Source organism: Muntiacus reevesi, chromosome 22, assembly GCF_963930625.1.
Source record: "Muntiacus reevesi chromosome 22, mMunRee1.1, whole genome shotgun sequence".
Lineage (NCBI taxonomy): Eukaryota > Metazoa > Chordata > Mammalia > Artiodactyla > Cervidae > Muntiacus > Muntiacus reevesi.
Window position 1 is genome coordinate 14,565,816 of NC_089270.1, and position 60,948 is coordinate 14,626,763.

General features: G+C 37.7%; 1 protein-coding gene across 1 annotated transcript; it reads left to right on the forward strand.

Annotated features, from left to right (window-relative positions):
• Positions 1-6,900: 6,900 nt before the first annotated feature.
• KLHL8 (kelch like family member 8) lies at positions 6,901-55,595 on the forward strand. Its single transcript, XM_065914288.1, has 10 exons — positions 6,901-7,027; positions 29,090-29,442; positions 36,479-37,027; positions 38,208-38,394; positions 42,454-42,597; positions 43,535-43,646; positions 47,320-47,488; positions 47,702-47,861; positions 50,317-50,518; positions 54,371-55,595. Exons 2-10 carry the CDS (start codon positions 29,236-29,238, stop codon positions 54,492-54,494), a joined length of 1,854 nt encoding a protein of 617 aa, XP_065770360.1. The 5' UTR covers positions 6,901-7,027; positions 29,090-29,235; the 3' UTR covers positions 54,495-55,595.
• The last annotated feature ends 5,353 nt before the right edge of the window (positions 55,596-60,948 follow it).

Consider the following 60,948-nt stretch of genomic DNA (forward strand, 5'->3'; position numbering starts at 1 on the left):
CAGACAGAAAAAAAAGATTAAGAGTTGCAGGTGTCTGCTGATGGAAGCCTACCTTTGACCTGCATGCTCCACTATTCCACTTTAGAAACACCCCACATCTCCACTTCTTCTACTTCCTAATGCTGATTTTAAGTATTTTATTTTTTCCTCCTTAGAGTGCCCACAAAATAATGTGATGGTATAAGCAGCTACTGGGGCAGGTTTCTGCTCAGTCCTTCAGTTGTGTTTGATTCTTTTTCAACCCCATGGATACAGCCCACCAGGCTCCTCTGTACATGGGATTTCCCAGGCAAGAATGTTGGACTAGGTTGCCATTTTCTCCTCCAGAGAATCTTCCCAACCCAGGGATTTAACTCACATCTCCTGTACTGGCAGGCTTCCCCCTGGGAAGCCCCTTTGGGGCAGGTAGAGGGTGGGGATTAAAAAAAAGGGAAAGAAATAAGAAAACTACAATTTGTCTCAACTGGTCTATGCTGAACACGTGTTAGGTGCTTTGGAGATTGAAAAGGAGCATAACAGATTCTGGTTCCTAGAGCTTACAATTTAATGGGCTACTTACATATCTTTGAAACAGTTAGTGGCAATAACGGCTGTATATAGTTAAGTGTCAGTGGGAAAGATACAGCTGAAAATGCTAACCAGGAGGGATGTCTGTATTTAAAAGTAGGTCATATACTTGAATCCTAGACCATACCAGAGGATTATATGACAACTGAAAATGAGGGCGTTCTAGGTGATAAGCCCAGCCTGAGCAAAAAACGTCAGAGCAGGTGGCTGAATACCTTCCAGTTGTCTCTCTAGATCCCTCTTCGTTCTTCTCTATCCAGCTTTGTGCCAGAAAAACTGACGCTGATGAACAAAATTAACAGGCTTCCTTGTCCTTTGGCTTCCAGAAGCTGTCTTTGGCAGGCAGAGTCACTGGTAAATCAAAGAGGACAAGGGGACTTCTTCGGTGGTGCAGTAGTTAAGACTGTATTTCCAAGGCAGGAGATGCGGGTTTGATTCCTGGTTGGGGAACTGAGAGGGACCAAAAAGAAAGGAGAGGGAGATTAGGGTATTTCTGTCCTAGCATCCTTCCTGCAGGGACTCATCAAGGCTTTATTATAGTCAGCAGGTCTCTACACACAGTCCCTCCTCTCTGGGTTCTGGTAGTTTCTTTCTTACTAGCTCAGGAGTACTGCATGGGTCCTTTTAGCTTTTCTTAGAACCTGTTCACACCTTTATTAAATTTGCCTCTAATGGCTCATTAAATGTACTGGGAGTTCTCTGCCAGCAGCCTTCCTGAGAGGGTGAAAGTGGGCTGCTTGGGAGGAGAGAAGAGCAGAACTTTTGGCAGAACTTGACGGAGAAGGTTCATGTTGAGAAGTAGAGGCAGGTAAGCTGGACATTTCTTTTAAAAATTTTCTAAAGAAAAATGGTACTCCAGATTTAAGGGTAATAATCTGAGTGAAGTCTTAAAATTCTTGACTAACATGTAAATAACTTCTTGCCAATGCAGCGCAAAGCAAAGGTGATCCCATATCTTCTGTCCTGAGCCCTCTTTGGCCTCATTTGTTTTCTTCTCAACAGCTGTGAGCATAGAAAAGCAAGTCTTTTTTGTGGTACCTCCCTCCAGCCAGGCAGGCACAAATCCAATACCCTCTGTGTTTCTGCCCTCAGGGCTCAGCTGAAGATCAAGCAGCAACTGAAACTTCCCAGAGAGGCTGAACAACAGACTATTCAATTCAAATAATCCAGTTTTGCCTCTGAGGAAATTGGCTGAAAGGTTTTCTTTTGGTTCTGCTTCCTTGAAAAAGAAGTGCCATTTTAACAATTTCCCTTTTTCAACGTTGGCTGATAAACTCCCAAAAAGACTCACTTAAGAAAGAGGGTCTAAAAATGTGAGCTTCATCTAAGCAAGAATTATGAGTGCGTGAGTGTGGTAACAGGAGAGCCAGCAACCATTTAGGGGAAAGAACTACATCATTATTACAAGACTGAAACATGATAACCGCCACGCGTTGTCTTAAGGGTTCTATGCAAAATGGTCAAGGCCTGGTGAAGTAAATTCACATACCCTGTTCGGTTACTCAAACCTAGTTTACCTCTTTCAATCATTGATTTTCATCTGCTCATCTCTTTGTGGCTCTTGACTGATGAACTTCCTTCTCCACTGGCCCAGTGAAAGAGTAGTCCTAAATTGCTAATTCATATAGAAAGAAAGCCTATAAGCCTGGGCAGGCCACTGTGCCAGTTCTAACATTTAGAAGGACCCACATTTTGTTTATCACATACAAATATTATCCTTTTCACAACTGGAACTTCCAACCCCAAAAGGCTTGGAGCAGGACTGGTTTGGTGGCTCAGTGGTCACTAAGGACCACTCTTAATGACTCTTTTTGTCATTTTTCCACCATCCTATACATGATTGCTACCCTCAAACAACCTCATAGTCTAAAGGAGCTGCTAAAACTCCAGCCTTTACTTCCAGTAAGAAGGAAAGAAGCATAAGTGAGGCATCTTCCAGCTGAATCAGTTCCCTTTAAGCAGCCATCCCCCCCCAAAGTCCCAAGCAACACTTGTACTTATACCTTATGAATAGAACTTATGAATAGAATAGAACTTAGCCTGTCAGGGAGCCTGACAAATAATCTATTAGCTAGGTACCTAGTCATTCCTTAAAAAAAACAAAAACAAAAAACGGACCTTTATTAATGAAGAAGGCAAGAAGATACTGTTTAAGCAGCTAGCAGGATCTGTCATTTTGCAACATTTTTTTTTTTTAATTAAAAAAAAACCTTTCATTGATTTCTGTGAGAATGTGAAGATGATATCAGAAAGTCAATGTAATTCCATTGGTAATGTAATGGAAAGCCAATGTAATTCCATGGTGGCTTCAGATGGTAAAGAATCTGTCTGCAATGTGGGATATCTGGGTTTGATCCCTGGATTGGGAAGATCCCCTGGAGGAGGGGATGGCAACCCACTGCACTGTTCTGGCCTTGAGAATTCCATGGACAGAGGAGCCTGGTTAGGCTACAGTCCATGGGGTTACAAAGAGACGGACCCGACTGAGCGAGTTTCACTTCCACACTTTCTTTACTGCCCAAAGTTGATATGCATTCATTTATTTTCTAAGTATTTGTTAATCAGCCATCTTATATCCAGTACCATGTTCCTAATTTCTATTTAGGAAGCTATCAGACAAATGAAAGGCTACCTAATTAAAATGCTCACTGATAAGTGCTATTTGAGAAGCAAAAATAGGTTGTAATATGAGCATATACAGAAAGCATTAACATAGAACAAAGAGGAGGGGAACTGTAACCAGGATATGCTTCCTGACGAAAACAATATCTGGGTTGATACTGAAAGGCAAGCAGGGCTTTACCAGGCAAAGAGGGAGACAGAAGGCCCAGCAATTTCAAAGGCCCAGAGAGAAATTAGGGAATCTTAAATATCTCAGAGATAAGGGTGGAAAAGATCAGCAAAGGCTTAGAGATACCTATGTCAGATTAAGGACAAGGGTAATGGATAAAGGACTGTCATAAAGTAGATAAAATAGGTTAAGTTAGGCCACTGCACTGAGGCCAGAAAAGGCAACCATTTGTGGGGCAGAATGCAGGACGTGATTGTTGTTAAGTGGAGCTGAAACCCCAGTTAAGATTGGATGAGGAATGGGTGATAAAATATTAATAGGAGTGGAAGAGTAGGAAGAAAGGTCACTGCAAGCCAGTGACTCTGACCTGGACAGGAAGGTATTGTCTTGCTTGTTCAGGATATTCAAGGAAGTTTTCATAGTCAGACAGCTGTCCAGGGAACTGCGCAGTGACTGAAAGCTTTGCCTCCACTGCAAATGAAAATTAAATGGTCCCCTTCATTAATCTTTCCAGATCGCTTGGCAGGCCACATTTGAAATTCTTTTGGATATTATAAAGCCTTTCATTCCAGATTAGAGATAAAGACTTAAAATGCAAATGTCAATTGAGGTTAAAACATTGTAATTTATTTGGACCAAAGTACAACTGACAGTGAACCAACTGAGGTCAGATCTTTTCCAGTTTTAATTCATGGAATTTTACAAAAGGAAGGAGTCTCTAATGAGTAAGTCTCTTATTAATTAGGTTATTAAGTAGTTCTGTTAATTCTGAAATGGAGCTAGGGAGGAATGAATAAAGCTAAGAAGATATCTTGGTCATATTTAGGAAATGTGTGATCTTTTCATTCATTGAGGTTGTAGCAGAGGAAAAAGTTTTTCTTGACTCTCCTAGGGTCTCTGAAAATTAAGCAAATGAAGGCAGATTAACAGGATAAAAGCATACAAATTTTATCAAATTTTTACATGTATATGGGAGGGCTTCCCTGGTGACTCAGGTAAAGAATCTGTCTGCCAATGCAGGTGATTCGGGTTCCATCTTTGGATTTAGAAGATCCCCTGGAGAAGGAAATGGCAACCCACTCCAGTAATTTTACCTGGGAAATCCTATGGACAGAGGAACCTTGGAGGGTTACAGTTCACAGGGTCTCAAAGAGTCAGACGTGATTGAAGGACTAATACTTTCACTTTCCAGACAAATAATAAATTTGTGAAGAATTGACAAGACAGTGGCGTTTGGTTTAGGGTTTGTAAATGGTGAAGGAATTACTAGGAAGAAAAGGGTTAGCTTAAGTATGCTTATACAGATTTCTCAGCCCTAAATTCAATCTCTGGCAATATGAATGTCTATAATTTTCTCCTGATATAGGGAGGGCACCTTTTATATGGGAGTTTGATGACCAGTTTGGGGGAAGAAGATTGGGGGGTTGGAGAGACCTTCCTGCTTTTGCTGTTTTATCAGATTCCTTCAGTTTAGATATTGAAGGATACTGAAGATATTCAGTATGTCAAGGTGCTATGTTTTGGGGTAGCACGTTCTGAATCCCATCAATACCTTGTTTAGCAAGATATTTTTAAAAATAATTATTTGAGTGCATTGTTGTGGATATATCACATTTAAGGGGAGGATTTTCCCCCAGTTTATTGTTACTTGATTTGAAAATTCCATTGCATTTTTGCCTGACCGCCCCTCTCCCAACAAAAAATTCTAGATTAGTATACCTTATATGCTCCCCACTCCCCTTGCCACCTTCTGTATGTGCACGCACATGTGCTAAGTTGCTTCAGTCATGTCTGACTCTTTGTGACCCTGTGGACCATAGCCCTCCAGGCTCTTCTATCCATGGGGTTCTCCAGGCAAGAATACTGAAGTAGGTTGTCATGACTTCCTCTAGGGGATCTTCCCTACCCAGGGAGCCAACCCCAGGTCTCTTAAATGTCTCCTGCATTGGCAGGCTGGTTCTTTATCACTAGTGCCACCTGGGAAGCCCAACCCTCTGCATACCTTTAAAAAATTTTTTTTCTTTGGCTGTGCGGGGGTTTTAGTTGCAGAATGCAGAATCTTTCAGTTGCAACATGTGGGATCTAGTGTGCTGACCAGGGATCGAACCTGGGGGCTCTGCAAGATGAATGCAGAGTCTTAGCCACTGGACCACCAGGGAAGTCCTTGTATCCTTTTTATTTGTCATTATGTGTTTAGTTCTGTCTCTTCCACTAGCTCTTAAGTCTCTACAAGGGTAGGAACTATTCAGTTTCATTCACTATGTATTTCCCAGTTCTTAACTCAGTGTATGTCATATACTAAGTGCTCACTAAATATTCTTGAAAAAATAAATGGAAACCATATTGAAATACTGTGCTGATTTCTTTGATGTAGTTAGTAAGTACAAGCAGTTTTTTATATGTCTATTAGAAGTGGAAAAAGAGCAGTTCTATAAGCATTTTTTTAGGGGACACTGAATGTGCAATTAAAAAGTTCAAATTATTAAAAAAATTATATTAGAATATGGCCTTATGAAATACACAGTATTACATCATACTTCCAGACAAATTTTACAATTTCTTTTTGTGTGTGTGTGTGCACACTAAAACTGGTCTTGCTCCACTTTTCTTTGTTCGTTCATACTAAAATTTCAAATATTCTTAAGTACTAAGATTTACTTCTATTTCCGCTATTTTAAAATGGAAAAGTGATTTCCGCCCCCCAGAATTGAAATTTCAAATAGTTACCTTGGGGTTTTTACATAAGATGCATTTTTTTTCTAAAGGCTCTTTTCTAGCTATATCAATTGAAACCTATGTATTAATATTTATAAATGTACCAGGATTGAATTTATTCTGAAATAGATTCCTAGGGTTGTGAAGGCTAGAGATTGCTCTAACAAAAGGTTTTAGCCTTCAAAATTTTTTTTCTTTGCTCGCTCATCTACCCCCTCCAACATTTCATTGACTTTATTGAAAGATTAGTTGATTTCAACATCATTTTCACTTGCAAAGGTTTTTAGCCGTGAGTGCTCAGGTCGATCAACTGCTTCCTTGGTCTTACCAACTACTTGTGGGTAAGTAGTTGTATAAACACCAGGTGCTTTATATCAATATCTCTTTTGCAGAGCCTGTGGAGAAATCGCCAGGAACAAAAGTAGAGGTCCCTTTTTTCCTTCTTTAAACGACAGAAACGCTAAGATCCTTCACCACGAGCGAGACGGGACTTCTGGCACATCCACAAAAGAGAAGAAGCGGATAACTTCGGAGGTAAATCATGCGGTGGCCTATCTAAACCTGTGTTTTGAGGACTCCAGCCAGGCCCCGGTTCTGCCAGCATCAGGCAGGACAACACTCCCCAGCTGGGTGAAAACTCCCGCCGCCCGCGCCCGAGCGCAAGCCGGGCTCGGAGGGCACGCGGGGCGGGGGCGGTCCCCCGGGAGGAGGTAATTGGAAACCACACTACCCAGAGTGCCGTGCGCAGGCGCGGGCGAGAGGACGCCGGGCGCCGGCTGGGCTCGGCGAGGCCGCGCGCAGGGGCGCGCGTCCGTCGGGTGCTCGCGCGGGGCCGGTGCGGCGCCGTTCCGGGCTGCGGGAACCTGGCCGCGCGGCTGCAGCCTTGGCGAGGCCGGGGACGGGGCCGGGGAAGGGGGTGGGAAACCAAGCGGAGGGAGCCAGCCGAGGACTGAGGTAACCGGACGCTCGTCCCCCCCTCACTCTCTCTCCCCTTTGTGTGCGGTGCTGTCCGCTCGTGCCAAGTCCTCCCTCACCTCAGCCCCGAGCCCAAATCGTAGCGCCGCCGGGGCTCGCGCCTGTGGCGGAGAAACTCCCCGAGTCCTGCACGCAGGAACCCAAACTCCACTGCTGGGAGGCTTTGGGCCCCTTCAGCCGCTGCACGGTTCTGTCGCCCCCTTCCCGGTTTGTGGCGAGAGGCACGGCGCGGGGTGGGTGGGGGGTAGTCGCGTTCCTCGAAGGGAACCCGGGTCTCCGGCTCCCTCAGCCTGGATGGTTCTTCAGGGTCTTTCGAAGAAGAGACAGGCGGGCAGGTGCTTCGCGGGGTCCGGGCGAGGGCAGCATGTGGGGCGGGGCGGGCCGGCGGGCTGGGGCCCCGCGGTGAGGGACGCGCCGCCCGCGAGGGTCGGGGAGGCGGGCGCGGGTGTCGGGGTCAGCCGCCGTCCGGGATGCTGGCCTTGGGGACTGGCTGGCCGTCCGTCCGTCCGGAGGGTTAGTGTAGCTTTTGGGACTGGCCTGCCGGCGAGGCTTATGGCCCGGGGGTCTGGCTGGCGGGTGCTGGGGGCTTGCAGCTCACCTCAGATGGAGACTCGGAGGGGGCGGAACACCCCGGTTTGAAGAGTGCCTTGGAGTATGAGACCAGCAACTGCAGCCTCTTTCCAAACACGCCACTGCTCAGTAGAGTTGTTTTACATCCCGGGGTGCCTGCTCTTTCCTCCTTTTCACGCACTTCTGAGCTTCGTTAGCCTGCTGGTTTCCCTGCGAGAGGCGATTTATCTACATCCTTTTTCTAGCCTGGGGCTGGTCCTTGACTGGGTTTGACAGTCCTAGCGTTTGGGTTGCCTGAGTTTGAAAAGGTTTTTTTTTTTTTTTTTTTTGGTATGTTTTCCCACCTGGCAGTGTTGGATCGGGTGACTTTTCGTAGGCTATTGAACTTTTTCTTAGCATTCTTTTTCGTCTGTATTAATAGCGTAACTATGCTTGGCCCTTTTAGCTTATGCTTAGGGTAGTCTTGGGTAAGCAGAAGACCTCAGCTAGGCGGTGGGTTATTTCATTGGCTGCAGCTTTTCCTCTTCCTCCCTATGAGCACCCATTCTTTTGTCACTCATCCCGTGACCTACTTCAGACTTTTAGTCACTGTATATATCGCCTTTAAGATACAGAGAGTATGAACAGAAATAAATATCAAAAGAAATTTTAGGATACCATACTCAGCTATTGCATTTAACTTCATATTAACATTTCAAGCTGCCAATACTTTTAAAATCTTTTTTTAAAAAATTTATTTTTATTTGGAGTATAATTGCTTTGGGGCCTTCCTGGTGTCTCATCGGTTAAAGAATCTGCCTGCAATGCAGGAGGCGTGGGTTCCATCCCTGGGTGGGGAAGATCCCTAGAGGAGGAAGTGGCAACCCACTTCAGTATTCTTCCCTGAGAAATCCTATGGACAGAGGAGCCTGGTGGGCTACCTGGGGTCACAAGAGAGTCTGACACGACTTAATGACTAAACAACAGTAATTGCTTTACAACGTTATGTTAGTTTCTGCTGTAGAGCAATGTGAAATCAGCTGTAAGTATGCATATATCCCCTCCCTCCCACCCCTCTAGGTCATCACAGAGCATTTAGCTGAGTTTCCTGTGCTTTAAAGCAGCTTCCCACTAGCTATCTGTTTTACATGTGATAGTGTGTATTTGTCAGTGCTGTTCTTGATTCATCCCACGCCTTTCTTCCCGGCCTCTGTCCACAAGTCTGTTCTCTATGTCTGTGTCTCTATTCCTGCCCTATAGATAGGATCATCAGTATCATTTTTCTAGATTCTTTATAAAGCTGCTAATTCTTTTAACATTTGATAAGATCAGTATTATTTTCTAAGATGGTAATATATTCTGTAATAATTGCGCATTCTGTATCCTGGCAGGAAATTTAATTCACAGCCACTGAGGGTAATTTTTAAAAACACTATTTCCATACTTGTTAAGAAGAAAGTGAGGTAGATATATTAGACCCCATACCCTTTATCAAAGTAGTTTATATTTAGAGCAATTTTAGGTTCATAGCAAATTTAAGTGGGAGGAACAGAGATTTCTCATAAATCCTCTGTCCTCATATGCCCTGCCTTGCCCCATGTAAGCACAGTCTCCTCCACTATCAAAATCCCTACACCAAAAAGGTAAGTTTGTTACAGTCAGTAACCTACATTGATATAGCATTACCCCAAGTCCAGAGTTTACATTAAGGTTCACTCTTGGTGTCTACTGTATATTCTGTGGATTTAGACAAATGACCTTTCCAGAAAATCAAGAACTCTTTTAAGAGTTGTAGAGAACTGAAAATGGGTTTGTCATTTTGAAAAGATTAAAGGGGCTATTTTGAATGTCCTGAAAATTAATTTCAAGAATTTTATGTTTTGAAACCTTGGATGTCTAAACTGGTTTGTTATACTTGCATTTTCAACAAAGGTTAATTATTTTTATATATTAAGAATTAAAGAGATGAGGAAGAAGAAATACCTCGTAGAATTAACAACATGTCATGTTTTTCAGTCCTAAAACTCATCAGCTTGACCATTTCTTCACTGTTCTGAAAAACATGTTTTATGTTAACCAATGAAGGAAGAGGAAATGGAACATTTATAATAGACATTTTGGGACTTCCCTGGTAGTCCAGTGGTTAGGACTCTGTGTTCCCAAGGCAGGGAGCCCAAGATTGATCCCTGGTTAGGGAATTAGATCCCACATGCTGCAACAAAGAGTTCAAATGTTGCCTCCAAAGATCCCTCATATTGCAATTGAGACCCAGCATAGTCAAAATAAAGTATCCTTTTTTTTTAAACTGAGGTCAGTATTCAGGATATAACTATACTAAAATGTGACCCATTAGGCTTTTTTTGTTTGTTTGTTTTCTTTGTCTGAAAGGCTTTTGTGGAAGCATCAAAATGTAATAATGAGCTGGAACTAGACAGTTCTGGGTTAGAATACCAGCTCTTAATTTGTTGGCTTTGTGCCCATGGCATGTTATTTTCTGAACCTATTTCTTTAAATGTAAAAGGGGGTAAAATATTAGTTTTTATAATAGTTGAAGTCATTTTAGAAACTGTAAGGCACTCTCATTTATTGATATCATTAGTCACATGCTGTATTTTAGAATGCTGTCAGTTGATTTTTTTTGTTGAAAACTGCTTATGTAAGTACTATGAAACTTTTTTTTAAAGGCTATACAAGAGGATTCATTGTCTGAATAATTTAGTTGGTTCTTGTGAGTTAGAGGTAAAATTATGGAAGAGGGTCAAAGGGAAGAGAAAATTTCTACTTTCTCTGGTTCTTAACCTGGATCTATGGATGTACCCATAAATGGTCTTCCAAGATTCTGTGTATGTTTCTGTTTTTCTGGAGAGAAGACCCACAGCTTTCAACATATGTTTAAAAGGAGTTCACTATCCCTTTAAAAAAAAAAAATGGAGTGTAATAGCTTTACAGTGTTGTGTTAGTTTGTTGTACAGCGAAGTGTCTCAGGTATGTGTATGCATATATCTCCTCCCTCTTGGACCTCCCTCCAAGCCCCACCCCCGTCCCATCCATCTGGGTCATTGCCGAGCTTACTGTACTGTATAATAGCTTCCCACTAGCTATTGATACATGTAGTATATATGTCTCAATGCTACTCTCTCAATTCATCCCACCCTCCTCTTCCCCTCTGTGTGTCCACATGTCTGTTTCCTATGTTCTGGGTCTCTATTCCTGCCCGGCTAATATGTTCATCTGTATCGTTTTTCTAGGTTCCACATACATGTATTAATATACAATATTTGTTCTCTTTCTGAGTTGTCAGAATGAGAACACTGTACGACAGACTCTAGGTTCATCTACATCTTTACAAATGACCCAACTTTGTTCCTTTTTATGACTGAGTAATATTCCGTTGTACGTGTGTATCACATCTTCATATCCGTTGATATGTCGATGGACATTTAGGTTGCTTCCATGTCCTGGCTGTTGTAAATAGTGCTGCAGTGAACATTGGGGTACATGTGTCTTTTTGAATGATGGTTTTGTAATCTATTCTGTAATAGCACATTCTGTGTCCTGGCAGGAAATTTAATTCACAGCTGCTGAGGGTAATTTTTAAAAACACTATTTCCTAATTTGTTAAGAAGAAAGTGTAGTAGATATATTAGACCCCACACCATTTATCAAAATACTTTACATTTAGAGCAGTTTTAGGTTTATAACAAATTAAGTAGGGGAACAGAGATTTCATATACCCTCTGCCCTCATATGCCCCCTGCTTTGCCCCATGTATGCACAGTCTCCCCCACTATCAAAATCCCCACACCAAAAAGGTACATTTGTCACAATCAGTGAACCTACAATGATATACCATTACCCAAAGTCTAGAGTTGTACATTAAGGTTCATTCTTGGTCTGTTGTATATTCTGTGGATTTAGACAAATGACCCTTTTTAAGAGTTACAGAAAACTGAAAATGGGTTTGTTATTTTGAAAAGATTAAAGGGACTATTTTGAATGTTGGAATTCTCCAGGCAAGAATACTGGCGTGGGTTGCCATTTCTTTCTCCAGAAAATCTTCCCAACCCAGGAATCGAACCTGAGTCTCCCGCATTGCAGGCAGACTCTTTACCGTCTGACCCACTGTGGAAGCCCAAAACTTAATTTCAGATGGCTTTTGTGTATTAAAACTTCAGATATTTGAACTGGTTTCTTATATTTGAATTTTCAACAAAGGTTAATTATTTTTATATATTGAGAACTAAAGAGATGAGGGAGAAGAAGTGCCTCTTATGATAACAAAATGCCCTATTTTTCTGTCCTAAAACTCATTAGCTTAACCATTTCTTCACTTTTCTGAGAGATACGTTTTGTGTTAACCAGGTAAGGAAGAAGAAATGGAACATTTAAAATACACATTTTTTTTTAACTAATGGCAATATTCAAGATATAACCATATAAAATGTGACCCATTAGGCTTTTTTTTTTTTTTTTTTTTGATTATTTGTCTGAAGGGCTTTTGTGGAAGCATTAGGATATAGTAATGTATTGAACTCAGTTCTAAAACTAGACAACTCTGGTTTAGAATATCAGCTTTTCACTTTTGGCTGTGTGAACCAAAAATGGTCTTCCAAGAATCTGAATTCTGTGTGTATTTGTGTTTTTTTCTGGGGAGAGGACCCACAGCTTTCAACATGTTTAAAAGGAGTTCACAACCTTTTTTAACTGAACCATTTAGATAACAGCCATTAACTTCAGTTATCTAAGGAGATTTCTGTACTAGATTTTTTGCATATTGTTTTCAACATTAGTGTTTTTGAGAAAAAGGGAACAGAATTTTGTGTGTTTGTATGTGTATACACATAAGTTTTGAAGTACCGCGAATGCCTGTTTTTCTTCTAGAACTGGAGGTTGATATTTTTGATGTAATATGTTGATAGCAGTAAAAGTGCTGCTGCTTACACCTGGAATACATACCACTGATTGATCCATTATTGTTAGTTAATTTGCACACTTCCCCCTACCCCTTTAGTGTTGATGGGCAGAAAACTGCATGACGAAGAATGGCACCCTAGTACAGTTCAGCACATTGGAATAATATTTTGAAATGTTAAAAGATAACTGGGTTTATCCTAAAATCTGGATTTTTTTTTTTCTTGTCTCAACAACATACTAAAATGCTAATGAAAATTAGGTATTTTTTCTTCTAAACTAGGTGGTGATACTTACATTGTATATTTCTGGTGTGATATTTCTTATATAACACAGAGTATGAAGTTATATTGAATCCTAATTGATGATCATTTTAAGGTTTACCACTGCTAGTTTGGAAAGAATATGAAATTTATAATCAGCTTATGTAGATTAGATTGTGATTTGTGATTTTAATTATGACATTTAAAATTGATCTTATTTGCATTTTGTGACTTTCAGAAGTATGTTAGAGTTCTAAGATTGAGTTCATTATTGTAATAGAGTTTGGAAGTAAGCTACATCAAACTGCCCTATTTTCTTTGTTAGTGATAGGTTGCTGAACTATAAGGCTTTACAGTGTGAAGCCCACTTCTGTTTCTGGGTCAATTACCGGTAGCAGTCACAAGGTCTAAAGAGTATGAGGTGGATCAAGTGATAGTATACCAACTTATGAATCAATCTATTCAGTGGAGTAATGGGTTTTTGTCTTTTTTTTTAATTTCTTCTTTTTTCTTTGATATTGGTATCTTCATTTGATACTGAATGCTTTTCATAGTTCAAGGTTTTAAGTAAATAGTTGGGGACTAGTCAGTCTCTAAATTAGTAGCAGAATTGTGTTCAACTCTCTAGACTTGCACTTTTTATAAAATTTGAGAGGTCTATATAGATCTCAAAGATCAATTAGAGATGAATGTCAGCATTTGCATAGTACCGCATGTATATGCTTGTCACTATGCTGCATCTTTTGTTATTTTATTGCAGAGGATTGCTTATTTCTTTAATAATGAAAGTGTGAGTTTAATTAATTAGAAATGGAAAACAGAAGAATCATTTTAGCAAAATTTTACCTGTGGAAATACTGTCATATTAAAAAGATCAGTGTTTTTATAAGGGAAAAGAATCTGAAAAAGAAAAACATATAACTGAGTCACTTTGCTCTTCAGCTGAAACACAACATTGTAAATTCACTATACTTCAAATGAAAAAGGTCAGTGATTTTATGTGTATTTTCTTACTCTTAAACTTTAAAAAAATTCAAAAACATTTTCTATGTGGGGAGAATATTATATCCATATTGTAGTTCTATAATCTAAACATACCATACAAAGATGTAGTTACACTCCTTATACAAAGAATTAATGCTGTCTTCAGCCTTGTGTTAAGAGTTTTGGTTGTATAGTCATACATGCCTGTGTTGAGACCTAGGCATTGCCACTTAATAGCTGTGTGACCTTGGGTAGGTTTCTTGACTTCTCTGAGCCTTATTATCAACAACTATAAATATAGTAATAATACTGCTTTGAATTATCCTGAGGAACAGAATGAATAAATGTGAAATATCTAACTCAAATAATAGCACTTGCTTATATAGCTTATGTGCCAGACAGTTTATTAACTCATTTAGTCCTTGTAACAATCTTAAGAAGTTTGTGTTGCTACTTTCCTCATTTTTACAGGTGAAGAAACTGAGGCTAATAAAAGATTATGTAACTTAACCAGAGTCACACAGTCATACATACGAAGTAGATAATAAGTACTCAACTAATGCTGACTATTGTCTCCAGGTGTCCCCAGCCTCCAGGCCTCGGACCAGTACCTCCTGTCATATCAGTGCCGGAATTAAATTAGAAATAAAGTGTACAATAAATGTAATGCACTCAAGTCATCCTGAAACCACCCTGTTTCCAGTTGATGGAAAAATTGTCTTCTATGAAACAGGTTCCTGGTGCCAAAAATGGTTGGGGACCACTGGTTGTATCGATAGTTTGTTTTTTTTTTTTTTTTTTTTAAGAAAGGCTTAGAGCAATATAACCAGTTCTCATCTTTTGCTATAGTGAAAAATGCATCTGAATGTAGATCACTATATAGCATATTGTATTTCTTTGCTGGGAAAAATGTTGATTGGAGGATTGTGTTCCTCACTGAGGACTGAGGATCACATAATTTATAAAAGTAATAGTGTCAGTTTATTGAATGCTTACTGTGAACTAGATGCAGGGCTAAGTATTAATACATTACATATATTACTTCATTTATTCTTCACAGTAGTCTTAACGGTACGCTCAGAGTGGTTTTAAATAACTTGCCTAAGGCTATACAGCTAATGGGAGTCTCAAAAGTGGCTCTTAAGTCTGCTATTAACTGCTAGTTTTTGTGCCTTGTGTTAAATATGACTATAGTGCTAAGTCGTTTCAGTCGTGTCTGACTCTGTGAGCCCGCCAGGTTCCTCGTCCATGGGATTTTCAGGGCAAGAATACTGGAGTGGCTTGCCATTTCCTTCTCCAGGGGATGTTCCCAACCCAGGGAACCTGCGTCTTCTACATTGGCAGGCAGGTTCTTTACCACTAGCGCCCCCTGGGAAGCCCGAATAACCCGCTATGAAAAGTGAAAGTGAAGTCGCTCAGTCGTGTCCGACTCTTTGTGACCCCGTGGACTGTAGCCCACCAGGCTCCTCCGTCCATGCGATTCTCCAGGCAAGAATACTGGAGTGGGTTGCCATTTCCTTCTCCAGGGGATCTTCCCGACCCAGGGATCGAACCCACGTCTCCCACATTTCAGGCAGACCCTTTAACCCCTGAGCCACCAGGGAAGCCCAAAATACGAGTATAGTCTTCTCTAAAAAGAAAGGCAACAAGTTACTTTTAAATAGGAAAAAAAAAAAAAACCAAAAACCTACTCTCATAGTTTAGAACTAGAAGTACACAGGCCCTCTGTATCTGCAGATTCCATGTATGTAAATTTGAGGAAACTCAGATGAAAACATTCAGGAAAAAAAACAATTCCAGAAAATTCCAAAAAGCCTAACTTGAATTAGCTGCAAACTGGTGACTTATTTACATAGCATTTACATGGTATTGTTGTTTATTGTTCAGTTGCTAAGTTGTGTTTGACTGTTTGTGACCCCAGTGAGGATTTAAAGTAAATGAGAGGAGGTTGTACAAGGTTATATGCAAATACCATGCATGCCATTTTATGTAAGGGACTTGAGCATCCTTGGATTTTGGTATGAAGGGCCCTGTCCTGGAACTAATACCCCAGGATACTAGGGGACGGCTGTAAATAGTGATTATCCAAATCTGTGGTCTCTTAGGCCAAGCCTAGCTTGCTGCTGGCTTTGTAAAGTTTTATTGGAACACAGCTACTCTCATTACTTTATGTATTTATCTATGGGTGCTTTCCTACTGTACTGGCATAGTTGCGTAGTTGTGACAGAGTCTGGATGGCATAAAGCCTGAAATATTTACTGTCTGGCCCTTTAGGAAAAGATGCTGACCCTTGACCTAGACCAACGCTGTTCTTTTATAAATGAAGAAACTTGAGACATGAAAGATTAGGTAACTTCCCAATAATGCAACTAGTTAAAATCCAGTTCCCCTAATACCTACCTCACTGTTTTTTCTCCTATACCTTGCTACTTCTTAAGCCTTATAAAATCAACAAGTATATCATATGATCATTATATAAGGGACTGTAAAGTACTATGAAGTAGTATTATATATAAGAATATTTAACCTAGTTAAAACAGACATGCTAGCTATAGTAAAAGGAAATATTTGGACATTTTTCTTAGAATTTGAAGAGCTTTGGGAATATACTTTGTATGGCCCATGCGTTAAAGGTCTGTGGCCAGTTTTAAACTTACATTTTCTTATTTTCCTCCATAAATTTCTCTGTAACCAAATAAAAAGAGGCTGTAGAATTTATTCATTAATTGGTTCGAAAACAGCAGTTCAAGTTAGAAGCATATCACACATACATTTTTTTAAAAGATCCTATAATTTGTACCTAGTTTTTTCTGCTTACTATTACTTTATCCCTCAGCATTTTTAAGCACTGAGGTGATGTGATCAGATTTGAATTTGGGGATGATAACTTGCAGCAGTAACAAGGGTGTGAGAGAAGAGGCTGTGAGATGATGGGGCCTGTGAGTAACCTGCTGTGGCTGGAGAAGCAAGGCCGACAGTATGAGGGAAAGGTAGGGAGTAGAGTGTATGAAACTAGGTTATACTTGGATAAATGGAATGGAAACTTTGAGCACACATAAGCTGTTGTATTTTTAATGGGGAGCCCTCTTGATCACCAAGGCTCGTTTAGATTCTCCCGTGTTACCCAGCGTATCTCCCTACTGTGCCTTAACCACAGTATTATGACCACCTGTTTGTGTCCCAGATGTATGACTCAAGCTCCTTAATAGTAGGAGTTACATCTTACTCATCTTTTTGGGGGGGCGGGGGGGACTGATTTTGGATAACTTAAGAAATTAAGATTATGTTTGTGCATATATTTTATTTTTCCCTCTGGAGGAGGGCATGGCAACCCACTCAAGTATTCTTGCCTGGAGAATCCCATGGAAAGAGGACCCTGGAGGGCTGCAGTCCATAGGGTTGCAAAGAGTCGGACACGACTGAAGCGACTTAGCAGGCATACATTTTTTTTTTTAAAGGAAAATGTAAGAGATAGACTGGATAAGGTATTTCTGAATTTCTTCACATTTAGGGTCTGGCTCTCGCAGCATTTTAATGTCTTTTGTTTTTTCCATACATTCTAACCTCCTAGTTCATGTACAACATTGATGATGCAACGTTCTATTAGTGTGCTGTATCATCTGCTGAGGGATTTTCTTTTAGGCCACTAACACCATCCTTCTAATTTTGGAGCAAGTACTTCTTGGTGTGTAATGCACGTTATTTTTGCATGTATCTTGGTAGCAAAACATAATACAACCTCACCTACTCTGGCTGCCTTTCTGGAGTCCCTTAAAGTAATTTTCTTCAGACACTATAGTGAAAACTAGTTTGTGAATCAGTACCTTGGTAAAGACAGCAAAAATGAATGACTAGGAAAGTGAAATTTAACAAGACACAAAATGCAAACTTCAATTTTTATAAAATTCAACAAACATAAAATTATTGTCAAATACAACTTTGTTATAAGTTTCCAAGCACTCAATTTTGTACCTGCCTCATTGCAGTGTGTTTTAAAAAAAAATGTGGACCAGACCCACTTTGTTTTTTTTTTCCTTTATTTTTATTAGTTGCAGGCTAATTACTTTACAGTGTTGTAGTGGTTTTTGCCATACATTGACATGAATCAGCCATGGATTTACATGTGTTCCCCATCCCGATCCCCCCTCCTGCCTCCCTCCCCATCCCATCCCTCTGGGTCTTCCCAGTGCACCAGCCCTGAGCACTTGTCTCATGCATCCAACCTGAGCTGGTGATCTGTTTCACCCTTGATAGTATACTTGTTTCAATGCTATTCTCTCAGAATGTCCCACCCTTGCTTTCTCCCACAGAGTCCAAAAGTCTGTTCTATACATCTGTGTCTCTTTTTCTGTTTTGCATATAGGGTTATCGTTACCATCTTTCTAAATTCCATATATATGTGTTAGTATACTGTATTGGTCTTTATCTTTCTGGCTTACTTCACTCTGTATAATGGGCTCCAGTTTCATCCATCTCATTAGAACTGATTCAAGTGAATTCTTTTTAATGGCTGAGTAATATTCCATGGTGTATATGTACCACAGCTTCCTTATCCATTCATCTGCTGATGGGCATCTAGGTTGCTTCCATGTCCTGGCTATTATAAACAGTGCTGCGATGAACATTGGAGTGCACGTGTCTCTTTCAGATCTGGATTCCTCAGTGTGTATGCCCAGAAGAGGGATTGCTGGGTCATATGGCAGTTCTATTTCCAGTTTTTTAAGGAATCTCCATACTGTTTTCCATAGCGGCTGTACTAGTTTGCATTCCCACTAACAGTGTAAGAGGGTTCCCTTTTCTCCACACCCTCTCCAGCATTTATTGCTTGTAGACTTTTGGATAGCAGCCATCTTGACTGGCGTGTAATGGTACCTTATTATAGTTTTGATTTGCATTTCTCTGATAATGAGTGATGTTGAGCATCTTTTCATGTGTTTATTAGCCATCTGTATGTCTTCTTTGGAGAAATGTCTGTTTAGTTCTTTGGCCCAGTTTTTGATGGGGTCTTTTATTTTTCTGGAATTGAGCTTCAGGAGTTGCTTGTATATTTTTTAGATTAATCCTTTGTTGCTTCGTTTACTATTATTTTCTCCCATTCTGAAGGCTGTCTTCACCTTGCTTATAGTTTCCTTTGTTGTGCAGAAGTTTTTAAGTTTAAGTAGGTTCCATTTGTTTATTTTTGCTTTTATTTCCAATATTCTGGGAGGTGGCAGACCCACTTTGAATAGCACTGCTATAAAGCCCTTTGTTGTTGCTTTGCATGTTCACCTTTGAATTTCTAGAACCTGCAACATGACATCTGATGACTGATTGAATGATTAAATATAAGGCAAATGGTGTTTATCCTTAACACTGACAGTATTTGTCTTTTTGTGTGAAATGTTATAAAACCACATGACCAGTATATATCCTGTAGTGTATATATGTGTGTGTGTGTTGGTTTATGTTATCTTGTAAAGATAAAAGGAAGTTCCCAAACTCCTAAGAGAAGACTGATTCTCCTATAGCCATGGTAATAATCATCAGAACCAGTTTGAAATCGACTTATTTAATAAATGACAGTTCCTTAGTATTGGTTTAAGTCTGTTTAATGAATCAGTAACAATGTAGTGAACAAGATTTTGCAAGCCTCTGAGAGTTCACCAGCCACTGAGCACCACACTCTCTTCCAAACTGAGATTAGCAGTGTGCTCTACTCAGAGAGTGCCTGACCAGCATGGCTCTCACTGGAGTGTAAAATAATTATTACTTAGCTTTGTGTTTTGTTTCTTATATTGAATGGGATATATCTCATCTTTGGACACTTGGAAACAAATTATTGGTGAATTAATTTTTTAGTAGGCTTTATGTTTTTATTCAGATAATTATCATTTGTTATTTGAGTACAACCCTGTGACTTCTATGATAAGTAAAAATAATAATAGAGACTCCTTAAGAGTTCACAAATGTAGTTCACGAATTCTGATTATTGTAAGTTGTTGTGTTTACATGTAAAAAAAAATACATCATTTTTGTTACGTATTTTCTGCAGTGAATCAGTGAAACCTATGTTCTTTTTGAAGTACTTTGGTCTTCAGCAGTTGGCTGATATGACTTTATTGGTACTTAGAGGAACAAAAAGATGGTCTTAACTTCCTACCTGTTTTAGTGCCATGATGTACCAGTGCTAAGTCCCTTCAGTCATACCTGACTCTCTGCCACCCTCCGGGGGATCTTCCCAACCCAGGAGATTGAACCCGAGTCTCTTATGTCTCCGGCATTGGCAGGCGGGTTCTTTACCACTAGTGCTACCTGGGAAGCCCGATAATGTACCAGAGTGTGATAGAAATAAACTTCTGTGGACCATCCCTCTTTTTTTCTGTTGTATTTATAACCTCTTGCTTCATCGACTGAGTGAACGTGAGTTTGAGTAAACTCCGGGAGAGAGTGAAGGACACCGAAGCCTTGAGTACTACAGTCCATGGGGTCACAAAGAGTTGGACATGACTGAGTGACTGAACAGCAAATATTTAGGAAAGGAGTATCTTTTTTTTTTCTTTCTTAGAGAATCTTAGATACATTAAAAAGAATTCTGGGTTAGAGTTTAGGTGGAGTTACACTTCAACTCGTTACAAATTTGCATTCTTTAAAGAACTTAGCTGATAGATGAAACTTATGGAGTGAAGTGTTTCAGGGTGAATATTCTTTTCCTGTCTTCCTGTTCTATTATATATAACAGACTTTTTAAAAATTTGAACACATTGAATTCTTTAAGTACACTGTTAAAAAATTTTTCTTTTTTGGCTACACCGGAGGTCTTGTGGGATCTTGTTTCTTTGACCAGGGATCGAACCCTCACCCCCTGCATTGGGAGCATGGAGTCTTAACCACCTGACTTCCAAGGTAGTTCCTAGAAAGGCCGTTTAAAAAGAATTTGGTGTGAAAGTTTTTGAGCTCTTGTCTCTTGCCCAAATCTAACATCAAATATAAAAGCAATTTTATAAAAATGAATATTTGCTAATACCCTTTTCATAGAGCAGTCCTCTGACAGAGGAAATTATTTTATGACCATAATAGAACTTTCTACTAGACAGAACCTAGAGTAGTTTGATATAAGGGGGAAAATGTGTGATAGTTTTGAATTTAATATACTTAAACTTAGTGAAGTTTAAGAATGAGATATTAATGATACCTTCAATCACAGTACCCACTTAGGACATGAAATACAGTATGACAAAAGCTCTAGATGAAAGGAGACTCATCAGGCTAACCAGTAATGTAGAACTGACTCAGTTTATTTAAATATTGGGGAAAAAACACCCAGCCCACAAGAATCAGGTTAATTCAGTCACATATGATGCAAGCTAATGTGGGTAAGATACATAGGTGTCTTTGAGACATAATCTCAGTTCACACTGTGTTAGGTACATAAGTCTAAAACACAAGAGGAAGAAAGTGAACAAACTCGAGAAATACAGAGTACTGTCTGTGTTCAAAGAAGGGAGATCATGTCTTATTGGGAGAATTAGAGACTTCGTGGTAGAAGCATTACTTAACAAACTAGGCCTTCACATCCTTCCACATGCGCAGGAGCTTTGAGGGCTTGTGCGTATACTTGAGGAAAGTGGAATAGTGAAGTCTGTGAAATAGTAGAAGAATGAACTGAATCAGAACTGAACTGAAACCCTAGCTTCCACAATTTTCTACCTGTGTGACAGGGCAAGTCAGGGATGTTTAGGCCACCTGTAATGTCGTGGATGTGTGTCCTAAGGCGCTTCAGTCGTGTCCAGCTCTGCGACGCTGTGGACTGCCCCCCACCAGGCTCCTCTGTCCATGGAATCCTCCAGGCAGGAATCCTGGCGTGGGTTGCCATGCCGTCCTCCAGGATATCCTCCCGACCCAGATCGAGCTCAGAGTCTCCTGCATTGGTAGGTTGGTTCTTTACCACTAGTGCCACCTCGTGATGCTTAAATGAGAGAGTGTAGTCAGCCCTCTGTATCTGCCGATTCGGTATAAATGGAGGGCCAACTGTATTATATCATTTTGTATAAGACACTTGAGCATCATCTGGTTTTAGTATCTGAGGGAGGTCCTTGAACTAATCCTCCGTGGGTACTGAAGGACAGCTGTATGTATAAGATTCCTGGAAAAATATGTGACACACACATATGGTTTGCTTAGTAGTGTTTCCCCTCCTTTTTCCTATTTTATGTCAAAAATTAGTGAAGGAGAAGATTGGAAGGGAGGCTGGAGTCGGAGCAAGAAGAGCCTTGAATGCCTGGATAAGCTCCTGAAATGCATAACATTAAACAGCTTGGAAGTGACACAGCCACATAAGTCTGGCAGTCCTACGTAGATGTTTCGGGATGGGACGGAGAGGCATGGTGATTGGTTAATGAACGATGCAGGAGTCTGAATTAGAGTGCAGTGAAAGAGAGGAGAGTTTAGGGAGAGTAGGAAGAAAGAGACAAATGGGAGAGAGGTTTTTCCCCAAGTAGAAATCAGGGGAATTGAAATTGATGGGTTATGTAAATCAAAAAAGGAGTCAGATATGGCTCAGGTTTTTGAATGAGGGCAGCTGAAAAAATGGCATTGCCACTTGGCAAAAGCAGAGGAATTAGAAAAAATAGCTGGTTTTAGAAGGGAGAGGGTAGAGAAATTTGACTTTTCATGTATTTTTGTGATTCTCTTTCACTTGCAGTATGCTCTGAACCATAATGCAGGGGTTAACAGCACAGACACTTGGAAAGTGTCCTACTGGCTAGGTTTGAGTCCTGACTCTACCACTTAAAATTATTATATCCTTAGGGAATTGACCCTTTTGTCACAACATAAAATTGCCCATCTAAACCATTTTTAAGTGTCCAGCACATTAGTCTTAAAACATTATGTACACATTGTTGTGCAACACATTTCTGGGACTTTCCATCTTGCAAAACGGAAATGCATAATCTGTTGAACAATAATTCTCCTTTTCCCCCACCCCTCTGCCTCTGACAAGCACCATTTTATTTTTTTCCTGAGCATATGACTGCTTTAGCTCCCTGGGGGAAGGTGGATGAGGGTGGGATGCCTTGGGAGATTGGGATCAGCATGCACACACTGCTCTGTATGAAATAGGTAACTGAGGAGAGCCATGTACAGCACAGAGAACGGCCCCGTGCTCTGTGGTGGTCTGAATGGGAAGAAATCCCAAGAGGGGACACGTGTGTGTGTGTGTGTGTGTGTATAGCTGTTTCATTTTGCTGTATAATAGAAACTTAACATTGTAAAGCAACCATACTGCAGTAAAGATTAACTGTTATCTTACAGTTTCTGGGAGGGAGGAATCTGGACACAACTTCTCTGGGTCCTCTGCTTAGGATTTCACAAGGCTACAGTGAGGGTGCTGATCTGTGTTATCATATGGAGGCTCAACTGTGGAAAATCTACTTCCAAATTCATTTAGATCATTGGGAGAATTTCTGTGCAGCAGTGTGACTGAGGACCCTAATGTTTTCCTGACAGGTGGAGAACTCCCTCAGATCCTGGGGATTGCCTGTAGCTTCTTGCTGCAGGGCTTTCTTTCCTTGGCACTTGGCTTCTTCAAGGCTTGCAGGTGACCCTCTCATGCAACATAAGAGAGTGACACTTCACCACCTTTCCATATTCTGCTGGTTAGAAGCAAGTCACAGGTTTTTCTTATCCTCAAGGGGATTATATGAAAGCATGCTTCACTGGGGGTCGTCATTCTGTGTCCACCACAGCAACTTTAAGAAGATATTAATAACTGTAATCTGTAACATTTTGGTCCCTGTCAAAAGCTAGAAGGGAGAAGGAAATGGCAACCCACTACAGTACTCTTGCCTGGAGAATCCCAGGGACGGGGGAGCCTGGTGGGCTGCTGTCTGTGGGGTCGCACAGAGTCGGACACGACTGAAGCGACTTAGCAGCAGCAGCAAAAGCTAGAAACAGTTTTTGATGCAATTAATAATAAAAAGGCTAATATAGGAAAAGACTAGTTAACGTATTTATCATTTTCAGAAACTACATGTGAAGCTTCCATGCTAATAATAACAGTATTTGTAAGATGGTTTATAATTTCATAAGCACTGGTAAATCCATTATTTCATTTGATTTACTTTTAGAATAGTCTTATGAAGTAGATAGATATACTTGTTTAGAGATGAATAAGGTTAGCAGGGCCTTCAAAAAAACCTCACACATAGCCAGTAAGTGTATAATCACATATTTTAACATAAAATCTCTTTGTTACTCTCACTAAAGTAGAATGTAGCATAGAACTGTTGGTGGTGTGAATATTCATTAAATATGCTTTGATAAATGAGTAAATTTGACTTTATGTAAATATAGTAAATTTGATATGAAAATGCAAATAAATGAGATTTTTATAATGCAAGTGTCTGTATTTAGCAGCACTCTATCTCTAATCCTCAGAATATTTTTTTAAGATAAGTGGCTTCTCTGTTTCACAGATGAGATAACTAAAGTTTTAGCAGGTTATCATTTGCCCAAGGTTATTCATTTGGTAAATGGTGGAACCGTGAGCTGACTTCAAAATCTAGCATAAGCCTATTTTAGTCAAAATACCCTCTATTTTTGCTTTGCATCATTGGATAAAGTCTTTAAATTTTCCAGTTTATAGCTTCTCTTTTTGGAGGTAGTGTATTCCATGTCTTAAAAGTAACGTGCTGTTGATTTGTTCTTAAATTAGATATTTTAAATAATTTTATTTATTTGTGGCTGTGCTGGGTTTTTGTTGCTGTGCTGGCTTTTCTCCACCTGTGGCGAGCAGGGGCCACTCTCTAGTTGTGATGGGTGGGCTTCTCATTGTGGTGGCTTCTCTTGTTGGGGAGAATGGGCTTCAGGCGTGCGGGCTCAGTAGTTGCAGCTCCCAGGCTTGAGAGCACAGGCTCGGCAGTTGTGGGGCACAGACCTAGTTGCTCCGTGGCATGTGGGATCTTCGTGGATCAGGGATCCAACCCACGTCTCCATCATTGGCCGGTGGATACTTTACCACTGAGCCACCAGAGAAACCCCTAGTTTTTTTTATTGTGGTAAAATACACATAGCATAAAACTATTTTTAAGTGCACATTTCAGTGGTATTACATACATTCACATTGTTATGCCATCACCACTACCATCCATCCCTGTAACTCTTTTCATCTTATAAAATTGAAACTCTATATCCACTAAATAAGTCCCCATTCTCCTCTCCCCACAGCCCTTGGCAACAGTCATTATACTTTCTGTCTTTATGATTTCACTATTTGCATCTCATGTAAATTGAATCATACAGTCTGTCTTTTATTTGACTTATCTCACTTATCTTTAATGTTCTTAAACATTCATCCACATTGTAGCAGAACAATATATTTATACCACATTTTGCTTATCCATTTATTTGTTTACGACACTTGGATTGCTATAGTGAGTAGTGCTGCTCTGAACATGGGGTTGTAAATATCTCTTTAAAGCCTTGCTTTCAGAGTCACAAAAGGGAAAGGAGTATGGAGGGATAAATTAGCAGGCTGGGATTAACATATACACACTGCCATATATAAAATAGATAACCAACAAGACATACTGTATAGCACAGGGAACTATAGCCAGGATTTTGTAATAACCTATAAGGGAAAATAACCTGAGAAAGAATATACACATACACACACAAATTTATGTGTGTAACTGAATCTCTGTACTGGATATCTGAAACTAACATGACATTGTAAATCAACTATACTTTAATTAAAAAAAGAATGTTGTTTTCAGTTCTTTTAGATATATGCTCAGAAGTGGAATTGCTGCATGATATGGTAATTCTATTTTAAATTTTTTGAGGAACTACCACACTGTTTTCCACAATGGTGGTACCATTTTACACTCCCACCAACAGTACACAAGGGTTTCAGTTTTCTGTTGATCTTTGCCAACACTTGTGGGCTTTGGTTTTAGGGTAATGCTGGCCTCATAGAACAAATGGGGAAGTGTTTCTTCCTCTTCAATTTTTTGGAAAAGTTTGAAAAGGAAGGTATTAGTTCTTCTTTAAATGTTTGGTAACATGTACTGGTGATGTCATAAGGTCCAGGGCTTTTATTTGTTGGGAGATTTTGATTACTGATCAGCCTCCTTACTAGTTATAGGCCATAGTTATAAAAATAGAAAACAGATTTTCTATTTCTTTGTGATTTAGTGTTGATAGGTTTTGTGTTTCTAGGGGCTTTTCCTTTTCATCTAGATTATCCAATTTGTACAGTTCATAATTTTCTCTTACAGTGTTTTTTGATTCTTCAGAATCAGTAGTATTGTCTCCATTTTCATTTCTGGATATAGGGATTTGAGCCTTCTCTTTTTTCTTAGTCTATCTAGTTGAAGTTTTGTCAATTTTATCTTTTTGGAGAACCAGCTTTTAGTTTGATCGATTTTTATCCGTTGTTTTTCTGTTCTCTTTTTCATTTCTCTTTGCTCTAATCTTCATTATTTCCTTCCTTCTGCTAGGTTTGGGTTTAGTTTATTCCTCTTTTTCTAGTTCCTGAAGTTTTAAAATTAGGTTGTTGATTTGAGATGTCTTTTTTTCCCCCCAAGTGTTTTAAAACTGTAAATTTCCCCTTGAGTGATACTTCTGCTGCCTGTCATGAGTTTAGCATGTTGTTTTTGTTTTCGTTTGTCTCTTAAGTATTTTGTAATTTCCCTGTGATTTTGTCTTTGATCCACCAGTTTACAATTATGTTAATTTCCACAATTTCATAAATTTTTCATTTTTCTGTTACTGATTTCTAAATTCATTGTGAAGTGATTAGAGAAGATACTTGGTGTGATACCTATTTTTTAAAATCTACTGAGTCTCAATTTATGGCCTAACATGTGGTCTCTTCTGGAAAATGTTCCATGTGCTTGCACTTGAGAAAAATGTGTATTTTGCTGTTGCTGGGTAGAATATATGTTGAGTTCTGTATATGTCTGTTAGATATCTAGTTTATTATGTTAAGTCTATTGATATCTTCAACTGTTAACTGTAGGACTGTCTATTTCTCCATTTCTTAGTTTTTGTTCCATATATCTTCATGACTTGTCATAATACGTGTTTATAGTTGTTGCATCTTCTTGCTGTATTGCACCTTTTATTAATATATAATTTCCTTTTTTGTTTCTTGTAACATTTTTGATTCAGTCTTATTTTTGTCTACAACTGGTGTAGCCATTTTTGCTGTCTTTTGGTTACTATTTGAATGAAATCTTTTTTCAGTCTTTTCCATTTCAACTGCTTTGTGCCTTTGGATTGCAAACAAGGCTTGTGTAGATAGCATTGATAATTGGATCATGTGTTTTTTATTTTGCCAAAATTGGAGCATTTAATCCATTGACATTTGGTGTTACAAGTCAAAATTACAGTAATGGTAGCTTTTTATATTAATAACTTGTTAAAAGTTCATCTCTCAGATACAAAAAGTACAGTTACAAACTGCTGTTACAGTAATACTAACTTTCGTCGTTATCCATGTATATCTTTCATATTCATGTGGCTTTGAGTTACTGTCTAGTATTCCTTCATTTCTTTCATCTGTAGGACTTCCTTGAATTGCAGGCCAGGTCTAGTGATCTTGAACTCCATCAGCTTTTGCTTATCTGGGAATATCTTAACTTCTCTCTCACTTTTGAAGGACAGTTTTGCTAAATATAGATTCTTGGTTGACATATTTTGTCTTTTAGTACTTTGAACATATCTGCCCATTATCTTTTGGCCTCCAAAGTTTCTGATGTGAAATCCACCGATAAACTTACTGAGGATCACTTGTATGTGATGATTCACTTCTCTTGTTTTCAAAATTCTTCTTTATCTTTTTGGAAGTTTGACTATAACATGTCTCTGAGTTCATCTTTTTTGGAGCTCGTTAGATGTGTATGTCTCTCATAAAATTTGGGAAGTTTTCAGCCATTATTTCTGTGCCCTTTTCTTTGTCTCTTATTCATCCAGGACTCCCATGATATGAATATTGGTCTGTTTGATGTCCCACAGGTCCCTTAAGTGCTGTTTATGTTTCTTCAGTCTTTCTGTTCCTCAGGCCTAATAATTTTCTTTGTTTTAATTTCAAGTTTGCTGAATCTTTTTTCTACCTGTCCAGGTCTGCCTTCAAATCTCTCTAATGAATTCTCAACTTCAGTTATACTTTTCAGTTCCAGAATCTCTTTATGATTGCTTCTTAGGTTTTCTGTTGCTCTACAGTTCCATTTTGTTAACATGAATGACTGTACACATCTTCCTTTAGTTCTTTGAGTATCTTTAAGACAGTTGTTTTAAAATCTTTGAAAGAGAGCTAATGGAATTTTTCCCAGACAGAGACAGTTTGTGATGATTTATTTTTTCCCTTGAATAGGCCGTACTTCCCTATTTCTTTGTATGCCTTATGATTTTTTTGGTTATTGAATACTAGACATTTGAATCTAACAATGTGATAACCCTAGAAACCAGATCTTCCCTGTTCCTTAAGATTTGTTGTTTTTTGTTATTGTTTGGCCTTTTGTCGTTCTCGTAGGCTGTCTCTACACTGAAGATCACCCTGAGGTATAAACCTAAAGTCTTCTCAGGTTTTTTTCTGAGCATTTTCCTGGGCGTGCATGGTCACAGTTGTTTTTTAGTACCTTAGTCTTTAGTATTTTGCTTGTAAAGGGGAAAAATGCAGAAAATAAAGGGGTGAAGGGCACCAGCCTTTAAAATCTCCTGGAATTCACTTCAGATGAGAGGGAGGGACTTGAAACGATGGAGAAGGTGGAATAGCAATGGTGGCCTACCCTTTGTCTGCACCTCTGTGATCAGAAATAGCAGGCAACAATCAGAGGAGAGATCTCTCATTTCAGAGGACAGAGTCCTTTTTGCCTGCTGTGGCTTCTGCAAACTCTGCAAGCTGCTCAGGGACAGCTGCTTACCACTTGGCTGAGGGTGGGCAGCCGCTACTGTACAAAGAGCTGAAATTGACCAAAGTTAATTGTAACTTACTTAGTCCTCTCTGGAAGTTGTAAGCCTTCAGCAGACTTCAGAGCTCCACAGTAGTTACATCAGGCGGATTCTGCTGGTGCAGTAGTTGTCTATGTGGGAGACAGACTGCTTGTGCTTCTGCTCTACCATCGTCCCATAATTTTCCAATTAGATTTTAAAAGAGTCCCTTCACTGATAAAAAATAATTAGCTGAGGTGGTTAACATAACATTTAGTGCAAAAATGTAAAGTCACTTGCTCTTTTTTCAGCAGTGATTTATATGGTCATATTACATATATAATATTGTAAACTATAATTTCTAGTAATCATTTTGAGGGGTTGTTTTTTATGTGTGTTCTGTTATTTCTTTAAATCTCAGCAAACTGGACAATGGCATTTGAGTAGGTTTTGAGAAATGTCTGAAGTTTAGTGGACTGCATCTACCTTCTGCCTTCTCCCCATCCTTTACAAAAGAATAAATGGGATGTTTCAGAAGAGAGCTGTATTAAAAGAAGAGTGTTGCAAATGGCTTCAGAAGCTGTGAATGCAAAACAGGCTAGGAATCGCTTCACAAAGGGGAAAAGACAACAGCAAATAAAGAACAGATCTTCACTTGGTGATGGTGATGCAGAAGACTCCTTTCTCTTTGAAGCAAATGAAGCTTGGAAAGATTTTCATGGTTCTCTTCTTCAGTTTTATGAAAATGGAGAACTCTGTGATGTCACACTGAAGGTCAGACTGCCTTTTTTTCTTTCTTTTTTCAACCTCTTCAGCGTATTGTGTAAAATCATGGTTTCTATAACCACACAAGGCAAATTTTGGGTGCTGTACTTAAAATCAGAATGGTTTTATTTTCAATCCTTTCTTCTGTTGACGGGGAAGGGACATAAGTAAGGGTAAGTAAAGGGAACTTAACATAAGAAAAATTACTGTACTAGTTATATGTTGATATTCACTGTTTCTTAGTTTCACTTCTGAAAGTTCTGGAGCCCTAAAACAGTTATTTGTGAAATGAATAAATTGCTGCTGACCAGATAAACTTTTAACTTAAAAAAAATTTTTTTTTATTAGTTGGAGGCTAATTACTTTACAATATTGTAGTGGTTTTGCCATACATTGACATGAATCAGCCATGGATTTATATGTGTTCCCCATCCCGATCCCCCTTCCCGTCTCCCTCCCCATCCCATCCCTCTGGGTCTTCCCAGTGCACCAGCTGTGAGCACTTGTCTCATGCATCCAACCTGGGCTGGTGATCTGTTTCACACTTGATAGTATACTTGTTTCAATGCTATTCTCTCAGAACATCCCACCCTCGCCTTCTCCCACAGAGTCCAAAAGTCTGTTCTGTACATCTGTGTCTCTTTTTCTGTTTTGCATATAGGGTTATCATTACCATCCTTTTAAATTCCATATATATGCGTTAGTATACTGTATTGGTCTTTATCTTTCTGGCTTACTTCACTCTGTATAATGGGCTCCAGTTTCATCCACCTCATTAGAACTGATTTAAATGAATTCTTTTTAATGGCTGAGTAATATTCCATGGTGTATATGTACCATAGGTTTCTTATCCATTCGTCTGCTGATGGGCATCTAGGTTGCTTCCATGTCCTGGCTATTATAAACAGTGCTGCGATGAACATTGGGGTGCACGTGTCTCTTTCAGATCTGGTTTCCTCGGTAACTTAAAAATTTTGATGTATTCACTTACTCTTGATGTTGTTTAGAAGTGAGAATTTTTTATTGTATATGTAGCTGCACTAGTGTTTTACTATATGTTCCTATTCTGGTGCAAGCATACCTCTTTTTTTGCATTTGGCTTTATTGCATTTTACAGATAATGCATTTTTGCTTGGATTTTTGTTTTGTTTTTTACAGATTGAAGGTTTGTGGCAACCCTGAGTTGTCAGATGATAGTTAGCATTTTCGAGTCTTTTAAACATAACTTCTATATGCAGTGGCAAACAAAAAAAAATAATTTGATATGCTTTTTTTTGGTGGTCTGGAACTGAATCTGCAATATCCCAAGATATGCCTGTAATTTAATCTTTTTCAATACTATCGTTTTTAAGTGAGATTGTTTATTTATACCTGATAGTGAACTAGACTTGGATGAAAAATACTTTAGTAAACTGTGTCAAAGGTTATGTTGCTCTGCTACCAAAAACAGTTTTAATAAAATTGGAAAATTGATAAAGCAGTATGAAAGAGCCTGTATTCTGTTTCTCATTGCTCATTTAAAGTACTTTCTTACTATTATTCTTATTTCTTATTGTGATATTAACCTTTTTTGAGGTTTGTGTGCATCCATGCAGAATTTTTTAACATGAGATTTGTCACTTTGTGATCTCTTAGATTCTGCTTTCTGCTCCTGATCAGTCAGGTCTTAGAGCTCAGAGTTGTGGGGATTGAGGACATCCTTGGAGAATCAGATCAGGGTACACTCAGCAAAAGTCTGTAAACCGAATGCATAAATTTTGAGTTTCAGGCTCAGAGTGTCCAGGAGTATAGAGTTTTACTGTAAATAAATGACCTTTATTCTCTTTAATTCTAAACTTTTGGTGTCTTTACATATTTCTAGGTCCTAAGATATTGAGAAGAAGACCATTAAATAATTTTACTGACTTTGTACGAAGTTTAGCCTTGTGTACATTTTAATGAAGGAACACTTAAACTCGTTGATTTGTACAGTATATTATGTTCAGTCTAATTGCTGTTGTTCTAATTTTCAACCATGCTGTGAAATTCAGTGACCCACGCTAGCTTTGGCAAAAATAAAAATGTAAAACGGATTACTTGAATTTAATAAATTATCAGTTCAGTGTATCAATGTAAGCTGGAAAACAAATATTATTGACTATCAGTATATAATTTTAATAACTACTGCAGATAAACTTTCTTAAGTGAGAAGTATGGATACAGCCATTTTAGGGCAAGTGATAACTTAATCTCATAACTTTTCTTTGTTTTATTGAGTGACTTCAGCAATAGGTTGAAATGAAAACTTGAGAAGAATCTATAGGGGAAGCCCTTAAAATGCTACATTTGAAGCAGTGACAGAGGTCAGTTAGGAATGAGAAACTTCATAATTTTATGATTTTAATTTTTCAATTATAAAATTATGATTAGATTTTTGTGAGGAATAAGTGAGTTAACATGTAAAGCCCTTAGAACAGTGCTTAATACATTAAATAATAAGTAATCAATTCTTAGGATCATTATGTATACTACTGTTACTGTTCCAAAGAGGTCAGATAATGCTGCTATGGTATAGTCTGTTCCTGTCATTAGGAGGAATTATAGTCTTCTGGCAGGTCTGTTATTGGATTTATTTCTTAATTCTAATTCATTATTTCTTAAACTTTCAGAATTTAACTATCATATAATAAAACAACTAAACCCAGTAGGATTATGGGTAGTTTATAATGCTTTGCTCAATATAAACTTCACTTTTTACATTCATATAACCTTGAGGATTATACTTGGAAGTGTTCATCTCCTTTTTTCTATTAGCATGCTTCCTTTGATCATTATTGCTTCTAGGACAAACATTTCAGAAAGGCAGTTATCAAAATTTGTTTTATTATTCATATGTAAGGCCATTAGTGTGTTTTTAAATTCCAAAGTGAGCACCTAAATTGGAAACAAGTAAGTTCATTTAACAGATTATTTACGAAGGTCTTACCACAGTACACAGAGAGTATAAATAAATCTGAATAATATGCTATACTTGCATTGAGGGAGTTTAAGGTTTAGCTGGAGATAGACACATATACAGCTAACTAAAATAAAATTTAGTAACTGTCATTTTATGACATTTTTATGGAAGCAAAGGACAGGATCTATTAATAATGTCTGAGAGGTGATTGGAAAGGCTTCACATATGAGATTATATATTATCTTAAGGTCATGCCAGCTTTACCAGAAAGGTAAACTTATTTATTTATTATGTTTATATATTAGTGAAAATATTTTTAAACAACATATCTCTTGGTAACACTAAAATTATAAATGAGGGAAGATTCTTAAGGGCAACAGTTTGGTTGGGGAACAGACAGGGAAATTGTCTCAAAAGGGGTATTGCATAGCACTCATAATACTTAGATTATGTGTCACAGATCAACAAGAATAGCATCTGCAAAGATGCTTTTATTTATGCTTTATTTAGTCTGAGAAAATGTCATTGTCTTTTTAATTTTTTTCATTGTCCTTTTTAAAGATCATAGTTAATTTACCTGAAGAGGTTGATAGATTATTAAAGGAGGACAACCCCTTCCATCATCTCTTGATGCCACCACTGAATTATGTTTCATTCATATTATTTAGCTGCTTATTTTGAAACTGCATGTTTCTGTGATGTTTAAAATTTTCTTTTAAATATTTATTTATTTGGCTTTACCGGATCCCAGTTGTGGCATGGGGGATCCAGTTCCCCAACCAGGGACTGAACCCAGATCCTTGCATTGGGAGCACCAAGTCTTAGCCACCGGACCACCAGGGAAGTTCCTGTGATTTTTTTTTTTTTAATAAGTATTTATAAGATTCTAATGAACATGTTCAAGACTCTAAGTGTTATAATTATTTGCCATCAAAACTTTCAGCTGATCAGGTAAGAATAGTGCTCTGAAAGATTGCAGAGAAACAAAATATTCGAGCTCCACTAGAGTAGTGTACTTCCAAGAGGTAAAAATGATAAAAATTATTATCCTTATAAATGTAACAGTTCCTGACTGGAGAGCAGACATAACCTAATAAAAGAAATGATAAAGGAGAAAGTGATTTTATATTTAACACTTAAGCATTCTGTGTTAACTCTAATAAAATGATGATCACTTCTACTTTTGTCCGTTCAACTAGTAAGTCAATATTTTGATTTTTTTCAATATTGCTCAGAAGAAGGGATATTTGAGTATTTATATCCATAGATCCTTGTTTATTTGACCACCAAAATGCTACTTAAAATTTATTTTCATTGTGCAAGTTTTTTAAGTAAATGTGAGATAACATTGTAGAACAGTGAATGTGGCTAGACATTGTGATATGGTAATTCACTGCAAGTCAAGACATTTTCTTGAGTTTTAAACATTTAACCCCTTCTTGACTTTGACAGTTAAACATGTTTTTGACTACTCAGACTGATTAAAATTGGTGGATTATTGAAAAAACTAGGTAATTGAGCTAAAAAGGCAAAATTACTACATGGGATTAAACTGAAAAATTAAAATACAGCTTATAAGTGGATGTAAAAGGAGACTTGGGTATATAGGCTTTTTCTCTCCTGCTATGTGTCTTGTGGACTTTTATTTCAGTGTAGTCCTCAGACATTTAGTTTGAGTTACTGTTAAGTGGCATAACTGTAAACACTTCAACTTAATATATACTTTAGTTTTTGTTTTAATGTTTTTTTTAATTTAGTATGTTTTCAACAATTCATGTTAATGGGGTTATACAATTAATACTTAGAAATGAAGTAAGTCTACGTAAGAACAACAGTTTGTAAAAGAATAGTTCACAGGATAACCAAGTTTTTAAAAAGTAGTAAAAATGTAAAGATTAAATCAATTGAAAAATTGTTCAGTTGTTGGTGCTTCCTACATGGCTCGGTGGTAAAGAGCATACCTGCCACTGCAAGAGACACAGATTAGATCCTGGTTGGGAAGATCCTCTGGAGGAGGAAATGGCAGCCCACTCCAGTACTCTTGCCTGGAGAATCTCATGGACAGAGGAGCCTGGAGGACTACAGTCCATGGGGTCACAAAGAGTCGGGACATGACTGAGCAACTCAATGGGCATTTATAAGCAAAACCATTTTGTACCTTGTAACATTCCTTAGGCCTTTTCTTTCGAAATTCTTATTTTAAAATTAGCTCCCAGATAGTAAAACACAACTACATTACATAATTAAAATGTTACATGGAAACAGGATAATTGCTAAAACACCACTATCTTATTACTTTTGATTAATAATACAGTGCTGGAAAAACTGGGTACCTACTATGTTAAAAAGAAGATAAAAGAGCTACAAACTTATGTATGGAATAAGTACAAGGAAATGTTGTACAACGTTGGGAATATAGCCAATATTTTATAATAACTGTAAGTAGAATATTACAGAGGATGAGATGGATGGTATCACCAACTCTGTGGACATGAGTTTGCACAAGCTCCAAGAGTTGGTGATGGACAGGGAAGCCTGGCATGCTGCAGTCCATGGGGTCGCAAAGAATCGGACACAACTGAGTGACTTAACTGAAGTAGAATATAACCTTTAAAAATTGTGAATCATAATATTGCACACCTGTAATGTACAGCAACTATACTTCAATAAAAAAAGATATGTCTTCTCAGTATCAAGAACTTCCAGATGGAAATAGATTTGTGAAAACATAAAGCCATGAATACTAAAAAGAATACCTGGAGTAAATATGTATGGAGTATTAGAATGATTCCCACTTAAGCATAGCACCTCATGCAGAAGTCATAAAAAGAAATGTTGGTTGATTATAAAAATCCATGGGGGATGAATTTAAAGCACAGTTAGAAAAGAAGTTTTGAAATATATGTATGACAAATGACTAATATTCCAAAAGTCTGAGGCATTCTTACAAATAAAAAAGTTCATAGAAAAGAGTTCATAGAAGACATAAAAGTAGTCCAAAATTTATGAATGATTCAATGATATTAGTAAAAGATAAAACAGAGACTTCATTTGTTGAATTGGCAAATATTTAGCAAGTTAAAACTCAGAATATGGTACAAGTATTGTAAGCAGATCAGAAATGGACAAATTTAGCAATATGTATCCAAACTGTACTTATCCTTTGAAGCTGCATTGCTGTTTTATGTAGGAAATTATTAATAGAAAGTGGATACAAAGATTCTCTTACAACAAAGTTCACTACTGTGTTTATAATGGCAATTATGGAAAGCAATCTAATTTTTCAGCAGTTAAAGTGATGTTTCAGTGTTTATTACATTTCTATAAAATATCATTTCAAAATGATTTAAATAGGAATGAAAAAACTTCAATTAAGCTTATAATAAATACTACTTAATATTGATTTGTTTACTCTGCTTCAGTTTTCTCAGTGATAAATTGTGGATAATGATACTCTCTACTCATAGGACCATTGGGACAATTAAGTCAGTTAATATATTAGAAATAGAATGAACAGTGCCTGACACTAACTATAGTTAGCAATATTGTGTCGTATATTTGAAAATAGCTAAGAGAGCAGATCTTAAAAGTTCTCATCAGAAAGAAAAAAAATGTATGATTAGGTGATAGTTACTAAAATTGGTAATCATTTCACCATATATATATATAAATATATCAAATCATAATGTTGGGTACCTTAAACCATGTTAGATGTCAGTAAAAGTGGAAAAAAAGTTTTAAAGTAAGAAGAGACTCAGACCCTAAAGAAAGCATAGTGCTTGATACATAGTAAGTGCTAGGTGATGTTTGCTGTTATTCATTAATTCACAAAATACTTCTGAAATGTGAGATAACATAGAAAAATCTAGTTTTATGATATGCACATTATAGATACATGTATAAAAGATTTGATTCTAATTTGGAAGAAGAAAATTGACTGACTTTAAAAAATTAGCCTAGGTTGACAGTAAGTAGCCAAAGGATTACATTGTTAAAACAAATGCACTAAAATTGTTTGGAGGTTTTGTCCCTGCTACAGCATATCCTCTATGCCGATCTCAGGTTTATTTTGATATTAAACTAAGTCTGCTTTTTTCTTTTGAACAGGTTGGCTCAAAGCTAATCTCCTGTCACAAACTGGCATTGGCTTGTGTTATTCCCTACTTCAAAGCCATGTTTCTCTCTGAAATGGCTGAAGCCAAGCAAACACTGATTGAAATAAGAGATTTTGATGGTGATGCAATAGAAGACTTGGTAAAGTTTGTCTATTCTTCACGGCTCACTTTGACGGTTGACAATGTCCAGCCTCTCTTATATGCAGCCTGTATTCTACAGGTTGAACTGGTGGCTAGAGCTTGTTGTGAATACATGAAGTTACATTTTCATCCCTCCAACTGTCTGGCAGTAAGAGCCTTTGCAGAAAGTCACAATCGAATAGACTTAATGGACATGGCGGATCAGTATGCCTGTGAGCATTTTACTGAAGTGGTGGAGTGTGAAGACTTCGTGAGTGTGTCGCCTCAGCATCTCCATAAGCTTTTGTCCTCCAGCGACCTGAACATTGAGAATGAAAAGCAGGTCTATAGTGCTGCCATCAAGTGGCTGCTTGCCAATCCTCAGCATCATCCCAAGTGGTTGGATGAAACACTTGCACAGGTGGGGACAAATAAGATTGCATATGGAAGGAAATGATAGGGAAACAAATCAGCATGTTCCATTTACCATGGAAGGTGGGGATTATCGATTGCTGTAATATATTGTGAAAATAGCTTTGACTCTCACTTTCCTGTACCATTTAAGGATAAGTCTGAACATGCTATATTTGAATTAGAAATGTCACTACCTTCTTTTTAACTTGAATATTTACAAAGCCCCTTTGAGATAGTAGTAATGAATATTTTATTTATGCTGAAATGTTCTGAGGAAACAGCTCTAAATTAATTTATAACTATTGTCTTATAATATAAAGTTTCTAAACTTACTGAACTGCTTTGCTAATGAAAGTTTATCTGTTCCTAGTGCATATAGATTTGTTCTCGAAAGAATTAATAAGACATCACTTTGTTTTCTTCCCTCACCATTTTGTAGCTTCAGAAATGTCTCTCTTTGTTTACTTTTCCTATCAATAGGAGTTTCTTAGATAGGGAGATGACAAATAGGCCTTAGAATTACCTTAACAATAAGTTGGTCTACAAAACCAAAAAGTTTTATTACCTTGCACCTGTATCATATATTTGTGTATGTGTGTGTGCCTTTAACTCAGAATCACATTATGGTGTTTGATCATCCCTTTAATATACTAGACAGTCAATGCATCTTTAAGAGAAGAATGGTGAGTGCCTCTACTGAAAGAAGGGGATTATTCCTGAGTATAACCTTCCAAGTTGAAGAAAACAACACCTGTTTGCTTCAGATATGAGCGTGTGTGTGTGTGTGTGTAAGAAATCACATTTCCATATGTTTGGTCTTAGCATTAAAAGGCAAACAAACATAGCAGAATAATTGTGTTTTGATTGTACGTTTTCTTTAACAGCAAGAGGCCTTACAATTATGACAGTACCATTTTTGGAAGTGAATAAGTAGCTTGAATTTAAGACAATTGAATTATTTTATCCAGTCTACTTAAATCTGTTTAAAGGGGAGATATAGTTAACATATAATCTGATTTCATTAGTACCGACCAGTACTGGAAATTGCTTTAGAACTTGGCACAGTGAACTTCATTCACATGTTAGAAAGTAAATGAGATTTGAAGAGAACATTGCTGCAGTGAAAGTAGAGAATGAGCTATCCAATTGCAACTTATATTTATATCTGCAACTATTCACGATCTTAGGTTCGTTTGCCGCTGTTGCCAGTTGACTTTCTCATGGGTGTTGTGGCAAAAGAACAGATTGTCAAACAAAATCTAAAATGTAGAGATTTATTAGATGAAGCAAGAAATTACCACCTTCACTTGAGTAGCAGAGCAGTACCTGACTTCGAATACTCTATTCGGACTACCCCAAGGAAACATACTGCTGGTAATTAAATTACTCATTTTATCACCTCTGCTGGAAGGAGTTTTGTTCTTTCTGAGGGTTGTTCTGTGAATGTCTAAACCTAATTGTAAGATGATTTAGTATCAATTGTCTTAAAATAGTAATTGGCAAATAAGGTTATGTATGAATTTTTACCGTACATGACTTCAGATAGTTTTATTAATAAGCCAATTTTTTAAAAAGCCATAATAAAACATATACACTCTGAGGAGTCTGCTGAAATCTCTCTTTCTTGAGTCTTTTTGATTTCTTCTAAGCAGAATTAGTTCCTCTGTCATTTTTGCTTAAATGACACTTGCTTTGCACTTTTTTCACTGTGTTGCACTGAAATATATTTGACATGTTTTGAGCCCTTTAAAGACAGGTAAGTATCTTAATAGGTTTGTATCACAGGTACCAGGCATGGAGCTTGATATGTGTTATATATTTAAATATTTGTTTTTTCATTTCACCACAGCAAAACAAGGAACTAAATACATCTAATGTTAGTATAATAGACTATATTAGACTCTTAGAATATAAAGCTCTTATACTTGAGAGGCAAGTAGTTTTGCCTTTATTTGCCATAGTTTTCAGACTTTTATGTTTTCCTGAGAAAATAAGTCTATGTTCACTTATGTTACTCTTCATAAAGAATATGTTTGCGGGACAAGGGGAAATAAGTGTGGTCTATGAATTAGGAATCAGTAGTCTGAAAAAGACTTCCTGTACATCTGCTGTGGCCTAATGGGGTTATTAAATAAAGAGATTCATGAAATAACCTAGAAAAAAAAGCAATACATGAACATGAATAGTGGGATTTTATCTAAATAGTATGAAGTAAGTTTGAACGTGGTAGATCTGCCTATGAGGAAGTTGTTGTTCGGTCACTCAATTGTGTCCAACTCTGCAACCCCATGGACTGCAGCACACCAAGCTTCCCTGTCCTTCGCCATCTCCTGGAGCTTGCTCAAACTCATGTCGTTTGAGTCGGTGATGACATGCAACCATCTGGTTCCAGCTTGTGCTTCATCCAGCCTGGCATTTCACATGATGTACTCTGCATATAAGTTAAATAAGCAGGGTGACAATATGCAACCTTGACATACTCCTTTCCCAATTTGGAACCAGTCTATAGTTCTTCTAAATAATTAGTGTAACATGAAAAGAATGGCTTATTTATTTTCCCTCTTTATAGGTTGATATCAAGTATTAAATTTTTGAAGTGTAATTTTTTTTTAGCTGTGAATCCTGTTTGAAGGGTTAAGGTGTTTAATTCTTCAGATTCAGATGTAAATTCAAAGATCTTGGCAGTCTATATTATATGCCAAACGTATATTAGACCCTCATATCCATGATCTCTTACATGATTGCAGGAACTTAGTGAAGGATTTGATCCTTATTAGAAAGATGGTGTTCTCTGTCTTATGGATAAGGAAAAAAAAATCAGAGAGGGTGAAAAAATGCACAGGGCCACATGGAACAATGGAGAAAGGATTTGTGTCCTGATCTTCATTTTAATTTTTTCCATTCCATGTCATATTCCTGGATGATCTATATAGTTGAAATATTAGGGTCCACTGAAATAAAATCTAATTGGTAGTTGGGATTATATTCTTGGATTGTAATTCCAGCTGTGCCATTAGGCATCTGTAATTTGGGGCAGATTTCTTAATCTCTGAAGGCTTCAGTTCATTTATAAATAATTTTGGTTACATGATCTTTAAAGTCTCTTTCAACTTCAAATTTCTCCAACTTTTAAAATATTGAAATTAGTTGAAAAAGATGGCACAAGCAGTCCTGGTCACTCATTTTATGCAGTCAGTTCAGCAAACATTTATTCAGTATCTATGTGTGCCAGGTTCTCAGTTAGGCGTTAGAAATGCAAACATGGGACTTCCCTGGTACTGTCCAGTGGTTGAGAGTCTGCCAGCCAATGCAAAGGACACTGGCTCCATCCTCGGCCTGGGAAGATCCCACATGCTGCAGGGCAACTATGCCCAAGCACCACGACTTCTGAGGCCAAACTCTAGAGCCCTTGGGCCACAACTGCTGGAGCCTACACGCCCTGGAGCCCTATATACACGCCCTGAGCTCCAGGACAAGACTAGCCACCCCAACGAGAAGCCCAGACACTGCAACTCACAAAAGCCTATGTGCACAGCAGCGAAGACCCAGTGCAGCCAAAAATGAATAAAAATTATTTTTTAAAATAGTATTAAGAAGTGCAAACAAAAATAGAACATAGCCATTCCTATTTTGAGAGAACTTTCAGTCTGATCTAGAGAAATAGACATATGAGTAAGTAAATGCAATAAAGTGTTATAGGTGCTTTGATATAATTACAAAGTAGAGAGGGAAGCAAAAAGAGTGGTTATTTTTATTTTAGAAGGGCCAGCAAAGGTTTTATAGAGAAAGTAACCCCCAGTCTTAGTTTTCAGTAATAGTTGTTTTTCTGGGTGCCAGTATGAATGGTAGTTACCAAAAGTTGCTGTCAGAGCACTGAGGATGATCACTCTATGGGTTGATGCAGGAGCTTGAACATTAAGAGAGAGAATCGGGTTATAGACCCCGCAAGGCTGTTATGCTGTACTGAGGCTTTATCTTGTAGAGCAGAGGTTCTCATAGTACGAGGCAGGTGGTGGCCTCTTGACCAACAGCATCAGCATTCACTTAGGAGCTTTTTAGAAATTCAGAACTTTGGACCTACCCAAACCCACTGAATCAAACTCTTGGGAGTGGGGAAGGGTCAGGCCCAGCCATCTGTGTTTTATAAAGTTCTCCTGGTGATTCTGAATGAGAATAAAGTGTTGATTTTTCTTTTTAAACAATGTGGTAAAATGCATATAAAAATTGCCATTTTAACCTTCTAAAATTAATTTTTAATGGAGTATAGTTGTTTTACAATGTTGTGTTTGTTTCTGCTGTACAGTTCACCATTTTAAAACAGTTAAATAGTGGCATTCAATAAAATTTTTAATGACTACTGATACAGGTACAACAGGCTGTTGAAAGAGCCTTTGAATTATTCTGTTGACAATCTGAAAGCAGAAAAGAGCACTGAGTGGTAAGAGAACAGGATTTTGCAGTAACAGCTGATGAGGCTCTGAACTGAGGGTGGCAGTGCGGATAACAGGGAGGTACATCTCAGGGAAGGAAGAGGATGTTTACATGGGTGAGGAAGGAAGACCCTTCTGTGTGGGGTATGAGGTGCCTCTGGGACACCAAGTGGAAACATGACTTAGAAGTGTATTTTGGAAGGCATTATGATATGATGGAAATTTAGTCAAAGGATTGAACTTTTCCCATTGTGAGCATGAAATATGTGAGAAGCAGGCTGAGAACGAAGCATAGAAAACATAGGAAAGAGAAATGATTGGAGACAAAAGGAGACTTTTTGACGTTATGGAAATCAAGAGAGTCGAGTTTCCAAAAAACAGGGTGATCAGTATATCAAATGTATTCAGTCAAAAATTACGAGCTTGTTGAATTTTGTCACTTTATTAACAAGAGCAGTTTTTCAGGGTGTGTGAGGATCTCAGCCGTATTGTAGAGAGGCATTAGCAAGCAGGGAAAACTGATGTTAATCCTTTTGTTGTTCATTCATTCAGTCATGTTTGACTCTGTGACCCCATGGACTGCAGCACACCAGGCTTCCCTGACCTTCTCTATTTCCCAGAGTTTGCTCAAAGTCATGTCCATTGAGTCAGTGATCCTGTTCTTTGAGAAGTTCAAATCAGGGGAAAAATTAAAATTAGATTTTTAGTAGTATAGTGATATTAAATGCTACCCAAATAACTTTTTTTTTTCCTGTTAATCAAAATTTTGACTTCCTAAGTTTCTTTCTACACCTTAAAATATGTATTTTTTTAAATTAGGAGGAATTCCCTGGTGATCCAGGGCTGTCACTGCCAAGGACCTGGGTTCAATCTCTGGTTGGGGAACTAACATCTCACAAGTTGTGTGGCAAGGTCAAAAATAAAAGATAAAAATAAAATTAACTGTAAGAAAAAAAATTAGGGAGCTGTGATTTTAACCTATATCTTGTGGTTTTACCTTTAGGTGTGCTGTTTTGTGTAGGTGGTCGAGGTGGATCGGGTGACCCCTTCCGCAGTATTGAATGCTATTCTATCAACAAAAACAGTTGGTTCTTTGGACCAGAAATGAACAGTCGAAGACGACATGTGGGTGTAATCTCAGTGGAAGGTGGGTCTGCTTTTGGGTGAAATCCCATTGCGTCTTCACAGTGCTCCTGTTAAGTATTTGAACTTTGAGAATTTCTTTCTGAAGAAAATTCCTACATTGTAAAATATGTTTCAATATATCAATAAATTATTTGGATGGTGAATATTTACTTTTTGCCCAAAGATGCTCTGTGTACAGTCTCTTGCATATAGATGCTTAATAGGAGATGAGTATTAAGGAAAAGGGAGTTAAACTTTTCTGAGTTTTCACAAAACAACCAAACTAAACAAAAATATTTATTGAACCCAAGTGGTATATATCAGCTTCTTTTCTGTACCCATGTATACCCACCCTGTTATTTTTGAAATAAGGTTTTTTTTAATTAATAAAAGTGGATTAATTGCAGAATCATAGATAAATTATTTGGAGACTTTAAAAAATCACTTTTCTTATGATTATAAAAGTTATAAATGCTTTGGGGGAAATATAAAAACAATGTAATAAAAAATATGTAATAAAAACAATGTAATAAAAAATAAAAATCATCTGTAACACCTAGTTATGGCTAACATTTTGGTATGCAATAGTTCCAATTTTTGTTTCATTTAGAAAAGGTTTGATGTATTAAGGGTTTTACATTTTATTTATATAAAAACATTTCATTTTATTAAATGTTCTTTGCAAGGATGACTAGTGATTTTGTCTAATAAATAATAAAAAGTTGAGAAACCTAGGGGTGGGATACTGTTTGAGCATTTAAATAACTTCTTGTAAAACAGAATTTTTCAGACGTTTTATTAGTAGAATCTTACATTTACTTTCATTTGACTACTAAAGTGACATCATAATGTTGAATAGAAGAATATTTGTTAAAAGTTAATTTATCATGCTATTTTAATTATGTATTCAATATATAAATTTATTTGGAATCACATGAAAATACTTCTCTACTTGACAGGTAAAGTGTATGCAGTGGGTGGACATGATGGCAATGAACATTTAGGTAGCATGGAGATGTTTGATCCTCTCACTAATAAATGGATGATGAAGGCATCAATGAACACAAAGAGGTAGATCAGTGTGGACATTTATTGTTATTTGTTGGTGGAAAATAAAGCTTCCTGTAACTGAAAGAGCTAATTTTTCACTCTTTACATTTTTAGAAACTTTAAATACCTTCTTAAACACATTTTGTTAAGGCATCCAATATGACTCTAATTTTAGAAATTTTCCTGAGAATCAAGAATAGAATCATGTCTTTGAGTGTGATAATGGTTGTCATCATTTTGACTTATACCTGAGCATTTGTTGTTTTAAGTTTTTATTTTGAAATAATTTTAGATTTTCAGAAAAGATTAAAAAATAGTTGAGTTCCTATGTAGTAGAGGTTCTCAACTGAAATAATTTTGTACATGGGGATCCACTGCCATTTAGTTTTCTCTTCTTGATTAATTTAACAGTGTTCTTAACTGAGTTTTCTTATGTGGTAAAAATATGAAAAATTAGCGAAGGACAAATAGAGTAACAATGAAACATAGACATTATTGTATGTAAAATAGATAGCCAGTAGGAATTTGCTATATGATGCAGGGAGCTCAAAATTCGTGCTCTGTGATGACCTAGAGGGGTGGGTGGGAGGTTCAGGAGGGAGGGGACACATGTATACCTATGACTGATTCATGTCGATGTATGGCAGAAGCTAACACAATATTATAAGGCAAGTATCCTCCAATTAAAAATAAATTTTAAAAATATGAAAAATTAGATGGAAATGTGAAAAGATTTTGGCCGCTTTTCCCACTTATGAGGAGAAGGAATCTTACTAGGAAAAACCCTATTCTTAACATATGCTGCTATGCTACTTATCTATAAATGACCTTTTAATACTTTTGTAGGGTTTGATTTATGCTATATGGCAACTACAAATCAATAGTTTAAATTCAAACGTGAATTAAAAAATGGGAGAAAATCCTAAAGTATATTTTTAATTTTTATATCCTTGCCTGTTTATCATGCTAAACTGATTTTTTAGCTGAGAATTGAGTGAAACTTGTCTAACAAAAAGCAGTTGAATTTCTTTAGTCTTATAAAATATGCCCTGAATGTTGCCATACCTTTCCAACTGTATACAGAATAATATAATTACAACTATTTCCTCACGTTATTTGTTTTTATAATTTGTATCCCCCCAAGTGATTGTTTCAATGTGCACTCCAAGATCATACTCACGTGTTAAATGGTTTTCTTTATTGTTCTCCCCTTTCTTTTATCTTTTCAGTAGAATGGATACTGGTGTTTGTTCAAGTTATAGTTTTATTGAAACCCATCATCCTAACAGAGCATCTCTAGGGGTTAATTTACTTTTCAGTAAATACTTAAGTGCCCTTTGCAAGATACATCAAGTGCTGAAGATACAGCAGTAAATAAGATAGCCAAGGTCTCTCTACCTCCATGGAGCTTACATTCTAAAAGGCGAGATACAAATAGACGTAATTACATGGGTAATAATGTTAGCACCACATAAGTAAAAGATGCTTGAGAATGGATATCGTAATGTCAATTTCATAGGTAAGAAGTCCAGCAATTTTAACCGACTTTTCCACCTACAGTCTCAGAAGTCAAAATCAAGGTGTAGACTGTAGACTCTAATGGAGGTTCTGGGGGAGAAACTGCTTCCAGGTCATTTAGGTTTTGGATAAAATTCAGCTCTCTGCGATTGAAGGACAGAGTTTGTTTTTACTGGCTGAAGGCCAGGAGTCACTCAGCTCCTGGAAGCCAGTCTTACTTAGATCCTTTCCAGGTGTTCCCCTCCATCTTCAAACAAGCAAACAACTTGCAGAATCCACCCTGTTCTTTGAGTTTCTGACCTGTCTTCTGCTACCAGATGAAGAAACATCTCTGCTTTTTATAGGGCTTATGTGTTTAAATCAGGCCCGTTCACGTCATCTCCATTTTGCCACATAATGTAGCATAATCAGGAGTAAAACTAGAGAGTGAATGTTGTGGAGAAAGGCATCTTAAAATCTGCCTAGCACAGGGAGGTGGACAGTAAGTTTCACTTTAGATTAAAGTTAAGGTTGAAGATCCAGACAGATTTGAAGTAGAAGTTGGATGTATGTCTGGAAATATATATTAGCATTGTCATAAATCCATGGAAAGAATCAGATTGTCTATAGAGAGAGTGTCGGATGATAAGAGGCCTTAGAGAACTTCACAATTCAGTGATGGAGTAGAGAAGAATGCACTCATGAAGGAAGCTGTAGGAAGCAATCAGAAATGTTTTATGCCTTTGTAGTTTAAGGGGTGAAGGGTCAGGGGAATTACACTCACTTATGTCATGACATAACACCTGTATGTTCTAGAGTGCACATACGTGTTCACCCACACCTGGAAATTTTTATAACAGTTATTTTATAAGTCACTGCTTTATACTCAAGGGAAAAGAGGTTAAGGAAATGAAATGAAGGATAATGTTATGTTTAAGAATTCTTTCCAGAGTACTATTTTGATAAACAGAGTTAGACTGTCAGTAGAGCAGCAGCTCTCTCCAGTGATGACGACAGCTAATACATAGCACTGACTAGGGTCAGTCACTGTCTTCAGTGCATTACGGTATTGACTTCTTTTATCAGCTGTGTCTGCTCCTTTCTCAAATGGACAGATGAAGAAACAAGGTAGTTACAGGTTTAAACAATATACCTTATCCAGAGTACACGCCAAATCAGTGACAGATAGGTTTTAGAAAAGTTCAACTTTTGATGTTATTTTTTTTTTAAAAATTGATGTAATTTTTTGATACAATTTTTTTTCCAATCACCGTTCTGATGAATTAGCTTTTCACATAGGCTAAGTCTCTTCTGTTCCAAGATAAATAGATGCCCTTCAGAAGTAAAGCAATGTGATATAAAGCTTGTAATATAAAATTGATAATGCAGGAGACCCCGGTTCAATTCCTGGGTTAGGAAGATCCCCTGGAGAAGGGATAGGCTACTCACCCTAGTGTTCTGGCCTGGAGAATTCCATGGACTATTCAGTCCATGGGGTTGTGAAGAGTTGGACACGACTGAGCGACCGTCACTCACTCACTCTATGTGATGTGATGAAATACTGGAACAAAATGTGCTCTGCAGTTACATGAATTTAGTAATGAGATTAACTTTGACCTCTCTAGCAAACCGTTTTTGTCACTTCATCAACCTCTCACTTCTGCAGCTGACTGTTGTACTAATTGAATCTTTCAGACTCCATTTATAGTGTTTTGTTGGATTTTCCTTTGTTCTTTCATTTAAGTTTAACCTGTATTTGTTGTTTAGTCGCTAAGTTGTGTCCAACTCTTTTTGCAAACCTATAGACTGTAGCCCACCAGGCTTCTCTATCCATGGGATTTTCCAGGCAAGAATGCTGGAGTGGGTTGCCATTTCCTTTTCCAGCGGATCTTCCTGACCCACAGATCAAACCTGTGTCTCCTGCACTGCGTGGTTCTTTTACCACTGAGCCACCAGGGAAGCCCTTAATCTGTGTAGGCCATGCAGTGTAAAACTCCAGAGGGCACTGTTCACATAGAGTCGCACAATTTGACAAGTCTATGGCCGTCTATTCAGAAGCTTTGACAAATCGAAAAATAATGGGAGAAAAAGCCACCTTGATGTTTAAGGTGATAAATGAATGCATCAGCATACTTTTTTTGCTGCCTTTTTTCTGGAAACAAATCAGAATGCAAAAGTGTGTTCTGTTTTTTTGCAGGCGAGGAATTGCCCTGGCTTCCCTGGGAGGCCCAATTTACGCCATTGGAGGGTTAGATGACAACACCTGCTTCAGTGATGTGGAGAGATATGACATAGAATCTGATCAGTGGGGTACAGTGGCACCGATGAATACTCCCCGTGGAGGCGTTGGCTCCGTGGCTCTCGTGGTGGGTTACATCACAGCTCCGTCACTGGATTGCATTGTATTCCATCCCTAACCTAGTAAGAAAGGGTCCAGTACATTCATATCTCCAGTATGCAGATTATACACCAGATTATTTCACGAAATACTGCTCTCTCACACATTTTGGTCTACCTTTAGGACAGCATATAAATCATTTCAAAATCTAAGTTTTTATTTTTCTTTTGTCTTTGTTTAGAACCATGTTTATGCAGTAGGTGGCAATGATGGAGTAGCTTCTCTGTCTAGTGTGGAGAGGTATGATCCACATCTCGATAAGTGGATAGAAGTTAAAGAGATGGGTCAGCGAAGAGCAGGCAATGGAGTTAGTGAGCTCCATGGTTGCTTATACGTTGTTGGTGAGTGAATGGTCTTCTCTAGTTTAATTTTTTACAGGACATACAATGATACTGTCACAAAACAACACAGTAACATAACCTACATTCTGTTTAGGCTCAAGTGGAATCAGTCCTAAGGTCTGCTCTTGCATTCTTCAGGTTCATGGGCTTGCTTCTCTGTTTACATCTTCATCTTTCATGTTTAAAACTCTGCCTCCTTGTTTTTACTTAGGAGTGGCAAGTATGTTTAAAGTGGGAGATTACATTGAAATATGAATATATTTTTTTAATGTAAGGACACAGGTTGAATGTGCTTTGCTATAGTAAATCTAAGACATGTTTTTCTCATCTTCAAGGGAATTGTGTTGACTACTTTAAGCAAATCAGTAGGTATTTCTTATTCATGATGGTGGTTAGCATCTCTGTATTGCTTTTTGACTTTTTACTATATAGTAGAGTTGGAGGGAACCATAGGGCAGGCAGTACTTGTTAGGACTTTAACATGCATATGAATAATAATAAGATATTGTTAAATTGCAAGGGAAGGGGCCCAGATTCTGTAACAGCTCCTAAGTGATAGTATTATTTCTGGTCCACTCAACACATTTCCAGTGGCAGGGCTTTTAAAGGACTATGACATGGAAATAATAATGTCTGTTTTTAAGAATTAAGAATCTGAGATTATGTTAAGCATCTCAGCTGTGTCTACTACCTTACCAGTAAATGGGTAGTTATATTGTGATTAGTAATCCCTTCCTTTATAGGAGGAGATGTGTTTGGAGAGATGGTGACTACCGTTGTCATACTCTCTCATGTTAATATGAACTGGTGTTACAAAATTCAGAGTGCTTGATAAGAGAGTAGGATATTGTTAGCACTTAAACATCTGCAAGTAATACAAGTCATACTGGATATCTCAGTGCTTACATGTATTAAAGAGGGAAAATAACATAATTTACCCTTCTAGTCTTGCCTGATCATCACAGCACCTCTTTGAGGTAGTCAGAAACTGAGAGAGTGAGTATTTACTCATAGTCACATGCCTAAGTAAGCTGACAAAGCTGGAATTTGAAGAAGGGTCTGTGAGAACCCAGAGCTGTTACAGTACACCAATGCTCCTCTCACAGCTCCCTATCTAGCATAGGTCTTGGCATGTGTTATATCTCGGTAGGAGCATCGTTTCTGTTACTTGTTAAATTTTCTGAGCCCTTGTAGGTAAAACAGACATGGTAAAAATAAGACTGACTCAGGTTGAACCTTTCAAAAAAAAAAAAAACCCTCTTGTTCATTCAAGTCCTACTTAAACCATGTACAGCTGATTTGAATAAGAAAACTTTGAAGGTAAACTGAATGTCCAGTAAGCTAATTGCATCCTGACTTTTCTGTTCCTCTGCTTTGAACTTTTTTTTTTTTTTGCTTTGAACTTTTTGTTCAAGATTTATATACCTAGGAAGAGTATAGGGAGCCAAAGGAAAAAAGTGCCATCAAAAAATAGAACAACCTTGTATTATAAACTTAATCTCCTCCATTAACATCAGCAATAATTAAAGCTAAAGCCTTTGTTGTAGTGGAAAACTTTTTATATCATAGTTGTGGTGGGGATGGCATGACTACATTTGTTCAGTGAATTTTATCTCAGTTGATTTAATGAAATTAAACCCATTAGAGAAGCTGACTTTGTTGATTTATTTTTTAACCTGACCTTGTTTCTAAAAGGACTGATCATAATATCAACACTTCCTGTCCCAGGAAAATAGGCTTAGTCACCCAGGAGACCTGTTACTCACATAGACGGAGATGGAGCCTAAAAAGAGACACATTTATTTTTCAAAGGAAAGAGCACTGTTAAAATAGTAGTCTCTGTGTTTAACACTCAGGAACATGATAAGTAACATTGTTAAGATAATCTATAGAGAGGACTGTCAGCATTGAGAAATGTAGCATGAATATACAGTTTTGGCAAAAATTGGTAAGAATTCAATCATAGTCCACCATCTCTGCAATTATGATTGCAATTATAGTACTAAGGGAAAGAGTTGGAAAATTTTGACTTATCTAAACAAGTCAAGTGATTTAGTATGATTTATTCTCATCTCAAGCCTTACTGTTTAAAAATCTAATATATACACAGAAGTAATATATGCACAGAAGGAATCTCAGTATTTTTTGCTTGCCTCTAGGATGCTAAGGAAAAATAATATTAAATGTCTGTGGGTTTTTTCTTCCTAAATCATCTGCTTAAATAGAGGGACTCCAGTTTTTCTCACTTTAAGATTTTTAATCCTAACACTGAGGAAAGTAATACTTAAATTATCTTGAATTGTAGAAAATGTGTAATAGGAGTTGGTAGTAGTGATAGATGTTTGGGTTTTCTAAAATGTTTTGAAAAGATTGGCTTTCAAAAGCTTTTGAATTGAGATTTAATGGTTAATTTCTATGAAGCATAATACTGTTTTAAAATTCTTCCTTTACATAGGTGGTTTTGATGATAATTCTCCTCTGAGTTCTGTTGAACGGTATGACCCTCGAAGCAACAAATGGGATTACGTAGCAGCCCTTACCACTCCTAGGGGTGGAGTGGGGATCGCAACAGTGATGGGCAAAATCTTTGCAGTTGGTGGCCATAATGGAAATGCATATCTAAATACAGTGGAAGCATTTGATCCAGTGCTGAATAGGTAACTTTTATGTTTGCTTTATGCTTTAATGGGATCTTACAGTAACAGATTATTTCAGAACGCTAAAGCGTTGCTTTTTGTTTGTTGAGTCACTGAGTTATGTCCGACTCTACGATGCCATGAACTACAGCATACCAGTCTCCTCTGTCCTGCACTGTCTCCCAGAGTTTGCTCAGACTCATGTCCATTGAGTTGGTGATGCTATCTAATCATCCCATCCTCTGCCACCCCCTTCTCCTTTTGCCTTCAGTCTTTCCCAGCATCAGGGTCTTTTCCAGTGAGTCAGCTCTTTGCATCAAGTGGCCAAAGTATTGAAGCTTCAACATCAGTCCTTCCATTGAATACTCAGGACTGATTTCATTTAGGATGGAGTGGTTAGATCTCCTTGCAGTTCAAGGGACTCTCAAGAGTCTTCTCCAACACCACAGTTCAAAAGCATCAATTCTTCAGTGCTCAGCCTTTTTATGGCCCAACTGTTAGATCCATACATGATTGCTGGAAAAACCATAGCTTTGGCTAGACAGACCTTTGTTGACAAAGTGATGTCTCTGCTTTTTAATATGCTCCCTAGGTTTGTCATAGTTTTCCTTCCAAGGAGCAAGTGTCTTTTAATTTCATGGCTGCAGTCACTGTCTGCAGTGATTTTGGAGCCCAAGAAAATCTGTCACCACTTCTACTTTTTCCTCTTCTGTTTGCCATTAAGTAATGACATGATCTTAGTTTTTTGAATATTGAGTTTCAAGCCAGCTTTTTCACTGTGAGCTTTCACAAAACCTCATCAAGAAGCTCTTTAGTTCCTCTTCACTTTCTGCCATTATAGTGGTATCATATGCATATCTGAGGCTGTTGATATGTCTCCCCGCAATCTTGGCTCCAGCTTGTGCTTCATCCAGCCAAGCATTTTGCACGAGGTACTCTGCATAGAAGTTGAATAAGCAGGGTCAGTATACAGCCTTGTTGTACTCCTTTCCCATTTTGAACCAGTCAGTTGTTTCATGTCCGTTTCTAATTGTTGCTTCTTGACCTGCATACAGCTTTCTCAGGAGACAGGTAAGGTGGTCTGATATTCCCATCTTTTTGAGAATTTTCCAGTTTGTTGTGATCCACACAGTCAAAAACTTTAAGTCAATGAAGCATAAGTAGATGTTTTCCTGGAATTCCCCTGCTTTCTCCATGATTCAGCAAATGTTGACAATTTGATCTCTGGTTCCTCTGCCTTTTCTAAACCCATCTTGTACATCTGGGAGTTCTCAGTTTACGTACTGCTGAAGCCTAGCTTGAAGTTTGAGCATTACTTTCTAGCATGTGAAATGAGCACAATTGTGCAGTAGTTTGAAAAGTTTTGGCATTGCCCTTCTTTGGGATTGGAATGAAAAGTGACCTTTTCCAGTCCTGTGGCCACTGCTGAGTTTTCCAAATTTGCTGGCATATTGAGTGCAGCACTTCCACAGCATCATCTTTTAGGATTTGAAATAGCTCAACTGGAATTCCATCTCCTTCACTAGCTTTGTTCATAGTAATGTTTCTGAAGGCCCACTTGACTTCACACTCCAGGACATCTGACTCTAGCTGAGTGATCACAGCATCATGGTTATCTGAGTCATTAAGACCTTTTTTGTACAGTTTCTCTTCTGCTTCTGTTAGGTCCATACCGTTTCTGTCCTTTGTTGTCCCCATCTTTGCGTGAAATGTTCCTTTGGAATCTCTAATTTTCTTGAAGAGATCTCTAGTCTTTCTCATTCTGTTGTTTTCCTCTATTTCTTGGCATTGTTCATGAAGGAAAGCTTTCTTATCTCTTCTTGCTATTCTTTGGAACTCTTCATTCAGGTGGGTATCTTTCCTTTTCTCCTTTGCCTTTTGCTTCTCTTTCCTCAGCTATTTGTAAGGTCTCCTCAGACAACCATTTTGCCTTTTTGCATTTCTTTTTCTTGAGAATGGTTTTGGTCACTGCCTCCTATACAGTGTTACAAACCTCTGCCCATAGTTCTTCAGGCACTGTCTATTAGGTCTAGTCCCTTGAATCACTTCCACTGTGTAATCATAAGGGATTTGATTTAGGTCATACCTGAATGGCCTAGTGATTTTCCCTACTTTCTTCAGTTTAAGTCTGATTTTTGTAATAAGGAGTTCATGATCTGAGCCACAGTCAACTCCTGGTCTTGTTTTTGCTGACTGTATAGTTTCTCCATCTTCGACTGCAAAGAATATAATCAATCTGATTTTGGTATTGACCATCATTGGTAATGTCCATGTGTAGAGTCGTCTCTTGTGGTGTTGGAAGAAGGTGTTTGCCATGACCAGTGTGTTCTCTTGGCAAAGCTGTTAGCCTTTGCTCTGCTTCATTGTGTACTCAAGGCCAAACTTGTCTATTACTCCAGATGTCTCTTGATTTCCTACTTTTGCACGCCAGTACCATATAATGAACATCTTTTTTGGGTGTTCTAGAAGGTCTTGTAGGTCTTCATAGAACCGTTCAACTTCATCTTCTTTGGCACTAGTGGTTGGGGCATAGACTTGGATTCCTGTGATATTGAATGTTTTGCCTTCTAAACAATCTGAGATCATTCTGTTGTTTTGAGATTGCATCCAAGTACTGCATTTTGGACTGTTTTGCTGACAATGAAAGCTACTCCATTTCTTCTAAGGGATTCTTGCCCACAGTAGTACATACAATGGTCATCTGAATTAAATTTGCCCATTCCAGCCCAGTTTAGTTCACTGATTCCTAAAATGTTGATATTCACTCTTGCCATCTCCTGTTTCACTACTTCCAATTTGCCTTCATTCATGGACCTAACTTTCCACGTTCCTATGCAATACTGTTCTTTACAGCATCAGACTTTACTTCCATCACCAGTCACATCCACAGCTGGGCATCATTTCCACTTTGGCTCAGCCTCTTCATTCCTTCTGGAGCTGTTTCTTGGTTTTTCTCCAGTGGTGTATTGGACACCTACTGACTTGGTTGGGTTCATCTTTCAGTGTCGTATTTTCTTCCTTCTCATACTGTTCTGTTGGTCTCAATTGGTTCATTGGTCTCAGTTGGTCATTGTCAAATTCTGATGGCCACTAGTCTCTTCCATCTTCAAGGCTCTCATCATCTTTGCAAAATTTCTTGAACCACCCTCACTGTATGTTCATTAGCAGTTCCTGGGCCAAATACATTGTTGAAGTTGTAAGTTGTCTGTGCTGCTTTACAACCCATTTTAAACTCAAATAAAAAAATCGCTTGAATTTGTGTTTTGTCTAACATCACTTCTATAATCTAAAATAAATATAAAATAGCAAGTAATAAGTCATTAGCAAAAAACATAAAGCAAGAAATGCACATTAAAATGATGTGTAACATAAAGCATTTATTTAAGAATGTATTCCAATATCAAACTGCAGTTCCACAGTGAGAAGCCACAGTTACTTTTGCACCAACCTAATACTTCCCTCCACTCTTCCCCAACAGCATATTGGACACCTCTGACCTGGGGGGCTCAACTTCTGGGTGTCATATCTTCTCTGCTTTTCATCCTTCATGGGGTCCTTGCAGCAGGAATACTGGAGTGGACTGCCACTCCCTCCTCCAGGGGACCATGTTTTGTCAGAACTTCACTAGGACCCATCCGTCTTGGGTGCCCTGTGTGGCATGGCTCATAGCTTCATTGAATCACATAAGCCCTTTCACCATGACAAGGCTGTGATCCATAAAAGGGAAAACGCTGCTGGATGTAGTTAAAAGAAATGTTTGGGGATAGCTTACTGTCTTTCAGAACCAGTCTCTGAATAGGGAGTTTTTGTTTTCTCTTATGAGTGAAGCGAATCATGATTTAAGATAACATCCTTTCTTCTCTGTCTTTTCAGGTGGGAGCTTGTTGGATCTGTGTCTCACTGCAGAGCTGGAGCAGGTGTAGCTGTGTGTGCCTGTTTAACTAGCCAAATCCGAGATGTAGGTCACGGATCCAGCAATGTGGTTGACTGTATGTGACTTGAGTTCCAGTCACCAACAGTTTAGTCTTATCTGATAGGCAAGAAAGACAAGGAGGATTTTGTGATGGCCACCTTTGAGCAGTTTTAACTATTACTAGAGTGTCATGTAAATGTAAACTGTTGTATGTGACTGAGTGCAACTTTTGGAATGGTAGCTGAAGAATTACTAGTAATAAAGTTAATATTTCCCACTTTAACAAATAATGAAGTAGGGAAAGCAGACAGTCTAAGCTGACACCTCCTCCAAAAAAAAAAAAAAGAAACATTTAACAGAGTGGAGTGCCAGAACCTTGAAATTAACTTTTTTTTTTTTAAAGTGTGGATGAGTGAAAATGCAAAATGAAGTCACTTGCTGAGCTTTACCTTTTGCCTAAAGGTGTTAACCTTAGGCATTGGATTTTCCCTCTGGGGAGATAAGAACCTGTTGGTCAACTCAGAGATACCAGGACTCCTAACAGACCTGCTCCATTTGAAGATCATTTCTCCTTGGTGCTGATGAATTTATGCCTTGCTTTCTTCTAGGTGTTGATTTGTCAATTCCTTGGATATTTACAGAAGTAGGAAAAATGTTTCATCTTTCTGAGTGTCCCTGGGCTGTGTTTTCAGAAGCCTATAGGCTTATAGGCTTCATTTCAGTTTGAATTGTTAGGACACCAAAAGATCTAAATGAACAATTCCATCTGAATGAATCTACACTTATTTTTTCATGTGAAAGGGGTTTTGTTTCATAGTAATAAAAAATGGAATCACATGAGATTAGAGGAGAAGGCTTTAGAGTCAGCATTATTCTAGTGCCCATTTGAGAGACCTTGATTGAATGGGAGTGGTGTCCATTATGTGACTCCCTAATGATGCAACTCCGAGTATGTTTAACACTCTTTGATTTAATTATTTCATTCTGAATCTGAGATTTATTATCTTTCTATTTTGCTGTTTGCCACCATCATAGTTTTTCTAACTGTACAGAATCTGGATTTATTTATTATGAGATATTGAATTCATTTCTACAAAAACCCTTTATAGACTTTAGTTGAACTGTTGATTAGTTCATATCCATCTTTACCAATAAAAGATATTGTAAAAGCAAAGGAAGATAAAACTTTTTTTCTCCTGTTATATTTCTCTCCAGTGTACTTACTGAATTTTAATTGAAAATATTTCTTTACATTGTTTTGAAGGCAGGCTGTTTATACACCTGTTGATCTAACAGCTCTTCATGGTTTTACCAGCATTATAAAGTGACTTATTCATTATATGTATATATTTTTATAAATATTTATGAAGAATATTAAATTACTCTATTTTGTATTTGCAGTGCAGTTTGGTACTTCTCTTCCAGACGTTCTTGAATTCTCCTTTAGTTATGCCTTAGAATTTAGTATAGTTTATTGCTGTCAGTCATCTTTTTCATGAGGAAGCTGGGGCAATGCAGAACACTGCTCCATCCACCCAGTCCTGAAGTTAACTGCCTAGTAGCTGTGATGGGCCTTGTTAAATGACAGCCTAGACTTGTCAGTACAGCAAGGCAAAAAGCCACGTTACAAAAGCTAGTGCTTTGTGTATATTCAATGAAAAAAATAAGGTAAAGAAAATATAAAAGAGAACTCAGCTAGCAGAAAAAGGTCTTTCATGAAGCCAACCTAAATGTTCCTAAATTAGGGCAGTTTTTGCTGTCAGCCTGTGGGCAAGTCCATAAGTCACTGCTGAATCTGAACTGATGTTCTCTTGTACAACTGTAACCGTATTTCAGTCAACCCCCAAAGCAGATGACTCTGTAGCACTCACTGGACTGGCTACAACTGGCTGCATGTGGAGAGTAAGGCTCAAAACCTGGCTTCAGCTCTTCCCCAGGTCTAATGGGCTTCCTGTATTATAATACTTGTCTAGGGATGGTTGCCTAATGTTATATTTATTTGGGGAGGTGGATCTTTTATTCTTTCTAAGGTTATTTAAAAAATGTTTTTTCTTTTATTTCTGCCTTTGTCATGAGTATAGCATTTGAGAGCATGAAGGTGTTATATTTCCATTACTAATTTTATACATACTGGAGTCATCTAACATTACTAAGTTGGTACTCTAGCTACCCATAAAATATGAACTACTCCTAAGGGAAGTAATGTGAAGTAAACCACACGTGGCTAACTGTTACATTATGTACGGGCCATCAGAAGTACAGCCCTGAAGGACCTGACAATGGTATGAAAAGATTAAAGTGGATTCAGTATGCAGTCTCTTTATTAAAAGCATTTTTTGAGATATGAAATGTGAATCAGGTCGAAGGAATTCTGTGTTTGAAAGGTGATTATACTGATGGGAATTAGAAGGATGAAATGCTCAAAGATGGCTACTAAGTTGTGAGGCCTGTCACTTTAACGTCGGATGTTAATACCATCTACCAAAAAGATGTAAAAGAGAGCTAAAATTCTAAATTATAAATGGAAAAAAAGAAAAAGTAAAAATTTGCACATTTAAGAAGTATTTCTAGGTGCTTTTGTGTGATTCTCCCATACCATCATTAAAGCTGCTGCATTTACCTGTGTTGTACTGCCACTTTAAAAATAAATTACTTGGTAATGTTTTTGCTTAATTTCACTATATTCTGTGTAACTATCTTTTAAACATTTGAATAACCTTTGTACTCTAAAAAGTATTATTCTGTTAATTCCTAAATACATTTTAAACTCTACAGTGCTGTTAAATGCCTAGATATGACTGTAAAAATTGCATAAACTACTCTTGAAGATGGTAAACTTAAAAGAGTTTTGTTCCTTTTTTCCTCCATGTCTTATAGAAAATACATTTAGAATCTAATTCATGTCTTATTAGTTAAGAATGTTTTCTGTGGTTTCTTATATCAGACTGCTAAAGAAATTATATTGGGATGTCATTGTCTCTTTTTCTGCTTTATGTAGAGTGACAAGTAGCAAAAGAACTTTTATATATTAAAACCATATATAAATTTGTGTAGTAATATTCCAGCAAATCAAAATAGTAAAACTCTCATATATACTACCAAGTACAGAGATCAGAAAGTTGGATTCACATCAGTGCTATTTATTGATTCAAAAATATATTGTATCTATTATGAATAGAAATGAGTATTATGTGTCTGTTATTCTTTCTGTATAGTGTATGTAACTTTGCTTTTGTTTTTGCTTGTATAGAATCTTTTCAAAACGATGTAATTGTTTATTCTCCACCCTTCAAATACAAAATTGATTTAGTAGGTTGGCTGAAATATTTTTTTCTCCAAAGAAAGGATCTTTATGTTTAATACAAAGATTTTTGTTAACCCTTAAGGAGGTTAAAGGCAACCGACTGAGCAATTGTCTCTTCAGCAGTTGTAGACTTATACTATTTAGAAATAAGATTCTTTATGCATTAAGATTTTGTCCTTCCAATTAGTAACCTCGTGAATCTTTAATTTTGTTTTCTGCCTGTCTTGCCATTGCTAAAAACTTTTCTGAAACTCTTCCTTGGAAACAACCTGAAGATCCATTTGTAAGTCATCCAAGAGAATTAGTCTCATCATAGTCATCCAAGAACAAACATGTGGTTGCCAGAGGAGGTGGATGGGGAAAGGAGAGAGAAATAGGTGCGGGAGATGAAGAAGTACAAGATCACCTGGTTGCAAAATAAATGTGTCATGGGTAAGAAAACAGTATGGTAGTTTCTTTGAAGGGAACTCTGGGAATTCCACTGTAGTGCAAAAATTCTGGTGGTTTTTGTTGTTTTTTCTTTTTCATAGCTGCTGGTTGGCAGTATAAAAGTGTTTCTGGTCACTACTTCTCATTTTTTGGTCACTTATTTCCATTTATTATATTGAGATATTGTTATAAGTTTTATGTGTACAACATAATGATTCAGTATACATATACATTGTGAAATGGTCACCACAAGAATTCCATCATCATAGTTTTTTCGCTTGAAATGAGAAGTTTTTTTTTTTTTTTTAAATTTATTTAGTTGTGGCATGTGGGATCTAATTCCCTGATCAGGGATTGAACCCAGGCCCCCTGCATTGGGAGTGAGGAGTCTTAGCCACTGGACCACCAGGGAAGTTCCCCGAAATGAGAAGTTTTAAGATCTATTCTCTCAGCTCCTTTCAGATATGCCATACAACACTATTAACTATAATCACAGTGCCATACGTTACATGCCCAGGACTTATTTTTTTATATTTGGAAATTTGTGTTAATACCTTTTGACCCCCTTTACCTATTTCTCCCATCCCCTACACTGTCTCTGGTAACCACTGATGACTGTATTTCTATATTTAATATTTGATAAGTGGAAATACTTGTGCGACGTGTAAGTTTTTAAGCATGGTAATGAAACACCTGTGCGTTCAGTCCCTATTTAATAACAATCCTGGTGGTCCTGACTGTGCCTTTTGTTCCTTCTCAATTCCAATCGCCAGCCAACCGTTCTCGCTAGAGGTCAGTACTGTCCTGAGGCATTCGTTTCTTTGCTCTTTTGTTTTCATACAAATATGAAAGCTACATGTTGTGTACTTACATTGGTGAGCTTTATAAAGAATAGTCTCATTCTGTACGTAGTCTTAGTCATTTGATCTTTTCATTCAGCAGGTTCGCTTTTAAAATTTGTTGGGTAGAGTTTTCCATATTTTTGCTTTACAGTGCTAAAGTGAACATTTGAATACAGTTTCTTGGTTTGCATGCATGTTCAAGTTTTTTTTAGAGTACATATCCAGAAGTAGAGTTGGCTTGATCAGCTTTGTAAGATAGTGAAATTATTTTCCGAAATGGTTGTGCCAGTTTACACACCATTTTGGAAAATGATTTATTTACTTACTGTTGTAAGACCTGAATCATTTGCCAGTCTGTTAAGTGTAAGATGATATTTTATTATGACTTTAGTTTGCATTTTCTTGATTGTTGAGTTGAACATGTTGCCATGATTATTAGTTGACTGGCTTCTGTGAAATGCTTTTTTCCATTTTTCTATTTTTTTCCTTGTTTACCTTCGAGTTCTTCCTAATAGGATATAATTTTTCCATTTATTTTTATTGCACATTATCTTCTCTCACTTTGTGGCTTATCTCCTCACTTTGTATTTTGGTACAGAAAACTTACTGTATTTACATGTTCTTTTTTGTGTCTTAAGAAATTTATCATTTATTCTAATAAAGTTTCTCATATGTAGTCTTTAATCCACCTGGAATTGATTTGTGTTTGTGTGAGAGAGAGAAAATTTATTTTTATTTTTTTACTATTGGCTATTTTTTATTATGTGATGACCAGTTTTCTTCATACTATTTAGTAACATCCTTTCTTTGGGAACTTTTCCTGCATGGCCAGCTTCCCTGGTAGCTCAGACAGTAAAAGAATCTGCCTGCAATGTAAGCGACTCGGGTTCGATTCCTAGGTCTCAAAGATTCCCTGGAGAAGAGAATGGCTACCCACTCCAGTATTTTTGCCTGGAGAACTCCAGGGACAGAAGAGCCTGGTTGGGCTACAGTCCATGGGATCACAAAGAGTCAGACACAACTGAGCAACTAACGCTTAACTCCAGGGGCTTTATCATCGATTTGAACTTTCACTGGTTAGTTTTTGAAGAGTTGACGAGGCCCAGAAAACTCCAGCCCTTTCAAACCTGCCTCAGATCCTTTGTCCTGTTGCTATCGGAGAAGGCAGAGCACCTTCCACCTTCCAGTGCTGCTCTGGGGCTGGACCTCCAAATCTCAGCGCGTGCCTTTGGCTCTCTTGTGGTTCACGTGCTGGTTGCTCATACACATACATACCGTCTCAGTTGTTATTAACGTTGCAGAGGTCTTATACCTGCTTAAATTGTGGGGTTCCTGAGAAACCTATTTTGATTAGGATATTATGCACAGGTTTAAAAAAAATTTTTTTTTATCCTACTTGCCCTGGCTGGTTTATGCTTTGGAAGGATGAGGATTAAGTGGTCAGAAATTTTAGCGGTGATGGTGGTTTACTTGCTAAGTTGTGTCCGACTCTTGCGACCCCCATGGACAGTAGCCCACCGGGCTCCTCTGACCATGGGATTTCCCAGGCAGGAATACTGCGGTGGGTTGCCATTCCCTTCTCCAGAGGACCTTGCTGACCTAGGGATTGAACCGAGAGCTTGAACTTGAGTCCCCTGCATTGCAGGTGGATTCTTCTACTGCTGAGCCACCAGGGAGGTCCATATAGTACTAGATCCCTCTGTGAAACTTATCTGTTGAGTATTCTTAGTAGACCTTAAGAAGCTTTTTGGCCCCATATATTTGTCATGCCTAAAGTGTCTTCTCAAATTTAAATGGAGAGTTTTTAATTCATAAACTGTTTCCTTGGTATAGCTGTGTCTATTACTTTGTGCTTCTCTGCCTTGAATGTCTCAAGTATGTGATTTTATTATATACACCAGTGCCTTTTAACAGCAGTGTGCTAAATCCCTTCAAAATATTGATGTAGATTCAGAAAATATTT

What these genes read in the sequence shown, in the direction of transcription:
- KLHL8 (XM_065914288.1), top strand. Translation starts at nt 29,236, where the DNA reads ATGGCTTCAGAAGCTGTGAATGCAAAACAGGCTAGGAATCGCTTCACA. An exon ending in TGGATGAAACACTTGCACAG is followed by an intron (nt 37,028 to 38,207) that starts GTGGGGACAAAT and finishes TCACGATCTTAG; the next exon opens with GTTCGTTTGCCGCTGTTGCC. An exon ending in TTGGCTCCGTGGCTCTCGTG is followed by an intron (nt 47,489 to 47,701) that starts GTGGGTTACATC and finishes GTCTTTGTTTAG; the next exon opens with AACCATGTTTATGCAGTAGG.